The sequence below is a fragment of the Acomys minous genome, assembly GCF_964271855.1.
Source record: "Acomys minous genome assembly, chromosome: 13".
Taxonomy (NCBI): domain Eukaryota; kingdom Metazoa; phylum Chordata; class Mammalia; order Rodentia; family Muridae; genus Acomys; species Acomys minous.
Genome location: NC_140495.1, coordinates 37,872,356 through 37,944,444, shown reverse-complemented (window position 1 = coordinate 37,944,444; position 72,089 = coordinate 37,872,356). Strand labels below are relative to the sequence as shown.

General features: G+C 40.9%; 1 protein-coding gene across 3 annotated transcripts; it reads right to left on the bottom strand.

Moving 5' to 3' along the window:
- Window positions 1-13,236: 13,236 nt before the first annotated feature.
- Window positions 13,237-48,642, bottom strand: HMGN3 (high mobility group nucleosomal binding domain 3). 3 transcript variants are annotated; one of them, XM_084754814.1, is made up of 7 exons: window positions 48,404-48,587; window positions 23,976-24,026; window positions 18,414-18,443; window positions 15,517-15,567; window positions 14,275-14,388; window positions 14,057-14,156; window positions 13,237-13,732 (listed from the first exon to the last, which is right to left on the bottom strand). In XM_084754814.1, the coding sequence occupies exons 1-7, from the start codon at window positions 48,416-48,418 to the stop codon at window positions 13,719-13,721; spliced, it is 375 nt and encodes a 124-aa protein (XP_084610940.1). In that variant the 5' UTR covers window positions 48,419-48,587; the 3' UTR covers window positions 13,237-13,718. The 3 variants fall into 3 exon arrangements, with proteins under 3 accessions (XP_084610940.1, XP_084610942.1, XP_084610941.1); XM_084754816.1 differs by lacking the exon at window positions 14,057-14,156 and having other exon boundaries at window positions 48,404-48,642; XM_084754815.1 differs by lacking the exon at window positions 14,057-14,156 and having other exon boundaries at window positions 14,316-14,388; window positions 48,404-48,585.
- Window positions 48,643-72,089: the final 23,447 nt, after the last annotated feature.

Genomic DNA, 72,089 nt, shown 5'->3' with positions numbered 1-72,089 from the left:
TACACCTCAATTGTTATCTCATTGCTTGTCTCCTCCCATTCCTCCCTCACTTCCTCTTTCACCCTTTTTCCCTCCCCTAAGTTTGTGACATAAGGGGACCTCCTCCCCCACCATATGGTCACAGCCTATCAAGTCTCATCTTGGTAGCCTGCCTATTCTTTCTCTGAGTGCCACCAGACCTCCCCACCAAGGGAAAGTGGTCAAATATGGGACACCAGAGTTCATGTCAGAGTCAGTCCCCACTCTCTACACAACTGTGGGTAATATCCTGTCCATTGGCTAGATCTGAATAGGGGTTCAACATTTACTGCATGTATTGTCCTTAGTTGGTGCAGTAGTTTGAGCAGATATCTCTGGGTCCAGATACGTCCGTCATGATGTTCTTCTTGTAGGTTTCTAGGACCCTCTGGATCCTTCTATTTCCCCATTTTCCCATGCTTCTCTCACCTAGAGTCCCAATAGGAGGTCTCCACATCTATCTCAGTCTCCTGGTAAGTGAAGACTTTCAGGGGACATCCATGTTGGGCTAGTGCTCAATTATAAGTGAGTCTATACCATGTGAGTCTTTCTGAGTCTGGGTTAACTCACTCAATATGATCATTTCTAGTTCCGTCCATTTGTCCACAAATTTTGGGATTTCCTTGTTTTTAATAGCTGAGTAGTATTCCATAGTGTAAATGTACCACAGTTTCTTTGTCTATTCTTCAAGTGACATATATTTAGGTTGTTTCCAGGTTCTGGCTATTATGAATAAGGCTGCTATGGACATGGTTGAACATATGTCCTTGCTGTGTGGTGGAGTATCTTCTGGGTATATTCCAAGGACTGGAATAGCTGGGTCTTGAGGTAGCCCTATTCCTAGTTTTCTGAGAAAGTGCCAGATTTATTTCCAAAGTGGTTATACAAGTTTGCACTCCCACCAGCAATGAAGGAGAGTTCTCCTTTCTTCACATCCTCACCAGTGTGTGGTGTCACTTGAGTTTTTGGTCTTGGCCATTCTGATGGGTATAAGATGGAATCTCAGAGTCCTTTTGATTTGCATTTCTCTGAAGACTAAGGACTTTGAGTATTTCTTTAAGTGGTTCTCAGCCATTCGATATTCCTTTGTTGAGAATTCTCTGTTTAATTCTGAGCCCCATTTCTTAATTGGCTCTTTGTATATTTTGGATATTAGACCTTTGTCAGATGTAGGGTTGGTGAAGATCTTTTCCCAGTATGTAGGCTGTCACTTTGTTCTGTTGACAGTGTCTTCTGCCTTACAGAAGCTTCTTAGCCTCATGAGGTCCCATTTATTAATTGTTGACCTTAAGGCCTGGGCTGTTGGAGTTCTGTTCAGGAAGTTGTCTCCTGTGCCAATGAGTCCCAGGCTCTTCCCTACTTTTTCTTCTAACAGATTAAGTGTGTCTGGTTTTATGTTGAGGTCTTTAATCCATCTGGACTTGAATTTTGTGCATGGTGATAAATATGGGTCTAATTGCATTTTTCTACATGTAGACATCCAGTTAGACCATTTGTTGAAGATGCTATCCTTTTTCCATTGAATAGATTTGGCTCCTTTGTCAAAAATCAAGTGTCCATGTGTGTTTGGATTTATTTCTGGGTCTTCAGTTCAATTCCATTGATCAACCAGCCTATTGCTGTGCCAGTACCATGCTGTTTTAATTACTGTTGCTCTATAGCACAGCTTGAGATCTGGTATGGAGATTCCTCCACAAGATCTTTTCTTGCACAGAATTGTTTTAACTATTCTGGTTTTTTTTCCATATGAAGTTGAGAATTAATCTTTCAATGTCTTTAAAAAACTGTGTAGGTATTTTGATAGGGATTGCATTGACTCTGTAAATTTCTTTTGGTAAGATGGCCATTTTTACTATGTTAATTTTCCCAGTCCACGAACAAGGGAGATCTTTTCATCTTCTGATGTCGTCTTAAATCTCTTTCTTCAGAGATTTGAAGTTTTTTTCAAACAAATCTTTCACTTGCTTGGTTAGAGTTACTCCTAGATATTTTATATGGCTTGTGGCTATCGTGAAGAGTGTAGTGTCCCTAATTTCTTCCTCTGCACAATTATCCTCTGTATATAGGAAGGCTACTGACTTTTTTGAGTTAATTTTGTATCCAACCATTTTCCTGAAGGTGTTTATCAGCTGTAGGAGTTCTCTGATGGAATTTTGGGGGTCACTTATATATACTATCATATCATCTGCAAGTAGGGATAATTTGACTTCCTCCTTTCCCATTTGGATCCCCTTGATCTCATTTTGTTGTCTTATTTCTCTAGCTAGAACTTTAAGAACTATATTGAAGAGATATGGAGAAAGTGGGCACCCTTGCCCCAATTTTAGAGGAATTTCCTTGAGTGTCTCTCCATTTAATTTGATTTTTGCTATTGGCTTGCTGTATATATCCTTTATTATGTTGAGGTATGTGCCTTGTATCCCTGATCTCTCCAGAACTTTAAACATGAATTGGTGTTGGATTTTGTCAAATGCTTTTTCTTCATCTAAGGAGATGATCATGTGTTTTTTTTTCTTTCAGTTTGTTTATATGGTGGATTACATTGATAGATTTCTGTATATTAAACCATGTCTGCATGCCTGGAAGCCTCCCTGGTCATGGTGAATGATATCTTTGATGTGTTCTTGTACTCGGTTTGTGGGTATTTTATTGAGTATTTTTGCATCAATGTTCATAACAGGAATTGGTCTGAAGTTCTCTTTCTTTGTTGTGTCTTTGTGAGGCTTAGGTATGAAAGTGACTGTGGCCTCATAGAATAAGTTTGGTAATGTTCCATCTATTTCTATCTTTTAGAGTAGTTTGAAGAGTGTTAGTATTAGCACTTCTTTGAAGGTGTGGTAGAATTCTGTGCTGAAGCCATCTGACCCTGGGCTTTTTTTTTTTTTTTTTTTTTTTTTTTTTTTTTTTTTTTGGTTGGGAGACTGTTAATGACTGCTTCTATTTCTCTAGGGGAAATAGGACTATTTACATCTTGATTCAATTTTGGCCAGTGAAATAGATCAAGAAAATTGTCCATTTACCCTTAGATTTTTAAATTTTGTGGCAGATATGCCTTTGAAGTAGGATTTTTATGATTCTTTGTATTTCCTTAGTGTCTGTTGTTGTTTCCCTTTTCATTTCTGATTTTTTTTATTTCGACAGTGTCTCTCTGCCTTTTAGTTAGTTTGGCAAATGGTTTGTCTATCATGTTGACTTTCTCAAAGAACCAGCTCCTGGTTTTGTTAATTCTGTGAATTGTTCTCTTTGTTTCTAATTTATTGATTTCAGCCCTGAGTTTGATTATTTTCAGACATCTACTCCTCTTGGGTGTTTCTTTTTTCCTGAGGCTTCCAGATGTATCATTATGTTGCTTATATGGGATGTTTTCAATTTCTTTATAAAGGCACTTAATGCTATGAATTTTCCTCTTAGCACTGCTTTCAATGTGTCCCACAAATTTGGGTATGTTGTTCTTTAATTTTCATTGAATTTCAGGAAGTCCTTAATTTCTTTCTTTATTTCTTCCCTGACCCAGGTATCATTAAGTAGAGAGTTGTTTAGTTTCCATGTGTGTTTGGGCTTTTTGTTATTTCTGTTGTTGTTGAAATCCAGCTTTAGACCATGGCTATCTGATAGGATACAAAGTATTATTTCAATCTTCTTGTATCTGTCGAGGGTTGCTTTGTGACCTACTATATGATCAGTTTTGGAGAAGGTTCCATGGGGTGTTGAGAAGAAGGTATAATCCTTTGTGTTTGGGTGAAAAGTTCGGTAGATATCTGTTAGATCCATTTGATCCATGACGTTGGTTAGTGTCATTATTTCTCAGTTTAGTTCCTGTCTTCTTCCTTGTTTAAGAGCAAAGCATAACTTTTATTCAGATTAATTTTCATTATGGCACTGTACATGTACACAGAAAATAGTGCAAGAAATACCTACTCACCTATCATTAGGTCTAACAACATTATGCCAAACTTCCTTATGTATATATGTATGCATATATAGTCATTAGGTAAACTATTTGAAAATAAATAAAACATATTGCAACCATTAATCCTTTGAATAACTCTATCATTTAATATGCATTTAGTATGCATTTAATATTAATAACTATGATGCTCTCAATTGGACAGATAACAATAATATCCTAATATGCAATAGTCTAGACAGTTTATATGCTAAACGAAGAGGAAAATAGAGCTAAATGAGGGACCTGGTTTGTTGCTAGATTCCTTTTCTCAAGTGGAAGAAACTGGAATTCTTATGTCTTGCTCAATCAAGTCCAAACACTATGGGTTATCTAGGACTGTCTATGCTTCACACCTTTTTCAACATTCCCACACATGTGCTTTTGTAGTAGTTCCTGAGTTGTGATGTGTGCCTGTCTGGAGAGGAATATTGAGAGTCTCCATTTCCATTGCTTTTCAACATCAACAACCCCCCACCCCCCATTCCAGTCATGGTATTCCTGTGTTTTTTTCATCAGATTGTGCACTCTTGTTGTTGAGAAGAGCTCCTCTGTCACCCTGAGCCATGATCTCCTGATGATGGGCCTCTGGCTCAACAGTTTTTAGTATGTATGCAGTTTGGATTCAGCCAATGAGCTCTAGGGATCTCTCACCTCAAGGGTGAGATGATGGCTAGGGGCATGAGTCATAGGGTCCACAGTGACTTTTCTTATTGCCATGACAGCATATCTGACTTCAGCATCTACAGGGAGGAAAGCTTCTGACTCACAGTTTCTGAGACTCCAGCCTGAAATCCTGGCCTCTGTTGCTTCTGGCCAATGAGTCTACAGGAGTGTGAGAAGGAGACTTAGAGGGCAAAGTCCCTCACTGTGGTTGATGGGAGGTTTGCCCTTGCCCACTTTAGGTACTTGTTGATTGATGGGGGATTTTGTACCATTTCAGTTTTAGTGATTTAATATTAAGCTTTACTATAAAAAGCATTACAGGAGGGTCCATGACCAAAGACTTGTCTTACCTCCTAAGAGCAAAGCCAAAGAATTATGTGTCTTAGAGTTGTGGTTTCTCTAGAGTATAGGACTCAACCCAGCTGTGGCTTTATGGATTGATGGCCCTAACTATTTTTGCTTTTCATTTGTTTGCTTGTTTGTTTTTACGCAGTAGGGGATTGAACCTAGGACTTAACATGCAATTTTCATTTGGTACAGAGTCGCTCTAAGTTCCTGGGTGATACTGTATTGTATTTTCCTGCGTTAGTGTTCAGAATAGCTGGGATTATAGGCATATGCCAATGGATCCGAAGAGTAAAATAGGTTTTTTATCGTATCACTCCTTTCCAATTTCTCACACTAAATTCCAATAGACTGAAAGAGTAATTTTTAAACCATCATCATCATCATCATCATCATCATCATCATCACCATCATCATCAATCATTATCATCAACAAGGCAGAGTCTCTTGTAGGCTGGGTTGGCCTGAGATTCTCTCTGCAGCTATGGGTGTTCTTAGATTTCTTGTCTCCCTGCCTCAGACTTCCGTGTGCTGTGCTATAGAGAGACTGTGCCACTCTGTCCAACTGAAAGATTGTTTTAAACTCACCTTCTTCTAACTTAACTCCTACTCTAGGGGACCTTACAGATGTCTCAGAAGGAAGAGTCCAAAGAAGACTCATCTCGAAAAACAAAAATACATCCCATCATCTCCACGGTCAGTCCTAGCTCTATACACGATTTCTAAACATGAAGCCACCTTCCTCCTACTCTGCACTCACCAAAAATCTCTATTTCACCTGTTCAGCCATTCAAATTTCCATTGTCTTTTATGTGTCAGACTGTAATCTTCCAGTCCAAAAGACATCAGTGGACAAGCCATGAGAAACAGGGCTAATTATTTATTGGAAGTATAACTAAAGCTTTATCATGCCAAGGCCAAATTGTCATTTTTTGGGGGGCAGGTACTTTACAGAGACCAGATTAATAATACTTTTAAAATGTTATTCAGAAGGTTAACTTAGTTTCTGTGGGTTTTTTTTTTTATGGCTAACATCTGTTAGGGCCATGAGATATGGTTTTGGAAATAAAACCCATTAGAGGAACGACAGAGTTTAGCGTGGACGAGGTTAGGATTCTATAATGGCTCCTGCAAATGTGCATTATTTGTGTTACTGGGTAATGAATGTCAGCTTCCTCACTGGAATTTTAAGTCCCATGAGTACAGGGAGACTGGCTTCAGTACTATAAGTATCCCTGGTATCAGGCAAAATGCCTGATATTTGGAAAACATTTTTATTAACAATATGAAAGATTGTGATGTAATTCTGGAGTGCTCTGCCCAGTAAAATATATTTCAGCTAGAGTTTGGGATGAACTCACAGAAGATAAGATACAACTGTGTCTGGGATGGGGTGAGGGAAAGTGTGTGTATATGCACTTGAAGCCAGTTTTTCAGACTCAAAATAATAGACATTTCCTGGGTTTAACTTGAGTTTGTTTGTTTGGTTTTTTTTTAAAAAACCTTCTCTTATTCCTCAAGTTTAAATACAGCACATTTAAAAAGAGACCTGCATGTACTACGTAATCTCTGAGGATAGGTGAGTGGCAGGCTTTCACATAGGATGGTAACATTTTCAGATACTTGAGAAAGCAGAATTGACTTAATTCATATGCCTGAATCCAAACAAAACTGGGGCTGATACCTGGAAGTGATTCAGCAGTTAAAAAGCACTTTGTGACGCTAGAGAGATGATGCAGTGACTAAGTGTGCATGATGCTCTTATAGAAGACTCAGGTTCAGCAGTGAGCATCCCTATGTGGTTCATTACTGCTTGTAACTCCAGCTCTAGAAGATCTGATGGCCTCTCATGACCTGTGTGGGCACCTATCACACACACACACACACACACACACACACAAATAAAAATAAGTAAATCTTTAAAAAGTTGAGATTGAAATATATGTATTTTTGAAGTACTTTGTAACTTTCCTAGTTGTTCCAGTGATAGCTGTGTTTGTGTGTGTGTGTGTGTGTGTGTGTGTGTGTGTGTGTGTGTGTGTGTGCACATGCCACGTAGGCTGGCCTTGGGTCTTCAATTCTGCTGTCTGTATCTTCCAAGTGGTATTTTCGTCATGTACTAGCACCGCTGGCTTTTGGGTAACAACTCCTTTTGTCACTCTGAGAAGCTCTTGTTTAGTCCTGCTTTTAGGGGGGATTTAAGGCACATCAGAGAGGGGCCAGATGACCTCAGGGCTTCTCCCCATCTTCCAAGTTTATGGCCAGGCTTCAAGGAACTCACAAGGCCCATGAATCTAGGTCCAGTTAGGGTATCTCTAAGAGAATAGCTTCCGTTCACTAGTTAGTACTTTATGACCCAAAATGAAAGGTATCATAAATCACAGTATTTATTTGTAGAAAAATTTGAGCTAGATCTAAAGTAAATGTATAAGTACACATGCTAAATAAATATTGTCATAAGAATAAGACCACAACCAACAGAAAGATGTTCCTAAGGTTATGGCACTGATGTTTTAAAGGCCTTAGTACACACAGAAACTGCATGAGATGAATACAGTAATGGTAATAAGCTTGCCTCTTCCCTGTCCACTGAAGATGACACCCAGTTCAGCGTGCTTTAACTCGCCAATGCGTCAAGCACAGGAGACTCAGGGACAAATTGTGTTTGCCTACCATCCAGGAGCTAATGGTTCACTTCTCATTTCAATTAGCAGTATCGAGATCACTCAGTCACTGATTTATAATGTCCTATAGAGGAAAATAATTTTATTTCCATTTATCGATGGAAACACCAAAGTGGAGAAGGGCTGACTGTCCGTTGACACACAGGAAAACAGCCTGCACGACGCAGCATGGCTTCGGCGGAGCTCAGCCTGACCGTTGTAGCATGTGCCTTTAGGGTAAGCCTGAAGCTTCTTTTTTACCTGAGCCCGCTTACGAAGGCTGTGCGTGCTTGTGCAATTCTAGTTCAGGGGATAGTTATGAGTGATCGTAGGTTAGGCGCCTGTACTAGCTGATTTCACAGTGACTTTCATTTTATCTTTGTCAAGCAGATCCCATCTCTGTTACAGAGAGGGTGAGTAAACTGACAGGTACATGTTAAATCACCTAACTCAACACAGTTCCTGAAAACCCAGATCTTAGAGGCTGGAGAGTTGGCTCAGTGGCTGAGAGCCCTTGGTCTTGCAAAGGACCCAGGCTCAGTTCCCCAACACCCAAATGGCAGCTTACAACCATCTGTAACTCTGGTTCCAGGGGGTCTGACATCCTCCTCTGACTCCAATACACACCACTGTATGCATGTAGTAGACATACCTACATGCAGGCCGAACACTCATACACATAAAAATTAAACACATACATCTAAAATGTTTTAAACCCATGTCTTCTGATTCTAAGACATCCGCTTTCAATAGCCTTGTAAATTATATTTTTTCCCTATAAACTGTAAGCCAGTGGCTACTAGTATACTTAAAGGTTGTGCTACCATCAGCTTTGTGTTTCATCACACCCCACAGATCCCTGCACCCACTAGTAGTCACAGCCCACTCTGTTCCTCCCTAGCTTCCAGAAGTCAGTCTAATCTGTGTTCCTATGGATCCCTCTGCCCTCAGCGCATCACATAAATGGGAAAAATACGTAGCCTTTCATGTGTGTCTTCTTTAACGTGGCATAATGTTTCCGGGGTTCATTGTGTGATAGGGTCATCCTCTTTATAGCTGGGTACTATCATATTTCACAGTTTTTGTTTTTTAATCTCTTTGTAAATTGATAGACATGTGGATTCTTCCACTTGGGAGTTATTAGGAAATATTCTTCTATGCAAACTCAGACACAAGTTTTTGACTGAACATGTTTTAAGTCCTCTTCGGTTAAGCCCTAGAAGTGGAACTGACGGCTGAGAGTTCCATGTTGAGTTTTCTGAGGAGTGACCAAACTCCTTTTCCCAAATGCTTGTGACATTTTTATGTTTTACCCAGCAAGGAAGGCTCACATTTCTCCATACTATCTACAATACTTATTTCTTTCCTTGCTGGATGACATTGTGGTCCAGAGCTGCATTTCCCTAGTAAGTAATGATGGTGACTGTCCTGGTTAGTTTTATGTCAACTTGACACAAGCTAGGGTCATCTGAAAGGCCTGGAGCCTCGACTGAGAAGATGCCTCCATAAGCCCAGGCTGCAGGCAAGCCTGTAAGTCATTTTCTTAATTAGTGATTGACATAGGGAGGCCCAGCCCATTGTAGGTGGTGCCTTCCCTGAGCTAATGGTTGTAGGTTCTCTAAGAAAGCAGGCTAAACAAGCCGTAACGAGCAAGCCAGTAAGCAGCACTCCTCCATGGACTATGCTTCAGCTCTTAACTCCAGATTCCTGCCCTGTTTGAGTTCCTGTCCCGACTTCCTATATCGATGGACAGTGATTGTAAGGGAATGCAAACAAAATAAACCCTTCCCTTGCCTGGTCATGTTGCTATGGTCATGGCATTTCATCGCAGCAATAGAAACCCCAACTAGGAACTGACCATCCCTTCAAGGCCTATGACTATTTGTATGTTCTAAGAAATGTATATTTAGATCATCTCTTCATTTTTTAAAGTGGGCTTTAAAAACCCTTTTTATATTCCTCTCTCATATATTCCATCCCAGTCCACAGTCCCACCCCTTCACTCCCCCATCTTCTTCCTACCCTGCCTCCCCCCCCTCCCCAAGATCCACCCCTCCCCTCCCCTTCCCTCAGAAAAGAGAAGGCCTCCCAGGGACATCAACCAAACACTTGTAGCATGACAAGCTACAACAAGACCAGGCACACAACAAGGCTGGACCAGACAAGCCAGTAAGAAGAAAATGGTCCCAAAAGTAGGCAGAGTGAGGGACAGGCCCACTTGCATTGTTAAGATTTCTACAAAAGTTTTTTAAAATGTATCTTGGAATTTAAGATTATTAATGTATCTTGGAACTCAGACCCATGATATAGATGATTTGAAATGTTTTCCTCCAACACTGTGGGTTGTACTCATTATACTAAAAGTTTTAAATTTAGATGTCATCCAAATTACTTTTTATTTGATTTCTTGTACTTTTGATTTCACACTCAAAAAAATCTTACCCATTTAAAGGGCAGAAAATTTGACATATAAACATCATTTTAAACTGGACTTTCTTAAACCTCCTCTTCTCTGATGAGGAGTGAGAGTCACTATGCAGCTTGAAGTGAGCTAGAACCTCCATTTAATGCTGGGAAACAAGGAAGATAGACATGATATTAAAGAACTCATAAATTATCGTTCAAATTAATAATGTATATGCAATGCTTATTACAGGACATTGAATAAATTCTGGCTATTATCTTAAACACTATAGCTATTCCGAGATTTAAAAGTCAATGTTCTGAATAAACGAATAGAAAATAATAAAAGTTTGGAATTTATGTTTAAGAGAAAAACATTCAAAGACATTTAGCATATGAATAGCTTAGGTGAGGTGGCTTCCCTAAGCCTGGTCAGCTAACAAAGTTAAGAAAAGCCTTCTGGATAGCAGGCTACCAAGAAGAGACTTGATACCCTATGAGCATATACAGGGGGAGGAGGTCCCCCTCAGTCACAGACATAGGGGAGGGGAGTAAGGGGAAAATAGGAGGGAGGGAGGAATGGGAGGATACAAGGGATGGGATAACAATTTAGATATAATATGAATAAATTAATAAAATATTTTTAAAAAGAAGTTAAAAATAATAAATAAAATGAATAAAAAAAAAAGAGTAGCCTTCTACCTGCAGGCAAGAAAGCAAAGCCTTGCAAAACTTGGGAACAAAAAGAAATAATTTTTTCATACTTTCAAACGTATAACTTATGTTAAAGTATACTCAAGAGTGTTTACCTCTCGTTAGACCCTGGTGTATGAGCTGCCTCATCACAGAACAAGTAACCTGGAATTTCAGGGCCGTGTGCCTCTAAAGGCCTCTCTAACTCCATTAGAGTCCACTGGACAACCCCCAGGGAGAGTTCTAAGTGTGCGGATTGCAGCTCATGATTGTATGTGTAATACAATTCGACTGAACCGGGCACTGTTTGACTCAGTCATTAAAGATTCACAGAGTTGTTGCCCATTTCAAACAGACTGACACACAGCATCCTGAAGAAGGGGAACTCTTTTCTAAAGTATATCAACTAACCTAAGGGGTGGTAATGGGCGGTGAGGCGGCATTCCTATGTGTGGCATGTGTCCTCAGGCGGTGTGTCCTTCCTGTGCCACAGTGCACGTGACTCTTCAGGTGCTAGGGAACTGATGTGTGGCTCTCAAGTTAACCTGGCTATTAGCTATTAGCCCCGCTATATCCACAGAAGTTGTGAAAGAGGCGGGTGAGCACCTCACGCACTGAGATACACACCACCGGAGATTACCGTGAGTGGTGACTTAGAATCCACCAAGGTCTCAACAGAAAGGCAGACAAAAGATGGTGTTTTCAGAAGTGATTTAAACGGCTATTAAACATCAAGAAGTTAAAACAGTAGGTGATAATTCTTGCTTACTAGACTGGACAAAGTTAAGATGCTGGCAAAGCTAAGAGAGATGGCATTCATAGGCTGTTGGCAGAAGTGGTACCTAGTGTCATTTTTTTTTTTTGGCAACAGTCAAAAATGTCAAATGTTTATCTTCTTTCATTGAAACATTCTGTGTCTAGGGTATTAGTGCATCGCGCATGCCTACAACCTTAGAAACAGAGCCGGAGATACCTATCTTCAATTATACTTTACTAGCCGAATAAATTAAACCTAGCAAGAATCCCACTTTTAAAAGCAACAATATATATTACAAATGCACAGTGATTGCCTGTGAGACACAAAAAAACAGGAAAAGAATAACACACATTCACTTCTCCGTGTATTACTGTAGTGTCTAGTATTTTTGAAATCACCCGTATCACCCTATAATTCTTAGAAAGCAAACTTGTGGACATTCTAGCCCAGTTCCAAATTGGACACGAGCCAGCCAAACGCTTCAGCTGTGCCTTACAGAAAGTTGAACACATTGTGTGTGTGTGTGTGTGTGTGTGTGTGTGTGTGTGTGTGTGTGTGTGTGTGAAGTCCCCATGGGATAGCAGATGTTTTTCCCTGTGGGGAAAGCGGCTTTCAGCACAACCCAAACCCATGAACTAAAGCATAATAAAAAGTCAAGGAATACTGGATACGAGATTATCCTTAACAGAATGTGGTGGGTACCAGTGACAGACCTAGGACAAGGAATGACACAATGCATGCCGGAGGAAGGGCCTTGTTTTATGGACATGAAAGCTCTTGAGGACCAAGAGCCTCTTGACACACGTCCCTGAGCAACGCAGCCACTATTTTCCATTTTGTAAGATGTTTCCATCTAAGTAGAATCCTGAGCCTTCACCTTTCCAGGGGGCGGGGGCTCACATTTGGGGGACCATAAACAATAAGTTACATTTAGAATAACTCCTTCGTTCTTCATGTAGCTATGCCCTTCCACAGACAGAAAGACATGATTTAAAAATCAGTAAGTCAAGCCTGGATTCTCCACTTCCACAATGCCACACACTCTCATTTCTTCACCTACAGAGGAACTCTAATACCATCCTGGGCAGTGTTGTTCTCAGGCAGGCACAGGCTGCAGCGTGGCTGTATGGGGCCAAAGACCGTTCACAGCCCTGACATCCTCACAAATGGGAAAGAACTTCCATGAAAATCTGGCTTGGGGCTATTTTGAAAGTGGGAGACATCAAAGGTTGAGCCCGGATTTATGTATGTATGTATGTATGTATGTATGTATGTATGTATGTATGTATGTATTTCATTTAAGACAAGGTCTCACTATGTATCTCTTGACTGGCTTGGGACTAGCTATGTAGAACAGGTTGGCCTCCAAATCATAGAGATCTACCTGTTTCTGTCTCCCAAGTACCACACCCCATTCAGTTTGTTTTTACTTATTTTTTTCTACTTATGGTTTAGCAGAACCCTATCTTGTTTTTAAGGGCTTTAAAGTATTACATTAAGGCCTATTATCCACGGCATCCATACTGGCCATGCCTGTTACAAAGTGAGGTAGATGTAATTCTTCTACTCTAGCGGTCATACAGGTTTTATTGAAATAATAATGTTAAAAGTCCAGAAAACTATGAGACAGTGCTGCCTGACTTCTTAGAGATAACATCGTGGTACCAACTGTGCATAGTCTTTGCATCGTCTGCATCAATCAAATGAATCACTTCCTCAATTTAATAAAGACCCACACAGGTATGTATTTTGCAGACAAGAAAACCTTTTTATTTTTAAACCACAAATAGTCAGCAGGTGGCTACAACTATCCACACTTCATGAAAATCACATAAAACCTAGGCACAAAAGCACCACTGATTATTGCTCTAGAAAAATTGCATGAAAATTTCCAATATGCACGGTAAAAAAACACCACAATATGCACAGGACTACATTTTAAAAGCAAGGGCATAAAATGCTGAATCCTTATGACACGCAGCTTCTGATATTAAATTGATATTTATTTGACTTGAAGATGATGGAAATTTCCAAAAAAAACCCCATCACCATAAGAGGATAAAATGTCCATCTTCATATATATATTTTATGCCAACTAATAGAGTCCTAAAAAAATTAGCATTTACAAAATACTTGGTAAAAATAGCGTTTAAAAGTTGTCCCAAGAGGTACGTGAAATGAACCCCTGTTTTCCATGACAAGTCATTCTCCTTCTTTATCTATAGATTCAGTTCTCTGTGCCTGTGAATAAAAAAGAAAAACAATATATAGTCACCAATAAAACCAAGTATAACCAAAGGAAAGTCCACCCACCAAGAAACACACTTTTGCACATTTGGCCTCTTGTTTTCCTTCCAGGTCTACTTCAAAACACACTTCAACTCTGGGCGGAAAACAGACAAGGCAGGAACGCATTATGCCAACACTTTGGCTGCGGCATTTATTGCTTTCTGCTACTTTAAACCACCACAGAAGCCTTACCTGTGGGCTCCAGTGTACATAATAAGAAACAGCACGCTACTACCTGATTCTAGTCACTGCAAACATGCAGAATGTCTACTGTACCCTTAACTCTCACTGTTTCAATCTGCCCCTTTACTGACAGAGTGCTGGGTGGGGGGCTTCTGCAGGCTGAGACATTAACAGTTGAGCGAGAGATGTGGATCTGCAATAACATTACAGGCAATAAAGAGAGACATTGTAAGTGTGCTATCCAGAGCTGAAGGGTTGAGAAGTTTCTTTTAAGACTGGTTCCGTCAGTGGGAGGTGGTCGTGGAAAGTACCTCTTCCGCTTTAGTGTCACCATTTGCAGATGGTGCAGTACCTTCCTTTCCAGCTTCCTGCTTCTCTTCCTTCTTCCCCTTAGTGCCTCTGCTAATCTTTGTTCCAGGTTCTTTCTAACGGATCGAAGCACAGGGAAACAGAGCATGTTAGACGCACAGAGCGACGTCAGCGAACGTCAAGGAGCCCCTGCCGCGCAGCCAGATACAATGGCGGCTACCATGATGGCCTTAGCAGAAAGTGGGGACCCAACTTCGCTGTTTCACCTCAACTACACTGTAGCTACATGACAGTGTAAATGGCCACTTGCTGAGCTCACCAGCACTGCTCTTCTGTGGGAAAGTGATGACTGGCCCAGGTATCACTCAGGGACATTTCTGCTGTGAGTGGCTTTGGTGTGGAGAGGGAAGCCATAGGGCCTGGGAAAAAGGGAAAAGCCTGGGTGGGGGGAAAACCCACCCACCAGGGACCACAGCTTTTGCTGTTGCTCTCCCACATGAGCAGTCATGTGGAACCACACATCTTACACAACTAGAAAGGTGTTGAAAATAAAGGCCCAGATGAAGAAACGCTGCTAATCTCACGACTGCTCTGCTTTGGGAAACTGTTTTCACTACCACACACAAGTTCAAACAGTTTTTTTCCGGTACTTTGAAGGGTCCAGTGCAGGACAGTCCCTGTGCCTAAAGATTCATTGGCATTAATATACTTCAGCCCTCTGCATCTGCTAAACAGGACAGTCACATCTATTTCCGTAGAGTAGAGTGAGCTGAGGGTGACTAAGTAAAGCTAACGTTCACTACTTGCTAGAGTAAATAATCATGTTTTTATTGCTAGTTATGGGACTGGCTATCTACCTGTGAACAGTTATGTAAGATTGTGAGCCCTTCTCTGACATCTGGTGCTGATAGCAGTGGTGGGATCCAGAGCCAGCTCTAACCCCACCAAACCACCGTACGATTGACTGCGTGTTTTTCGGAGGCGGCTGCCAGGCCCCTTCTCACAGGAGGCTGTTAGGACCAACTTGCTTTGCTTCCTGCACCTCACCGACCAAATGGAAACCATGTTCCTGCTGACACCCCGTGTCTTTGCAGAAAGCCCACAGTGATGGGGATGACGTTCTGGTCTGTGCATTTTAGCCTACTCACTAAACAGGATCTCTCCTCAGATGATTTTTAGGCATGGAGTTATAATTTATTCATTGCTTAGAAAGCCAAGGGAGGGAAGAGGGGACTGTCTCTTACCTTAGCAGATGTTTTTCTTGGTTTAGGCTCAGGTTTTGGTGGCACCGGTTTCTGCAGAAATAATTTAAATTATACAAATACTGAAACTGACATCATTAGCACCAAAGAAAGAAGACAAATGTGCTGAAACGCCAGCCATTGGTTCTGACTGTGCCTCTGCTCGTTCCAAACTGGTCTTTTCAGTATTGGGGACTATTTTCATCCTGGGTTTGCAAGTGATGGGCACATGAGAAGGAAAAGCTGACTCATTAGGCTCTGGTCCAGTAGAGCTCTCCGGGGCAGGTTTAAGTTTCTCTTTCTGATATCTCTCTACTTCCTTTTTTTTTTTTTTCCCACAACACCACAGCAAGAGGAGAGGCTCCGACCCTTGGCTAAATGGCTTGATGAATTCACTCTTAGTGGCCTGCCCAACAGACTAGAAATCACAGCACATCTTAGGCAAAGTCTACCGTCCACTGGTCACCAAGGCTGAGACCTGGTAAAGTTCTTCAAAGACATATCCAAATCCCTGCAGGTGACACAGATTTCAGGTTCTGTGGCCAACCCTCTTCCTGTTTCATCCTCTCCGATGTCAGTGTTAAGATAAGAATCTAACACAAGACATTGGGCTCATTTGTCTCTGGAGCTTTTTATTCAGACTATAACTATGGTGACCTGTCAGGCTATTATAAGTTAAGAAATTTTCTTTGTGGGTACTTTAGGTCAGATATTTCTCTAGTAAGGTTTAAAATATGTACATTTTAACGTTCTGAGCACTAAAGAAATGTTTTAAAGATAGTAAACACTGTCCAGGGTGTTCCCTGGGAAGAAAATGTGCCTTTCACCCTAGCAGCTGTAAAAGATTTAGAATTCACATTGACTATAGCCTTTATGTGTGAAATTTAATTGGCAACAGTTAGTTCCAAAGGGCCAGCTTCTAGAGGGGAAAAGAAGGTACCCCTGGTGACTCACTCGGTGATCCCAGCACTCAGCACACTGAGGCAGGAAAGAGCTGCCAGCATGAGGCTAGCCTCAGCTACAGAGTGATACAACCTCAAAAACCAAAAAAGAGGGGCAGCGAGTAGCTCAGTGGGTAAAGGTGCTTGCTGCCAAGCCTCATAACCTGAGTTCTACCCCTGGGGCACACATAACAGAAAGAGAGAGCCAACCCCTGCAAGTTTACTTCTGACCCACCTCACACACAAGGAAATAAATGTAACAACAATATTAAATGGAAAAGAAAAAGAAAAAAAACTTAAAGGGTTGAGCTCAAAAGGTAGAAAACAATTTTAGTGTTAGTATCCCTCCAAATCTTTAGTCTGCTTCGCAAGTACAGAAGCTTTCATGGCCCCTAAATCTTCCTAACTTTAAAATTTGTTATTGTAAGTTTTGACAGGTTAGAATATGTTTTCTTGACTTTTAGCAAATTGTTTCCACTTAAATCATTTTCATCTTGGTCAGCATTGAGTAATATCAAAATAGTACCAAGAAACTAAGAAACTAATGTTGAGAGAGAGGACGGGGGGAGAGGGAGGGAGAGAGAGAGGGAGAGGAAGAGGGAGAGGGTGAGGGAGAGAGAGAGAGAGAGAGAGAGAGAGAGAGAGAGAGAGAGAGAGAGAGAGAGAGAGAGAGCGCATGCTAGAGTGAGCACCTGAGGAGGCACAAAATCCACATCAGGTGTATTCCTCAACCAATCTCTGCTTAATATCTTGAGTCACTGTCTCTCATTGAACTAAGTTCACTGAAGGGCTAGCCTAGCTGAGCAGCTTGCCTCTGCTTTCCAGTGCTGAGATGCAAGGTACACATGGCTACACCTGGCTCTTTGTGGGGGCTGGAAATCCAGACACAGCTCTCATACATGCATGACAAACACCTTAACCAGTGAGCCACCTCCGCAGCCCTCAGAGGAGCTTTATAGTCTGGAGCAACACTGTTAGCCCCCCCCCACCACCACCCCACCATGATCTCAGTGACAGCGGCTTCTTATACTGATGGCTCCTGGGGCTCAGAAAAAGCCCCCTTTAAATTTTGGTTTTCTTTGACTTTCAAGGGTTATCCTCTTAAGTGGCATGAGATTTGCAACAGTCCTCTGGTGACTGATACTATGGCCCTACGGGGACTCGTGTGAAACACTTTCAACTCCTATGTGGGGCTAACATCCACTTCCTCATTTGTTTCAGCATTCAGTGTGGGAACGGATCGCTGTCAGCGAGCCTTCTTACCCTTCCCCCCTTTTTTTAGACAATAGCTCAGACTACAGGAATTGGGGGCAAAACCCTCAAGAAATCCAGAGTCAGGCTGGTTTCTTTGTAGAAAGAGAAAGAGTGGATAAGCAGACTGCAGGGAGGAACACATGAGCCAAAGAGCAGCATATACAGGCTGCAGCAAGCTAGAGCCCAGGTTTAGTCTCACTGGTCCATCCCAGCTCTGTTCTAATCCTTGTCCTCTCTCTGGGCATGGCCTACCGAAAGAGACTCCAGGAGAAGAAGTACATCTCTTCCAAAGATGCCCCAGGTCTGCAATGTAGCTAAAGTGTATGCATTAGTTACCTTTAGGAACACTCCCGCCCAGCGATAAAATGCTCAACAGTGTGGGCAGAGCGTATACACTCTGGATCCACTTCAACATGAACTCGTGTAGAATTTTGAGACCAGGATTTGCTTAATGTACTTGCTTGTCTTCAGCAGTTCCAATCTGCAGGGGCCTTCTATACCTGATAAGGGACCTCGACACTGTTTTCCCGGGGCGTGGGTAATAAAGGGAGTTGCTTGACGATGTCAGATTTACTAGAATTGAGACCCCAAGTACTTTCCCAAAGGAAAAGAAACTGAAGGAAAATGCCAGCTAATCATCCTTCTGCCTTAGACGAGGGAGCACACATTCCTAAGAAGCTAGAGCAAGGGGCTCTGAGAACTTACCGCTGACAATCGCGCCGACCGTCTTGTGGGCTACAAAAGAATGGGGAAAAAATATTTTTGGTAATTATAAACATCCAGGCTGGTTTTAAAAGTTCACTCTTGATATATTATACATTGCTGAAAGAGTAAAATGAATGACACCCAACAGCCTCTACAGGTTAGCACAACGAAACATGCCAAGACCATTGGGCATTCCAGAGGGTGTTGCTACAAGAAACAGGCTCACCTTTCATCAGGTGGCTTCTCCCAGGTAAGGGCGCTGGGAAAAGAGAGGAATTCTGGCTCTACTCTAAGCCACAATTGTTTCTTTTGTGATAAAACTGACATCAGAACCTCGCAGTGCCTCAAAAAAAAATGGGCTCTTTAAAATGGAACCAAAATCTTTAAGCTAGAAAGAGACTTAGGTAATTACACAGAAGCCCACATAGTACTTTTCCATCTCTGCTATGCTGGGAAAGCAATGACTGTAAGTCTTACACAGGTTAAGAAAAGTTTTCGGTTTTTTGTTTTCTCAAACCCAGAACAAAATCAACACAATTATCTACTAAAACCAGGTTTCACGAATCTCTTTAATTTCAAAAGTTTAGAAAATTGATTAGATAGATAATGAACTGAATTTAGCCCTTTTTCAGAAAATCTTTTGGAGGACTGCCCCAGTTAGTAGCCACTGACACTCCAAAGAGCACAAAATAACCCAAATACCCAGCACACAAAACAGATCTCTTTACTACCCAGAAGAACCTACTTGTCCCAGGTGAAGGCATTTATCTTTCTAAAACTAAAATTGGCTTTCTCTGCAGGTCTCACTGTGTGCTTTCTGTTTGTTTTACTCACGTCTCTATCTCTAATAGAACCCAGACGCTGCCTAACACATCCAAGATCATCTGCTGAGTAAACGAATTCAAGCTCTTCCTGACTCACGTGGCTTTATGAAGATCCTGACTCATTATGATAAGTTTACATGCTTCAAAATTTTTCTTTAAGTGGGTCAGCAAAAAGCAGTCAGTGGGATCTTGTGTCATGATTGAGAAGAATTGGAGAAAATTCTAGAATCTGTGCAGAAGTCAGTCTAGGTCAGTGGGTCAGGTTACACTGGAATAAATAGTTCTTGACATCACCGCATCGAAAACCTTCTGGCTGAAAGTCCCAAGAGGAGCTAAGCTCATCTTTCTTGAAGCCACAGAAGGAAATGAAGGGCCGGAGCCCCCATGAATAATTTTAACCTTGGGGTCTCAAGGAACAATCAGAGCTGAACGTAAGTCCAGATATAACAGAATGGACACGGAGTGGGAAGCCATGTGGGTTAAACTGTGGCCTGGGGCACAGTCATCACCCAGGATAGGACGTAACGGTCACCACACAGCTGGAAGCACAGCTGCGGTCAGGAGAGAAGAGTGCACAAGGGATTTGCCACAGGAAACACGAAGGTACCTGCTGGGATTCTCTTGGGTGTCTCTGGGACATCACACCCACAGATCTTTAGGAGACAGGTCCCAAATCCTACAATGCCTTTCTCAGGCCAACTACACTGAGTACTGCTGAGGAAAAGACAGCACTCCCACTTCAGCTGTGCAAAACATGTGTGCACCGTGCTTCTTCCACAAGGTTTCTGAATACGGAAAACAGAAGGGTCTCTCCCCCCCCCACCCCCCATTACTATAGAGCTCAGCTCTGAAGCTTCTGTGTGGCCTCAAAACAGACTCCTACCTACCATCTAATATGTACGGCTTGCAAAAGAAGCAAAGAAACCTGACTGACCCAAATCCCTTCCTGCTTGGCTGTCACCCTACAAGCTTTCTGCTGCCTTCACTTCACCAGTCACTTCATTCTCCTACCCCCAAAGCACCATCATTTTGTCGTTCAGTGCTGCCAGTGCCTAGCAGGGATCCTTAGGAAGGGCTGAGACAAACAGAAGAGATAAGCACCAGAAAAACCGTAGATTATTCATTTACGAAAAAAGGAGCTGACCGCGTAAGCCATTATACATAGCTGCCCATTTCCCAACCAGTTGCTGTTTGCAAAATCTTATTAAAAAGAGGTATTAAAAAAAAATCATGTGAAGGATTTCCCAACTGCACCACCCTGCCTCTCCATGCCAACCTTTGAACCATTCCTGAGGGATGGACTCATCAGAGCAGCGCTGCTTTACAGCGCAGGCCTCCAGCTGACTGAAACACACACTTAATTTAGGTTCGGGATAAGCACTCCAAAAGAAAAGCTTGGGAAATTGAAACCACAACAGTCTCTATAGGCTATCTAACAGAGCCAGACTCTGAAAAGTGGATGTTTTACCATAAAATCATTTTATGACTTCCTACCTAAAATTTACCAGCTCTTGTGTGTCATTAAAAAAAAAAAAAGACCTTTAAAACTCCCTTTCCAGTTATTACCATAGGGGATTTGATTTTTTTTTTCACTGCAGTGAAGGCCGAGACTCCCCTTTCACTCAGTCAGCACTACCGCTTACGCATGCATGCAAGTGTGGATACCTTCCTGGAAAGTCCCGTCAGCTTCCACGGCCTTAACATCTATAAATGATTGCCTTGAATTTATTGGATGCAAAACAGATTAGACTGCTGTTTATTCCCCTTTAAAACACTGAAAGCATTTGAAATATTCATTTAGGGATCAGCTTTACTTGGTAGAACTGGGTGGGTGGGGGCGCTGTTAAGGAATTTCTCTTAATTTGTCAAGTGAGTGAGAAATCATAGGAAAAGTAGTCTGAGGAATGACACTGGAAGAGGGAACGAGGGGTTTTAGGATGCCAGGTCACTGTGGCTCATGTCAGTGAGACGTCAGAGTTATCCAGTAAGCACTACTGATTGGCTGACTGCCCCCAACTGAAAGACACGGGGTCTGTTTCAACACCCTGGCCGCAATCGCAGCACGCACGTCTACTCTCACAAAGTTCAAAGGGAGAGAGAGAGGGATCCAAGGAGAATCACTGGGCTTTCCTGATCATTGCTTCAAGCTTAGTTCTCACAAGATGCCCCTTTGCTTCTGAGGCCCCGCATGTTCTTTTAGAGCAACACTTAAAAGCGGAGTTGCTTTTGATCCTCAGAAACAAAACAAACGAAAAGTCCAGCAGGAGTGGCCCTCCCTCCTTTTTCAGAACGGGGAGTCAGAGAAAGACAGACGGACGGACGGCCTCGGCTGGGCAATGGAGAAGCTGAAAGAAGTAGGACCTGGGTCACTGCATAAAAGGTGGGTGGTGGACAAGGGCTGGAGATTAGGGCCTCAGGTGTCTCCCCTGGTTCTGTTAATTACAAGTTGGGACATTTGGAGAAAATCGTATTTCGCTAAGAGCCCTTCTCCTTGAGATAAAATAGGGATCATTGCGTCTGCCCGTCTGCTATCAAAACCCGCACTGCTCGGACACAGTCTATTCCTTCTCCTGGCTCTTTCCCTTTTTTTCTTAAAATAGCAAATGTGCTATTATTTTGCTTTACTCTCTCTTCCATACTAAAATGGAGTCTTTAGGAAGGCAAAATTTTCCTGGTTTTTCCCCCGTTAGACCCACAGGGCCTGGAACCATGCTGGGAGCATTTACAGATACTCATGTATTTTGTTTTTGATAGGAATGCTTCTTGGCCATGAAGCACAGTGGTAAAGCTAAGCATGGTTTTCCAAGGTGCTGACTCCCAAGTCTCCCACCACATGGAGAAAAAGAGAGAAAAGACTGCTTCTGAGGGTATTGAGCAGGTCAGGTACAAGAATAGAAACAAAAAAGGCTTCGTGATTGGCATTGGGTGATGAGCACGGTACACTTTTCAGGTCATTTACTGTCCAAGTCTCCTGAGGGGCACGGCTCTGTACAATGTCCTCCAAATACCACAGCCATGGTGGGAAATCTTCAAAGGAAGAGCCCCCTTTGTAACCGCTATCTGTTCATCCTGGGTGACATACAAAATGACATAACTGGAAAAATTCAGCTTGAACTGAATTTCAGTTCTCTTAGGGGAAAGAAAAAGATCAATCAGTGCACTTCCGGCAGTTCTGAGAACTAGTCAGCACTCAAGCTAACCGCTGACCTTTACTTTCAAATGACTGTTGATGTCCGAAGACATGTGATGAGTTTTAATCTGGCCTTGGCTTGAGTTGCAGGTTAAAAAAAAAAAGCACTATCTGCAAAATACTTTTGTTACGAATAATATAAAAAATATATAATGGAAAATAACAATCCAGAAAAGCATAAAGAAAGAAAATCTTTGGGTTAACTAACATATCTAAGTTATATACACAAAACTCTGGCTTATCTTTTATGTGCACCCATGCCAGCATTTGCTTCTGGCACAGAAGGAGTAGGAAGGCTTTCCACAGTCAAGTGTCTCCTCTGAACAATGGCTTTAAGGCTTTCTGACTGATCAAGTGAAATGTCAACCCTCAGAGAGAAGCCTAAATGCTTGTGTGTGTGTGTGTGTGTGTGTGTGTGTGTGTGTGCCTAAATCCAAAAACATTGAGGTTACACCTCACCAACTGTTCTAAAAATTATGTCTTGCCAGTTTCTAAGTGTTTATCTTTTTTTGTTGTTGTTAGCTCTAGCATGGGTGTGGTGACTTTGACTGTAGATTTCTGATTTCATCACTATCTCCAACAGTCCACTGTTGGTACACGGATGACATGGGCAGGCGGGTTTGTTTTTACATTATGTCTGTTAAAGATTTTCTCCTTTGCAGAATGAATTTCCATGTACAAAGCTTATGTAGGGTTTGGGTATCATGACGAATTCCTCTGAATTATTAACCATGATATGAATCACCCCATCAAAGAATCTGTAACTGGATATTGTTTTTGCTCTCTTGTGACCCCTTTTAGTTTGTAAGTTCAAGTGTAAAAGCTGAAGTTTCCCACACACAGAAAAGCTCTGTGCAAAAGGAAGTAGCTGTCATCACACATACATCTCATTTCTGACTTCTTTTAGAGACATCTTCAGTATCTCCATCAAGGGGCAGACACAGGCATGTCTTCCAAGTTCTTAACCCTTTTCCAAGTTTCTGTCTTTTAACACAAAGCATCTTTGAGTCACGGGCTAACTAGTTATCTGAGTAACTTAAGAATTTTCCTAATTAAAAAAAACTTTAGTATTTTGATGTATTATGAAGCTTTCGATAGTTTTGTCTTTAGAGATGAATCCTCTTAGGCAAATACTCAGAATCAAAAAAGGAATTCATAATTCACTCATTGGAGCAGAAAATTTATGAAATCAACAACCTTTCATTTTCTTGTTATGAAAGGCGGCCTCTGTTCTCCTTGATGAATTTACCTATTATCTTGCTCTCTGCCCAGAAGGAATTCTCAATACCCACTTTGACAGACAGCAGGACCAACAGGCAGAAACACAAACAGTGTTGGAAAATACCTCATCAACGTACTCAATGAAACATGCCTAAGCCAAGGGGAACTACACGCAGACTCTTACCTCTGGCTTTTAGCCTAAGCAGACTTGTTTGCAATGGTATTCCTACACACACACACACACACACACACACACACACACACACACACACACCACAAAACATTTCAATACTAAGACTTATCTAGGGACAGCAAAGCCATGCTTACCTCCTGTTTAGTTAGTTTGGTTCCATCTTTGCCATCTGTATTCTCTGGAGACTAGAAAGAAAATATTTCAGTGAATCATATCATATTAAAATTTGAAATCACACAGAAATTATTAAAATATGCATGATAATGACTCCTAGGACCAGAAAAATAAATGTAATAAGTATATATTTTAAGACAGTGTACAGTGTGTATGTATGTATGTGTGTTTGCATGTGTACTCTCACTCTGTGTGCATATATCAAAGCCAGGGGTCAACAGTGAGTGCCTTCCTCTATGGACTTCCACTTTTTTTGTGAGACAAGGTCTCTCCATGAATGCAGAGCAATTGCTTCTATGAGACTGGCTGCCTAACAAGCTTCTGGGGATGCCTATCTCTGGCCCCGGGGCTGGGATTGCAGACATAGGCAGCAGCGTCTGGCTTTTCTGTAGGTGCTGGTGATTCAAACTCAAATCTTCACACTTTTATAGTACTCACTATAGCCACTTAGCTGTCTCTGTAGCACCAAGGTGTACATTATACACAGACACATGTGCATGTGCACGCACACATGTGTGTGTGCATGTGAGCATGCGCGTGCACGCACACACACACACACACACACACACACACACACACACACACACATTCCTACTTTTTAAAATTGTGGGTGAACCTGCAAGCAACTCCCCAAGGAGGCCACTGAAGGCAGAGTTCCAGGAAGTTGTGAAGTCACCCATAGGTGCTGGGAATTGAACTCTGTTCCTCTGGAAGAATAGCAAGCGCTTGTAACTGTTGAGCCATCTCTCTACCTCCTCTCCTAGTGTTAAAACAGGAAAAGAACTGCTATGCACCCTTCTTTGCAATATTCGTACACCTTAAGCAACTTTCGTTTGTCCTTAATGAATCTAGAACTCACTAGTCAGTGGTGGGAAGTACCTGGAACCTACTGTCTTTTTTACCTCCTTGTTGGCATGTCTACATGGATGGAAGACATCATACAAGCTGCCCCGCCCCACCAATGAAGCACTACAGGCAATTAATGGCTGACAAAACACAGAAGATTCATTTATCCCTAGGGTTGAATCCTTTGGCAGATTATTAACTACATAAACACATTATACATATGAGCAATACTGAATGAACTTAGCAGGTTGTACTTACATATACAGGTATATATATATATATATATATATATATATATATATATATAATATATACATGTGTTACATATGTATAATACACAATATTATACATACACATATATGATAATGAGATAAACTTGAGAGGGAATGGGGAAGACACAGGAAAAGTTGGAGGGGGACAGAGAGCGATAGAAATTATGTAAATACCATACTTATGTATGACGTTCTCAAAGAAAATAAGGATGGAAAGAAGGCAGTAGGCTCAGCAAAACCCTGGACAACCACAGCAACATATTCTCATACTGTATTTGCTTTGCTTTGATCTCTAGATCATTCCTTGATACGTTTTGGTAAATTTATATTTTTTTCCCCATCAACAGTTCTAACAACTTTACTAAACTCCTAGCATGAAAGGCAAGTGTCCTGGTGTTTCCAGATAGTTTGTCCCCAGATTTTAATCCGCCTCTTGAGGCAGCACTGCACACTCCTGTGACAGTTCACACCTGGCCACCCACCTCAGCGGCTCATGACTACCTTTGCCTCCACTTCCTGAAACGGAGGCTCTTCCTGACCCCCCTGTGCATCCACATCCACATTCCCAAAGTCACAGGGAGACATAAATTAAAAAAAAAAAAAAGAAAGCTTAAAGACAAAAAGGCTAATTAAGAAATTGAACAAACTTAGATTGCACAACTATGTGAAGCTAGAAGGTAAAAAAACTATGGCACTAATAGGTGGCCAAGATGACTGGAGAACCATTAGAAAATACACACAGAGGGCTGGTGAGACGCCCAGTGGGTGAAGAATACTTGTCACACAAGCCTGACAACCTACACTGAAAAGAGAACCAAGTCCTAAAAGCCATTCTCTCATCTTCACATAAGAACCATGGTACACACATGTGCATGTGTTCTTCCACACACACACACACATGTGCATGCACGCGCACATACACACAAATGATAAATAAAATTAAATTAAAGAAAACCCCCACAGAAATCGCAAACTGACGTTTATCACCATGTTTGGCTTAGCACAATAAAACAGCTATATTCATGCCTCATCTGAAAAACGAGAACAAAATTCACAGGATCATATAGCCCACTGCTTAGCAGAACTTGCCATGCTGTAAACTAGTGTGAACTTCTCACAGAACAACTTGGAAAAAGCTGATAATCCAATAATTTTTTTGTAAAAAAAATATTGTTTCATTTCTATTATACCTAATAAGGCACGGTTGGAAATAATATGCATGTTCAATAAATAACAGGGAGGTATTTAAACTATGTAACTGGGGCTAGGGAGATGACTTGATGGCTAAGAGCACTTGCTGCTCTTCCAAAGAATCCAAGTTCAGTTCCCAGAATCCATGTTGAGTGACTCAGAACCACCTGCAATTCCAGGTCCAGAAGATCCAATGTCCTCTTCTGGCCTCCAGAGTCATATGCACACATGTGCATAAATATACACTCAAGGGCTGGAGAGATGGCTCAGAGGTTAGGGACACTGAGTGCTCCTCCAGAGGTCCTGAGTTCAATTCCCAGCAACCACATGGTGGCTCACAACCACCTATAATGTGATCTGATGCCCTCTTCTGGCCTGCAGGTGTACATGCAGGCAGAGCACTGTATACATAATAAATAAATAAATAAATCTTTTAAAAAATATACACTCAAACATACATAAATAATAAAATAAATCTAAAAAATAAACTATGTATGTAACTATTAATACAGCAAGACTAAAATAACCATAAAATAAAATAAAGATCTACATATAATAATAATAAATTTTATAAACTTAGATAATAAAATAGTAAGTAAAATGTAGGAAATGGTAGTCTTTGAGAAAAACAGAATGTTTCAAGGCAAAGGTCACAGAGACTCTGTCCCTGATCTATCTGTTACATATGACTTACCAGCTTCCATTTTCCAGAAGCTTCCTTGCCCACAAGGCTATAGCCTGTTTCCCACAACTGACTAATTGTTCTCTCCTCCAAATAGAGCCTCCCCTGTCCTGAAGGGAAACAAAACTTTCTCTTTTCTGTTCTCCACTCCTGTACAGGAATGGCAGCTTCCCCGCCCTTATGTTAGCTGAGTTCTAGAGAGCAACATCACAGCGAGTCTGAGAACATATTGACAGTTTCTACAGGGGTCGCTGTTTTTCATGACATCCTAGGTTACAAACTCGATCCGTCTATCCATCCAGATTTTCTGTCAGGTCACTCAGGGATATTCTCTACGTGTAAGTGATAAATAGGCAAGAAAGCGTTATGCCGCTGTTATAGAAATGTATATTATATATTAACATACCTGGTTAGGTTTTTCTACTTGTCACAGGTAGGAGTCATTTGAAAAGAGGGTGCCTCTGTTGAGAAAATGCCCCCACAAGACTGTCTTATGGGCAAGCCCATGGGTGTATTTTCACAGTTGATGTGATTAACGGTTGGCACGGGCAGTGCCAACCCAGGGCAAAACATTTTGTGTTGTATAAGAAAGCAGGCTGAGCAGTTCTTTGGAGGAAACCTGTAAGCAGCATCTGCTATGGCTTCTGCCTTCAGTTCCTGCCCTGGCCCTGACTTCTCTGAGTGATGGGTGATCTGAGAGTTGTAAGGTGAAATAAGCCTTTTCCTCCCCAAGTTACTTCTAGTCATGGTGTTAACCACAGCAACAAAAACCATGTGTGTGTGTGTGTGTGTGTGTGTGTGTGTGTGTATGTGTGTGTGTGTGTTACAATAGCATATATAATATATAATGAAAACATGTATAATATGTATTACTATATAAACTCAATGTTAATATTACTTTCAATATTATATGCCATGGATTACTAGCAACCAATATTACCAAGGGATCAATCTTTAAATACAGATCTAATGATGTTTGTATTTGCCGCAACAAAAGACACTGTACTAAGAAGGCCTGAAGAATGAAAATGTTAATGTCATCCCATGAGTAAACTGTATGACTAGAGATGTGACAAACTACAACTCCAGACAAGGCTGACTGCTCTGGCAGTCCCTCCACAGGGGTTTCTATGATCAAGCTCAGACGTATTTCCAGTTAGGAGCAGCTGATGTTTTCTCTGGAGTCAGTGTGCTTCAGTGGCCTGAACACAGGCAACGGGCTCAAAACTCTGCCTTGAATCTTGGCTCCAAGAGCTGGGTCCTAACTCAACTAGAGGCCTAGTCTCCACATCCATGGATGTTTAACAGTGACCCCTAACTTAAAGGTTCACGCTTTATGTTCATGAGTAAGCCAGATGTTAAGAGAAAGCAGCTTATGAACTCAACTACTGTGTTATACAATACAAGGTACAGGCGATCTTAAAGAGCCTTTTGAGTGACAAAATGTGACGTGACAGTCAATGGAGCCTCAGACTTGCACACATTTCCCAACATCCAGCTTCTCTGCAGCTGGTGGTCATGCTGTTGCTCACAATGACCAGGTGTGCTGCTTTGGGAAGACCTTCATTCCTGAACGTCTTACCGGCACGCTTCACCACTGTGACTTGGCTGTGAGACTGGCTCAAAAGGAGGGAGGGTATGCTGTGAAGGTTTTGAAGCTGGCTGAATGAAGTCATTGTGTCAAATAAGGATGGAAAAAAAGGAGTAGGCAGAAGTTCAGCGAATACTCGGGTGGTCGCCAGCGGGCTGAGGTGCTGGGCGAGGAGCGCTGCACGGGCTGCAGGGAATACTGAAGCAAATAGGTTCTTGCTTCATTTCCTGGTGTACACCAGGTTTGTATGAATCTGGTGAGAACCAAGAGCACCCAAGAGCCTGGGAACCTTGGACAAACAAAGGTCTCATGCACATCCAGGAGCATCCTTCAGATCCCAGCTGCCCTAGTGCTAGCTAGGAAGGTTGAAGACAGGCAAGATGGCTAGGAGGTGGGTACAACAGAGTCTGACAGGTCAAAGCACCAATGAGAGTTGATTTCATGTTAAATCAGAGGCAGCTGGAGGTGGGCTGGGGGTTGGGGGGGGATCACTGAATTCCCAGTGACTGGATCAGGACACAGACTCGGGTAGGAAGCATAGAAACATTATTTTAAGGAAGCACAGCTCATCGAAAGCAATCTTCAAAGAAGAGCAGGTACCTTTGGTCAGAGACAAGCCAGGCACTTGCTGTATGACTGGAGCTCAGTAGCGTCACTCTCTACAAGGTGAGCTCATAAAGATTCTGATGAGCACTGGTATGTGCCTCTGAGCTGTGTAAATCCCAGATTCACGCCTACACATTTGTTCCATGCCCTAAGAAGTACTAAGGAGTCTAAAGAGCAAATGTCACAGGAGGCTCTACCACCTTACAGGGGGAGGGCTGACTTCTTAACTGAAGACTGCCTTCCTCATCACTGTGCCCCTTTGCTACTACTGTTAGAGCCCAGGGTTACAATTTTCCAGGACAGCAATGGTGTGCTATATGGCCACATATCAGGGCTAAAGCATCTTTTCACCCAATACTCAGTGCGAAGGCTGCATGGGCATTCCCCCATCTTCTTCTCTGCAAAGGGTGCTACATTCTTGTGCCTTTTAGTAACTGCTTATAAACATAGCACCTCTAAGCTTTCACCCCAGGCTAGCCCTGGCCTCTGTTTCCAGGAAGCTCTATCAGTTCTCAAAAAGGAAAACAAATGGGATAGAGCCAGGGGAGGAACCTTTGCTTGCTCAGTCAGATTTAAAGGCTTAGAAATAATAACACAATCAATTTAGATGTAATTAACACTTACGTTGACTTGCATACCATCCACCTCCAAAAAGATAAACACACACACACACACACACACACACACACACACACACACACACACACACACGTCAAGACTACAGACGGTAGGAAGATAAATGATGTATAAAATATATAAGGACTACAAACAATTCTGTGTCCCCAGACAGACTTCATTTTCTGCAGTAACAAGGAGGGAATATCAAATAAGCACAAACATAGCTGTTTGTAAGTAAAAACTAGAGCCAACCTGCGTCAGGAGAGTACACAATAAAACAGTATGGAGCAGTGACAACAAACTATGTGTAGGTATGTCATCGTGCATAAATCTCACAACAGCCGTGAACTAAAAAAAGATATCAAGTTTCAAACTACATGTAAGTGCTTAGGCTGTAAGAACAGCAAAGAAAGCTGGGCTTGGTTGTGCCACACCTTTAATCCTAGCACTCAGGAGGCAGAGGCAGGCGGATTACTGTGAGTTCGAGGCCAGCCTTGTCTACAAAAGCAAGTCCAGGAAAGCCAGGACTGTTACAAAGAGAAACCCTATCTCAAAAAAAATCCTAAAAAAAAAAAAAAAAAAAAAAAAAAAAACAGCAAAGAAGAAAACCACAAGCAGGTTACTTAGAACAGGTTACTCTTAGGAAAGTGGGAAAAAACCAACTCAATGCAAATATATTTCTTAAGATGGATGGTGACAATATTAACTTACTATTCTTACTTAAATCGTATAGAGATAGATATTGTATATGTAAATATTCTATATTAAACTGTCTTTGACTTGTAAAACTGCAAGAAGTTCTGAACCAAACAGGCAAGTAGGAAAATCAAATCTTACTTTCTTTTAATTACAAATTTCGAAAAAAAAAAATACAGTTTATAAACTCCAAAAATTAAAAAGAAAAGTCAAAGCATGAACTTAGAGGGTCAACAAGAGAAATGGCTGATGGCCACTGAGCAATTATCCCACAGTGCAGTAAGAATGATAAGGAGACGGACAGCAGTACAGAGGGAAATGAAGAGACAGGCGGCTACTTGAGGAACTTCAAATCTCTCTGAGAGACAGCTCAGAAGCCGAAAAAGTGGTGCCAGTAATACAGCAAAGACACAACGGGTGAGCATAAAGCCAACTATGACAGATGTACGGCGAAGCAAGGAAAAACTGGAGAAAAAGGTTATCGGAGTTAAAAGGCAGGCTACCTGCAAAGAATCACTCCTCCCTAGTAATTATAAGTATCAGTCAATATTGTCCATAGTCTAGGCCAAGTGTCAATCTAGAATTCCACGCCTTGTTGCCGCCCCCAGAGCCTGGTTCAGATAATAAACAAAGAATTCACCACCAACAAAGCCTTTCTTTTAGTGTGGCTCTGCGACTGATGGGTCAAATTCAGAAACAGGAAAAATGAGTCTACGTGGAAGGCAGGCAGGTAAGAAAATTTTTTTTAAAGTATCCTGGTAAATGTAATTATTATACACAGATAATACTACCCATTCTTTGTTTTGTTTTTTAAATCTGTTTTTAAGAGAAATCTGGGACCAGTGCCAACCTATATCATGTTACATACGGCATATGTAATTTCAGAGTTTCTGAGAGCCACATTAACAAGCAGAAAGAAACAGGTAGGACTCTGTATGATGCTTTAGTCAACTGAATGTATAAAATTGTGTCAATTTATTATGTAGTGAATATACAAGTTATTAATGTGGCACTGCACATTCTTTTTGTATTAAACCCTTTACGTCTGTTGCGTATTTTACAATGAACAGATCAGCTCTACCAAACACTAAATTTTCATTGCAAATAAATGTGTTTTTAGAATTCAAATTATGCTTTTACCCAGATTATTCCAAAAACACTTAAAATTGCTCCAATAATGGGATCTTTTCAGTTTTGAAATATACGTTGATTAAGCTTAACCAAAACTAGAAATTTCGGTCCTTTTCCCTTTTGAATGCTTAGGAACCTCCTCCACCCAGTAGCTACCACACAGGACAAAGGGGGAGGCATGAGGGAGGAGTCAGAGGTGAGGTGTCTTGGGGCAGTTACAGTCTCAATAAGTGGAAACGGGAGGGCGGGAAGGATCAAATCAGCTAGGCCCTGGCTTTGATTTAGAAGATGACAGACACCAGAAGACTTTGACTCTTTTATAATAAGATGTAGCGATTACTATCTTTAAATTTCAGTCTATGAATATCCAAACCAGGAAGGTGAATGAGGCAAATCTGACTGGGAAGGCAGAAGAGAAAAGAAAATCAACGGAAATTACACAATAAACAGAAAACATACATCATGTCATTAGAAAAAATCTGATATATCAGTAACCACGATGCATTTGAGCAAAGTATACCCTCTTTGAAAATTTTACATGTCCAGATTAATACTAGGAACATAGATATGAACAAATTTTAAAAGCTTAATACTTGTACAAGGAGACCGTACTGTAAATTCATAGTAGAGATTATCTCTAGGGAGGTCCGCAGAGCCAGGGGGTCAAAGGGAGTTTTCAAAGGAAGTTTTTTTCCTGTATGCACTCACTTTTTAAGGATGTGGCTCTGAAGCAAATAGATTAGTTTAAAATAGACAAATGCTAATTTCTGAAATCTGGGCAGCAAATAAATAGTGTGTTCTATCATTTCCTGGATTCCTGACTTAAAATGTTTCTAAACAAAAACTGCTGCTCATATTGGGAAGAAAAATTAAAAACAAATTTTCTGTATCAAACCCCATTTAACAAGACCATGCCTCTTCCTCGACACAAATTCCCTGATGGCAGCTACCATTTTCTGTATTTCTTCCATGTGTTATCAGCCTGGTTTAGTTACTGCTTTCTGTTTAACACTTGTAGGAAAGGAAGAAACCGGACTCCTCTCCAGCTAGGGTGTGAGGAGCTCGCGGAGGGAGCAAGGCCACCTCTAGCCACTGACTAAGGGTTCTCAAAAGATGCCTGGGTTCTGACCTACAGTCACTCGAGTACACTGCAGGGAACACACTGTGCATTCCTTAAGTCTTTCCAGCTTCTAGGCACCTATCTAACAGCATATATATTGAAGTGTACAAACAATATTTTGGTTTTGTTTGAGACTCCCAGGCACACCATGAACTCACCATACTGCAAGGCTGGCCTCCAACTATTGATTCCCCTGGTTCCACCTTCCAAATGCTCCAAATTCATGATCATACACATAGATAATACATTTTTGTTTTTTTTTTAAAAACCTCATTATGATAGCTAAAGAACAAGCTATAAATCATCATTTCTTGTTTGTGTTTTTGAGAAGGCTCTCCTATATCCCAAGCCGGCCTTGGACTCCCATGTGGCTGAGGATGACATTGAACGCTCAGCTCTCCTGCTACCATCTCCAGAGTGCAGAGACTGCAGACATGTACGTGGCACTATGTCTACTTTACACGGTGCTGGGGATTGGACACAGGGCTTTGTGCATGCTAGGCAAGCACTCTACTGACTGAGTCACACCCCAGCACCCTTCTATCATTTTATAGCACTTAACAGTTTTAATGTGCGTTTGCACTATTGTGTTTGAGCCTTTCAATAATATTAACCAAACAGGAGAAGCCTTGCTATTTTCATTTTAAAGCTGACTAAGAGCTTCAGAGAGGCCAAGCAGCCTTGTCCAGGTAGAGTGGCAATCTTTGAACTCTTACACCAGGGCTCTCAGAGATGCTACCAGATGGCCCAGTCTATTGTCTCCTTTGCCCAGATATGAACCAACTTTTAGAAAAGAGTGAATAGTTAAAAATCTCCCGTTGATTTTTAAAAAACCAATCAGCTAGCTACGGTGAAATCTATACATGACTGGTAAAGGAGAGTTATAAGGCTAAACGTGTCACTGGGAGATAATAAAGCAAAAATAGACTGAAACATAGTTTAAAAAAATGTACCTACTGAGTATGCACAGACCTGGAGAGGGAGTGAGTGGACTTGTTGGGGGCTTTGTTGTTGTTTGGTGAACTGTGTGGTTTTAATGAAGCTACAGCAGGTCCTGAGCTTGGTACCCTCCTGTACCCACCTCCTGAGTGCTGCCACTACAGGTGGGTGTTGCCGTGCTCACTCAGAGGTGGTTCCTAACACATTTGATCACTTCAAGTCTTTAGTGTGTTTATCTTCCACATAAATGAGAAGAGGGACTAGTGTTCATGACCTCTGTAGAGTTTAGATAATTGTCCCTAAAAAGAAGAATTCAAAGAAGAAAGATGAGGAGGAAGAAGAGGAGGAGGAGGAAGAGGAGGAGGAGGAGGAGGAGGAGAAGGAGGAGGAGGAAGAAGAAGAAGAAGAAGAAGAAGAAGAAGAAGAAGCAGTCTCCTCCTCCCTCTTCTTCCTCCTCCTCCTTTTCATCCTCCTCTTCATCCTCCTGCTCCTGCTCCTCCTCTTCCTTCGCCCTTCGTCCGCAGCAGCAGTACCAGCAGCAGCACCAAGTGGCTGAGGCCTGTAAGATGGCTCAATGGGTAAAATGTTTAACTGGCTAGCCTGAGATGTGAATTTGATCATCGGAGCCCATGTAAAGGTAAAGAGAAAGAACCAACTCCACCAAATTGTTCTCTGACATCTACATACATGTTGTCGCATGTACCCATAGTAACATTGACAAGAAATAAAATAAAATGTTTTTTTTAAAGTACACTTACACCTCATAAAGGAAAGAGGAAAAAAATGAGACATATAGAAAACAAACACATTTCAGCATAAAGTTTGTGTTTCTTTGCAGGGGTACTTACTCTATAATCTCTGACTCTACTATATACTAATTAAATGTGTTTTCATGTTGCTAGCCATAGAGGAACACTTCTATTATTACATATAGCAATGTAAAGAACAAATAATGTATCTTGAACATATATAATTAAATAGTTCATTGTGGAATATGAAAAAAATATAGAGACATGTGAGCATGCATGCGTATGTCCGTGCATGTATGTCCATGCATATATGTGTGTGTGCACACGCGTGTGTGCATGTATCTTGTGTATAACTCTAGTCATAGACCATTAGTTACTGAAATGTCTAGGTTTGGTGATGATGTGCCTTCCCTAATAAGCTCAGGCCTGGACTCTGAAGCAGGACTTAGAGTACAGGCAGAGGTAATCACACATTGCCTGGTAACCTTCCATGACTACATGTGATGACAACAGTCTGTATCATAATAAAGCTTAACATTTCAAACAAGTGAGCAATAACTTATTTACATAACTTAATTCTCATTTCATTTTTAGGCACTTTAGCTTTAAAATTTTCAAAACGGAAGTTACTAGAGATAAATGGATGTGAGAAATTTGATGATATTAATGGTTAAAAGGGAAACTGTTGGTTAGAATGTTGCCAGTCCTCTCACTTTCTAGCTGGGCGACCCCAAGAAGCGACCCTCCTCTCACTGAACCCTGACATTCCCTTTTCGTGGGTGAGAACGCAGGCTCTGGAGCCAGACCTCTAGGTGTGAAGTCTCAGCTCCCAAGGGCCCTGGGGAAACGTCAACCTCTGATGCTTCCGTGTGTTAAATGAAGATGAGGGGATTTGACTCGGGAAAGGAGGGGGAGTAAGTTTACTAAAGCAATGTGAAAGAAAAGTACCTGATTCACAGAATGTCCCCTGAAATGTCACACTAACAGTAAACATGTGTGTCGTTCATGAAACTGCAGGACAGCACTTCTTCTATTCCTTCTAATGACACAGCTTTGCTTAACCACAGAGCCCAGAGAGCATAAAACACACAGCTCAGATCTGGTACAGCCAGGCATTCGATAAAGTTACTTATTTTAAATCTGAACAATAATGTTTGTGCCCATGTTAATTCCTGATATCAATTCAATTTCTTCTAACATACTAAGTGTTGGAACCCATTTTGAAGATGAAAGCCATTTTCTCTATTTCCTTACTTCTGAGTGTACACATCACTCGCTGTGTGTGCGGCCAAGCGTGCGTTTTCCTTGGGCACACCTACGGGGCTGCTCCTGAGCAAGCCTGTAAGATGAGAGAGAACAGGACCCAACAGACACCTTCACCAGCAACTACAGCAGGGTTTGGCTGAATTCTTCCAAGACTGTGGAATGTACAGTCAATAAGTTGCTGATGAAAAAGGAAAAGAATTCAACATTGTGATTTGGTTTATCTTCACGCAGATTTTTAAATTACTCAGGAGAGCAACATTGTATTTCAACAGACTAGGTACTGTGAAAGCAGACGCTCTCAGTGGCATTTATTTCAGTCACCAGTGCCAAATTGCACCCTACAGGAAAGTGGAATAGTGTTTAACTTTAGTGTCAACAAACACAGCATTTTTGGGGAGAAGTACAGAGGGGAGTCAATTAGTTAGCTGATCTGCTAAGACAAATTTAATATTATATAAACAGATTTTGAAACTTTTCCCTCTATGAGCAAAATCAGGCACAGGAAAGCATCTAAGATTTAAGCTTCTGTGATTAGAACAATACATTTGTGATTTGTTTGTTGCATGTCCACCTCTACCTGCAGTTAAATGGCCATCTATGGTGAGTACTGCTTGCTCCCTGTTGACTGCAGCTGGCATCTGTCCCCAAAAATGGAAGCCTAGGGTCAATGAGAAGCCCATTATTTCATTACAGTTTTCTTCATAATTAAAAATGTCACCATCTTAATGGTGCCCATATTGGACTTCTGTGCCCATGCCAGCCCTGTGCTAAGTACTCTCACCACCTCAGTGATGGCCATTTCGCCTGTGCCTGCATCGAGCTAAGTACTAAGCACTTTCACCATATCGATGAATTCCCAGTGAGGTAGAACATATTATTATCCTGAGTCCCAGAGGAAACCGAGTCCTAGAAAATGACAAAGACAAAGACGCTAGGGAAGGGTTACATAAACTGCGCTAAAGCATTTGTCCAGGAAATGATAAATATAAGCGTCACGTTAGACACTTCTTCCCCAAAGTCTGAAATAATTAAACAACCTTTTTTTTTCTCCTTTAAAAACAATTAATTGATCCATTTGTGTAGGGACCACATACAGCACATCTCTTAGGTGCTATGGGAAATAAGAGATTTCACGGCTCAGTAAAATTAGAAGGATTGCAAAACAAAGTTAATTAAGAAACATAATCAATCAAATAATGTGTTGCTTTAGATAGATAAGGCTAGATTACAGCCTTTAAAAAGTAAGAGGGCAGGGTTAGTAAGACAGCGCAGGGTAAGGTGTGTGCCGTTAGCCTCACAACCTGAGTTGGTAGCCAATGGCCAAGAATCACACAACTGGTAAAGAGCTTACACTGACTATATAAAGAATTCTTACAAGTCAATAAGATGACAAACAACCTGTGCTCGCTGTTCTTTTATCTTTCCAGTCAATCTGACACAAACTGGGGCTGTATGGAAGAGGAGCCCTTAAGTGAGAAGTTGCCCGCATAAGACAGAGGCAACTCTGTGGGGTGCTGTATTGATTAGTGATCAATGCAAGAGAGTACAACCCACTGTCTGTGGTGCAAATTCTAGGCAGGTAGTCTTGGGATGAGTTAAAAAAGTAAGGTAAGCAAGCTGTGGGAAGCAAGGCATCGAGCAGTGGTGCCTGCCTCAGTGCCTGCCCTGAGTTCCTGCCTCGGCTTCTCCTGATGAAGGGCTGTGACCTGTAAACCAAATAGCCCTGCCTCAAAGTGGCTTTTAGTCATGGTATTTCATCACAGAAATAAAAAGCAATCAGAGTTACAACCCAAATTAATAATGGGCAAAATATCTGAACAGGCACTGTTGCTTAGAAGCAGAATACTAACATGTACAAGGCCCTGGTTTTGATCTGCAGCACTACAGGACACACACACACACACACACACACACACACACACACGCACACGCACACGCACACGCACACATGCATGCACACATGTGGGTGCACACACATGTGCACACAATGCACTCTTAGCATATGAAAAGATTCTCATCATCTCTGCCTATAGAGGTGTAAAATTAAAATTCATTAGACTATCCATCCGTAAGTAAATGCCCCACAGTATTAAGTATGAGCACCAAGGGACCCTCCCTTCACTTGGAAAACTACCTGGATGTTTCTTAAAACATGAGATATGATTTTTTGAAAACACTCATTATTTATTTCTACTCTTTGAAATATTCCCAAAATAAATATAAAAATTATGCATCCATGCAATGACTTATATACAAATAGATGCAGAAATATCTATAGTAGACATATTTGGAACAATCTTAATGCTTTTCAACTTTTGGAAAGATGAGCAAAAAGGCAATGTATCCAAAACAACAGTGAAGTCTTGATATGTGTTACCACATGTACAGACCCCCAAAAATATTAAAGAAATCAGAAACATAACACTAAATACTGCACAGGTACTTTCATATGAAATATTAGAAAAGGCAACTATAAAAGAAAAAGCAGCTGCCCAAGGATCATAGGAGTTACTTTTTTTTTTTTTTTAGTTGCAGAATTGGATAATGGGAACGATTGCTCAGTTCTGTAATTTACTGAAAAATCACTGAGTTGTGCACGCCATTTGAATGGACTCTATAGTAAGGAAACCATTTTCAAAAAATCTTTGTATAAGGAATCTGTACTATCTCAGCAGTGGGAATTATGTTTTTAAAGGAAGACTATGTAAAGAAAACCACATCTACTGGACGTGGTGGCTCAAGCCTTTAATCCCAGCACTTGGAAGGTAGAGGCAGGCGGATCGCTATGAGTTCGAGGCCAGCCTGGTCTACAAAATGAGTCTAGGACAGCCAAGGCTACACAGAGAAACCCTGTCTCGGAAAACCAAAAAAAGAAAAAAAGAAAGAGAAAGAAAGAAAGAAAGAAAGAAAGAAAGAAAGAAAACCACATCTTCAATTGTGAACATACCCATATATATGATTTCTAATAAATGTATATATATACAATATAAATGTATATAATATACATATATAAATATATATGTAATATATTAAGAATAATGTTTAAATTAAATATTTATTTTACATATACATTTATATTATTACACATATATACAATAAACTATATACAGCAAGAAGAATTATGAAATAATCAGAAATTATATAAATGTTACATTCTTAGAGTTTTGGCTATTTGTATTTGTCAGCCTTGAAGAAAACATCTTTCCTATCTTGGTGCATCTAAAATTCTGAATGTAAATCAATTTCTATCATATCTCGTCATTGTCAACTTAAAACATCTATCTAGACCTAAAAGCATCTTAGCCCCTAAACAACTAAGCTTAATTGTAAAACTAAGCTATCTGGTCTTCAACCTGATCAGAGAGTTGAGAAGGAATAATATTGATTACTTGAGTATAGAAGGGGGAACAGGTCAACAGATTACAAAATGAGAAGATGACAGAGACAGTTTACTGACTGAACAGCCACCCAAAACTCTCTATAACATTGCAGCATCGTCTTCAGCCTTCAATATTTGTGAGGCAGGAACTATTGAGGACTTGCTTATCCTGTCTTGGCTGCCGACTCTGCCTGCATCCAAGCTTGCCCTTTTTTAGACAGAATTCTATCTGTGGTAAGAACGAGGATATTTTGCCCAGTGGCTTCTTTGCCACATGTAAAGCCATCGCCATGAGGAGATTCTTTGATGCTCATCATCCTTTTTGAGGTATGCTGAATGTTGCCAGGAGTTAACCTGTCTCATTGCCAATGAATCTTTAAAATAATGAAAAAACATTTTTGGATTTTGTTTTTTGGTTTTTCAAGACAGACTTTCTCTGGGCAGTCCTGGCTGTCCTGGACTTACTTTGTAGACCAGGTTGGCCTTTTAAAATGCCATATTCTGTATGTCTCTGAGGTTTCTGAAGACCTTATCTAACTATTTTACCTAATCTTTCTATAGAATAATATTTATCTGTTGAACCTAAGATGTATATTCTTGTGATAAAAATAGACTAGTAATTGAAATGATCATGATTTGATCAACTAACAATTAACTTGTATAACTTATTTATCCAAAACAGCCTGCAATAGCACTCGCAAATTATTGGAAGTAAACCTTGTATTATAATTGAGTTATATGGGTACAATACCTCATATTAGAGTAGAAATATATATAATGTGTGTGAAGAATAATCTTACATTTGAATTCTATGCCACTATATCTAAAATTAAACTTGTTTTGCAAAGATGCTCCACCATACAACAAGGACATTTGCTCAACTGTGTTCATAGCAGCTTTATTCGTAATAGCCAGAATCTGGAAACACCCTAGATGTCCCTCAATTGAAGAATGGATAAAGAAACTGTGGTACACTTACATAATGGAATACTATTCATTTATTAAAAACAAGGAAATCTTGAAATTTGTAGGCAAGTGGATGGAACTAGAAAAGATCATCCTGAGCGAGTTAACCCAGACTCAGAAAGACATGAATGGTATATACTCACACATAGTGGATATTAGTCACATAATACAGCATTTTTACACTCAATACAGAGACTGATACATCAACCAAGGACCATGTATGATGTGGACCTAGACCCTCTACTCAGATGTAGTAGCACAGTGGGTCCCACAATGTGGAGAGTAGCGACTCCTTCGAGCATGTACTCTGGCTACTGAACTTTGATCACTTCCCCCTGGCAGGATGGCCTTGCCAGGCTACAAAGTAAATGTATATTTTAAAAGATTTACTTATTTTTAACTGTGTGTGTGTGTGTGTGTGTGTGTGTGTGTGTGTGTGTGTGTGCGCCCATGTTGAGTACAGATATCCACAGACTGCCAGACACGGATTCTAGGAGGCAAACTCAGGTCCTCTACATGAGTAGTTGTCTTTACTGCTGAACAGCCTCCAGAGTAAATATTGGTATTTGAGCCTGTTTTTCCTATAACAATACCTATCTTCTCTATAAAGACCAAGTTAGGGACTCTTTTTTAAAGGTTGCAAAACCTCTTTTAGTGCTACCCGGTGCAAATATTTTCCTGGTTTTTTTTTCACGCAAATTTTTAATTTTTAATAATTTTCATGCCAGTGAAAGATTTCCTTATGTAGCCAAATTGGTCCGCTTTTCTATCTATAGTTTCCATCTTTGGGGTTATAATAGTGACAGTCTTTTGAAAGACACACTTTGAAACCTTGATTTCTGTTAATTATGCCTCCCCCCCTGACAAGGCCAATGCTAGTAGACTTTTTCACTAAAGAACAACAACAACCCAAAAAACAAAACAAAATAAACAAAACAAAACAATTTAAAATCTCATAGCAGCTGCTCATTCCCGCAGACCCAGTCCTCAGGGGCATCCCTTGCACTGCGACAGGACAGCAGCCTTCCATCTCCTCCTGACCCTCCCCCCCTTCAGCCTCCAATGCCAGCAGCCATTCCCTCTGAACACAACAGCCATCACACTCTGAAAATCCAGAGAGGAAACAGAAACCAAGGAACAAAACACCCGCCCACCAAAGACGAGCCCCGCAAATCATAGATCTATAACCACCGCAAACTCAGATGTTTAGACGCCAGTATGAGAACACAATCAGCAACAGCCAGGGCGATGTGTCTCTACCAGAGCCCAGCCATCCTACCACGGCAGGCCTGAATATCCTAACAGAGCGGAAGCACGCGCGCGCGCACACACACACACACACACGCACAAAAGACCTTAAAACCAACTATGGGAAGATGATAGAGGTCCTTAAATGTAAAATGAATAAATGCCTTAAAGAAATGGAGGAAAACACAAACAACTGGAGGAAGTGAATAAATCCCTCAAAGAAAGCCAAGAAAACACAGTTGAAGGAAATGAATAAAACTGCTCAAGACCTGAAAATGGAAATAGAATCAATAAAGAAAACACAAATTGAAGGAAACCTGGAAATGAAAGGTTTAGGAATGCAAAGAGAAACTCCAGAGGCAAGCTTCACCAAGAAAACACAAGAAATGTTATAGAGAATCTCAAGCACTGAAAATGTGGTAGAGGAAATGGGTAGATGGTTAAAAGACACGAACCCTTAAAAATCCCTGACATAAAACATCCAAGAAATCTGGGATGGAATGATGATTAAAACTAAGAACAGGAATAAAGGAAGAAAAAGAATCCAATTCAATGGCTCAGAAAACATTTTCAATAAAATCATTTAAAAAAAGTTTTCCTAACCCAGAGAAAGAGATGCCTATAAAGGTACAAGGAGCATACAGAACACCAAATAGTGGACCACAAAAGAAAGTCTCTTTGCCACATAATAATCAAAACAATAAACATATAGAACAAAAAAAATATTAAAAGCTACAAGAAAAAAAAGAATAAGAACTATATAAAAGCAAACCTATTTGAATTACACCTGACTTCTCAATCTCTATTGGGATTGAGGCTATAAAAGCCAGAAGGGCCTGGACAGATTTCCTGGGGATGCTAGGAGACCACAGATACCAGCCCAGTCTTCTATAACCAGAAAAACTGTGATCATCATAGATGGAGAAAATAAGATATTCACGATAAAATCAAATTCAAGCAGTATCTATCTACAAATCTAGCCCTACAGAGGTACTAGAAGGAAAACTCCAATGTAAGGAAGCTAACTACTCACATAAAAACACAGAAAATAAATAATCTCATAACCAAAAAAGTGGAGCGCGCGCGCGCGCACACACACACACACACACACACACACACACACACACACACACCCCTCCCACATCAACAATAAAATAGTTTGAATCAACAATCATTGGTCATTGAATGGATCCTAAACTTGGTTGGATTTTACCTTCAACACATTCTCCTACTGAGCTTTTTATGCAAAGGGAAGATAAAATCATGGAATGGCTCTCAATATCAATGGTCTCAATTCTCCAATAAAAAGATACAGACTAACAGAATGGATTTGAAAACAGAGTCCATCCTTCTGCTGCATACAAGAAACACACATTAACATCAAAGGTAGACATTACCTTAGGGTAAAGGGATGGAAAAAGATATACCAAGCAGATGAGACCTAAGCAGCAAGCAGGAGTAGCCATTTAAGTATCTAACAAAATAGATTTCAAACCAAAACTAATTGAAAGAAATAAGAAAAGAGACTTCATACTCATCAAAGGAAAAAATACACCAAGATGACATTTCAAATTTTAATACATATGCCCCAAACATAAGGGCACCTACTTTTGTAAAAGAAACAATACTTTAGCTTAAGTCACATATTGACCTTCACCCATTGATAGTGGGAAACTTCAAAACCCAACTCTCACCACTGGACAGGTTACCCAGAAATAACTGGAGCTAACAGACCAAATAGACTTAACAGATATTTATAGAATATTTTACCCAAACACACAAAAAATATGCCTTCTTCTCAGCACCTCATGAAATTTTCTCTAAAATAGACCACATACTTAGACACAAAGCAGTTTCAACAGACACAAGAAAATGGAAATAACTTCCTGCATTCTATCAGACCACCATGGAATAAAGCTGGGTATCATCAACGGCAGAAGCATCTGAAAGCTTACAAATTAATGGAAACTGAATAATTCTCTACTGAATGAAATAGGGGGTCAAGATAGAAATAAAGAAAGGAGTTAAAGACTTTCTGGAATTCAATGAAAATGAACACACAGAATACCCAAATTTATGGGACACAATAAAAGCTAAAAGGGCAGTTCATAGCACTAAATGCTTATATGTAAAAAAAAAAAAAAAAAAAAAAAAAAAGGAGAGATCTCATAGTAGTAATTTAACAGCACACCTGAAAGATCTAGCAAAAAGAAGCAAACACACCCAAGAGGAATAGAGAACATGAAATAGTGAAACTAGGGGCTGAAATCAACAAAATAGGAACAAAGAGATCTATACAAAGAATCAAGGAAACAGAGTTGGTTCTTTTAGAAAATCACCAAGATAGACAAACCCCTTCCCCAAACTAACTAAAAGACAAAGAAAAGAATAGCCAAATTAATAAAGTCAGAAATGAAAATGGGGACTTAAAAACAGACATTGAGGAAATCCAGAGAATCATAAGGACATAATTTAAAAACCTGTACTCTGCAAAATTGGAAAACCTAAAAGAAAGGGATAATTTTCTTGATAGGTACCATTTACCAAAGTTAAATCAAGATCAGATAAATGATGTAAATAAGTCTATAATAACCAGTGAAATAAAAATAGTCATTAAAAGTCACCCAACTCAACAGATTCCAGGGATCAGCTGTTTTAGCACAGAATCCTACCAGAAATTTCAAAGAGAGTTAACACCAATACTCCCCAAGTTACTCCATAAAATAGAAGCAGAAGGTACATTACCCAATTCATTTTCTGAGGCCACACTTACCCTGATACCCAAACCACATAAAGGCTCCAAAGAAAGAGAATTACAGGCCAATTTTCCTTATGAGCATAGATGCAAACATACTCAATAAAATACTTTAGAAGAAAACAAAACCAAAAACAGAATCCAAGAATATCAGAAAGATCACCCACCATGATCAGGTAGGCTTTATCCTAGAGCAACAAGGATGGCTCAACATACAAAAAAATCAGTAAGTGTAATTCACCACATAAACAAACTGAAAGAAGAAACCACAAGATCATCTCATTCAATGCTGAAAAAGTCTTTGGGAAAAAATCTATCATCCCTACATGATTAAAGTCTTGGAAAGATCAGGGATACAGAAGACATACATAAACCTAATAAAGGTAATTGATAGCAAGCCTATAGTCAACATCAAATTAAACGGAGGCACTCAAAGAAGTTCCACTAAAATCAGGAACAAGACAAAACTTTTTCCACTTTCTTCATATTTATTCAGTATAGTACTTGACGTTCTAGCTAGAGCAATGTGATCAAGAGGACTCAAATTGGAAAGGGAAAAGTCGAAATGTCACTATTTGCAGATGATAGGATAGGTAGTACACATAAGTGCCTCGCAGTTCTACCAGGGAACTCCCACATAGATAAACTAAGTAAAGAACTTTCTTGAGTCTCTAAATGGAAAGAGACGTCACTGTGCATTCCATGTCTGTTTTGTAGATAATGCCTTACAGAAACAGTAATTCTAGGGATACAGAATTGGAAACATTAAAAGGACATGAAAATGTGTTTGCTGATCAGGCCAGGACTGAATCCAGACTTGCTGGTAATGTTTCTATATAGATCATCCGATCCCAACATGACTGCGGCTGACATCAGTGAATGTTTGGGCAGAACAGTCTAGAACTGTCAGTCATTGTCCCCAATACCACTCGTGTCTGTGAGATTTCGCTCACTCACCACCCATTATATAATACAGAAAACAATTTTATTTAAATCGTAGAAAGACATTACAATGTTAAGTGCTGGGCTGCTTAAACAAACAAACAACAAACAACAAACCAGCAATCATTTAAACTTGGTTTAATGTTACTAATAAATATGCACACATATATATATGCATACATAAAACTTACAAATAAATGTCTGATAAATAGCTTATAATTATATGGATAATAATGTGGCCTTGAAGCAGTGCAGCTGAGGACTAATCATGTTAAGATATAATAAGAAGAGACATTCAAATGCCTGGTTACAGAAAATGATTCTGATTTTTTCCCTTGAGTCCTACCCACACTTTTTCAAGACCAGCAAGCACAAATTTAATCTATGTTCTTATCTATCCTATGGTTTTTGACTCTGAACAGCACATTCTGTAACCTATATAAGCTCAAAAATCAGTCAACTTCTTTTTGTCTGCTAATCTTATTACCTCATTGAATTAAATATAAACTCCCTGAGAACAAACAGTGTGTCCCTACAATATTTAAACAATGCTAGGTCTTCAGATGTTTCCACTGACTTTATCGGTGCTACTTCTTGCTCTGCAGAACCTGGAGGCTCATTAAACAACCCTTCCATGAAACAAGGAGCAGAGATGATAAGGAAAATATGATGTGGGTGCTTTTGAAGCTGATTAATGGGTTGGGGAGATGACTCAGTGGGTTAAGTGCCCTTCAAGCATAAGGACTCAAATTTGATCCGCAGCGCTCATATAAGACAGGTGTCTAATGCTAGAGAAAGTCCGTCATTCCAAATCAATGAGCTCCAGGCTGAGTGAAGGACCCTGTCTCCAAAACTAAGGTGGAGAGCAACAGGGGAAGATGGCCAACTGGACCTCTGACTTTCATTACTGCCCCTATGCTTGTCCCCTTTCCCTACCTCCTTCCCTCCCTCCCTTCCCTCCCTCCTCTTCCTCTCGTGCCCCTACCCCCTCAATTTAATTTACAAAGCAGGACAGGTAGTTCTTTAGTTAAGGAAATACAGTGGTACAGTATGTAAATCTTTCCACAATTACCTGGCTCTACAGACCTCTCGGGACTATGCATAGATCCCTCCAGATAGATCCCTTCTTGTATAGCTGTGGAGGCTTCATCTGGGGACAGTGGTATCTAATATGAGTTCAAGGAGCTCCACGACTTCACCAGGCAGCTCTAAGGCTTGACTACTAGATGAAATAGCTGTCACGGCCACGCAGTGTGTGTCTGTCCCTGCCCAGGTACCAAGGCAGGCGCTTGGCCTCCGGATCTCAGTAAAATGACTTCCTGTTAATGAAGGAGGCTGTCTCAGATGTTCTGAAGGACCCCACACAGCTGCGTGTACACAGGTGTGCCCCTAGTTGAAGAGTTCACTGTTCACTAATTCCACACACAGCCCCTGCCTTCCAGAGAAGTAAAACATCACGCCACTTTCTACTTCATTCTTTCCTTCCCTTTATAGATGGATAGTGATGGAAAGAGTGATGGTTTCACTGGGGAAAAGTTCCACCACCCTAGGAGCGGTTCTTCCTAAAGGGACCATGTGACCTGCTGCTCCTCCAAACACGTTAATAATTTCCAGGAAAAGAGTTAACCCCCGACTCCCTCTGTAGCTCATTTCTGGATAACGAGTTCCTCTGATTCTGCCAGAAGTCCCAACTCGTCACTAACCTCAGCTGAAAGGCTGCAAACAGTGACATCATTTAGTACCACAGCACTGGGAAAACAATGCTGCCACCGCATGAAGCTTGAACAACGAGGCTCAAGTGCTCCTACTCTTAACATGCCCTGAGCTTCTTCAACATCAAGGCTCTGGGTTTCCTAACTTCCTCTGGTTCCATCTCCCAATGAAGAGAGTTAACAACGGTGCCAAGTACGGCCTCTGGGATCGACAGCAGCTCCACTATAAACCAATAGTTAACGAAATGGTGGGTAACGCGTCCGAGACTCTGCTTAGTGAGTCTAAAATAGTTCCGTGATTATAAGGTTAAATGAGAGAATGCACTTCAGACTCCACCCAGTATTGAGTCACAGAGTAGAGTCACATTAAGCACTAATAAAAACCTTCTAATTAATATGATTGATTTTCTTTTAAAGAATGGAAATGCTTGGGCTCGGGAGATGGCTCAAGGAGTAAAGACAACTTGCTGTCGATTCTCACAACCCACAACCCACATGGTAGGAGAGATCCCACTACTGCAACGTGGGTGCCAGCGTCTCCCGTGAATACACAAAATAAATACATGTAATAAGAAATTCAATTAAAAGGACTGGAGGTACTATCAATTTCTTAGTGACGACATATAAGAAAACAAAAGCTTCTAAAAATTTACAGCTTAGTTTTAATATACTGCAACCACACACAATCTTGGGGTGTTATAGGAATCAAGTTTCAACTTTAATGGCCACGCTGGTTGGCTTAAGTCTTTTGGGCAGGTGATGAGGGTCCCCCCCCCCCTTAGGAAGCAGTCCTCACACATAGGTTCTCTCAGGGAGGGGTAAAAAATATCCGCCCTTCCTTTACCATTCCAATGATAAGTCGAAGCCCCACCCTGAGAGAGCTGTGCCACCCCACGTGTGACTCGTGATGTCCCTGCGCGCAGGGGACACAATCCACAAGAGGCGACGAAGAGAGGAAAAAAAGAGACTAAAATGACCCCGGTTGCCTGTCTGGCCAAGCGTGTGGTGGTGGGTAGGATAGCGGCCTCCGCTTGGTAGCCCCTGACCTTGGCAGGGTCAGCCAGCTTAGCTCCAGTCCCCTTCCTCGCCGCCGATTAGGCGCTGCGCACTGCTCCGCCCGCCCTCGCGGCTGGTGATTGACACTGGAGTGGGTACATACGGGTCCGCGGCGCAGTAGGGCTGGCGTAGGGAAACATGGCTTTCCCTCTCCGGCCTTATGCCAGCATCGCGCACTCCCTGGGCACGGCCCGAGGGACACTCCCGACCCCGCCTGACTCCTCTGACTGCTTCTGTGGTTTTCGATTTCCCTGGCCTGGGAGACTCCTCACACTACTACCCCTCCACCCCGAGAACAACCTGGAGTTTGCCAAGAGGAAACTCCTACGAGGGGGATGGACACCTTCCTGGCTGCTGCTGGCAAGAGGTGGAAACCATTCCAACCAAGAGTTGATAGAGAGGGGAGGACACGTCCCTGGAGGGAAAGTGACACTCGGAACTCAGTGCGGGGGGGCTGGGGAGGGGTGGCCAGCGAGATCTGCAACAGGCATCTGCAAAAGGAGCGGGTAGCAGTGGTGCCCAGTGCCTGAGTTACTATGCGCACTGTCGCTTCCATCGCAGCGCAGAGGGTTTACTCCGAGCACACTCGAGGGCCTGCGAGCAGTTTTTTCGGCAGGACTTACCTTTCTCTTCGGCATAATGACTACGTTGGTGTAGCAAAAAGTAAAGCAACGGGCTGGGCCGCCTGGCACGCCGCTGGATGCTGCCTGACCGCTGCAGCTGCTTCTGCAAAGGGCTCGGCTAGCCCGGCGTCTCCGACCTGCACCTCCGCTTCCTCCCCCGGCGCTCCACTCGCTCGCATCCAGGTCCCCCAATGGCGAGCCCTGCCAGCCGGCTGCGAGGCTCCATTGGCTGAGGGAAGCTTCTAAATTCCACGAGGGCACGCCCACCCCCGTTCACTCGGTACGCGCAGTTGTAGTTTCCACTTCACTGGGGGAAAAAATATCTGCCTGGCGACTGAGCATGCCCAGTTCAACTAGTATCCTTCAGGCCACACTATCCTGGAGTTTCATTGTTTCATGGGCCTTCTTTGGATTAGAGCAGTGCGCACCTGTATAGAAAAGAAGTTAAGCACTGACATGTTAACTTTATAATGTAAATGAGGAGAGGGGCTACTTTGTACATTTGTTATTCATAAAAGCTTGTAGTGGGTGTTCATGCAGGGTAGGATGCTCTTCTGTCCAGGCACAGTCTTAACAGTCCCTAAGGGTCTCAGTCCCATCTCTAGGAAAAATAAATGCCTTGGCCTAATTTTTTTTTCTTCAAACCCGTGATTACAAGTCACATACGAATTCAGCCTCTTATTGAGTTATATATGAAAATGGATATATGTTTGTTGTAGAAATTAAGGGGAAGTCTAGAAAGATAGGAACAAATTGCTTTATATTTTAAGTATGGACATTGAAGTGACATCTGCCAAGTTACCTTTTATGTATAGTGTAATGTTTCTCAAAGTTCCACAAAGAACTGCAAAAATGCATCTCTGAATTTGTTTTATAAGACCAGTTTTATGCTGATGAAAGACAAGAGAGAGAGAGAGAGAGAGAGAGAGAGAGAGAGAGAGAGAGAGAGAGATACTTAGGTCAACACCCTACAAAGACACAGACAAATTAGCAAATCAAGTTCAACAACATTTAAAAAGATAATCCGTAACCACTGCAGCTGCTCCAGCAATGGGCTTGCAGTTAGCCTTGGGAACACAGAATTTAGTCAATGGTTGAAAATAATCAGTGTAACCAGCATGCTACTATAATGAAAGTCAAGGCAAGAAACTAGACTCAATGACTTAATTCACATAAAATTACAGAAAAAACAAACTAATCTAAGCAGGGCTGGCATGTCAAATCATTTACAAAGCAAAAGGCACATCACAGGAAAGTGCACTGAAGCCTTATATTATGTCAGATGGGATCTACTTTGCTCACATGGAGACTGGCTGCGAGGCTGCAAGTAAGTATCAACCAAATCACGGGGGCAATTCATTTTAATGCAGATTTCACCTATATCCAGGATAAATGAATTATCTTTGCAAACTTGAGAGGTAATGAATAACTTTCATTTTTTGATGCATCTTTACAAACTCATGGTGCGTCTCTGTCTTTTTCTGACACTTCAGTTTCCTGCTGCTTTTGTTTTATTAGTCTTCACAGTTGCCCATTTTCAGTGAGAGAGAAGTCTTCCGGTTGACATGGTACCCGGTGTCTTTGATGGCATTCAGTGGATGGCATCATGTTCAAAAGAACTAAGATAAGATCAACTCATTACTTTAGAACTGCATGAAAACCTAGAGGTTCATAATTGTACTATTAAACTAATATTTCATAATGAATTTCTTGGAAGAAAGTTAACTTGCCAAGTGCCTGATAGTTGAAAACAAAGAAGAAGGAGAAGAAGAAGAAGAAGAAGAAGAAGAGTTGGAGCTTGCTTGCTGGGAAGCCGATGGTGGGGCTGGAGAGATGGCTTGGTGGTTAAGAGCACTGGTTGCTCTTACAAGGGACTTGGGTTTGATTCCAAGCACCACATGGTAGGTGGTTCACAACCATTCATAACTCCAGATCCATCAGGTGTGTGGGGGGGGATCACATGCCTTTCTCAGACTTCAAGGGCATCAAGACACAAACATGCAGGCAAAACACACCTAACTTAAAGTAAATACATCTAATTTTACAAAATGGATTATGAACAACCTTGAGTGTTTGAGCCTCTTAGGTCATTCACAAGTGCTGAAAATAACAACTTCAGTTGTAAGTGACAGTGGCCGTCTTCCCTTTGATGATGGACGGTACTGGCACCTGCGTAAGCAGGACAAGGGAACTGGTACCCTCCTCACCACCACACCTTATGCCTTTAGTACCCATGGAGACTGGGGAAAAGAGCAAGAAGGGAAAGCAGGAGGCAAAGGGAATGATTTGACAGGCAGCTAGAATTCCAGGTTAAGAGATAAAGGGAGCAGAACTTGCCAAGGGTGGGGCAGCAGAAGTGATCACCCTGGGAAGAGGCAAGCACGCCTGTGTCTTTGGGTATATTGCAAAGAGCATTTCTAACGCTTTTCTGGATGAGCAACCCGTATGACAGCAAAAGCTTCTCAACCAGGATGTGGATACTTCATGAGCTCAGACAGATGATGGATGAATTAAGGGAGCTCCTGCCTAAAGAAGAAAGAAGGGGAAATTGAAAAACAAATTTAATTGTATTTTCACACACCCCTTTTACTCTGTTCTACTCAAATCTGTTGAGATTATAAATACCCTTATATCAGCCTTCTTAAAACAGCAAGACAAAACCACTTGTAGTGCCATGATTGTCATCAAGGAAAAGCAGAGAGGATGAGAAAGGGAAAAGGAAGGAAAGGCCTTAACAGAAAATAAATGCGCTGCTCCTGGTCAAAGTAAGCAAGGCTTTAGAAAAATGAATATTTACACTTGGGGATGCAGATGGAGACAATTATATTAAGTGAATTAAGCCAGCCTCAGAAAGACAAATATATAGTTTGGCTCCTAGGTTTCATAGAGATACGTAGAATTATATGTATACAGATACCTATGAGTCTCTTTATGAAATGATGTCTCATCTGGCATACATGTCATCTCTAGGTAATGACTTAGAACTAATACAATGTGGAAACTCTGAGAATACTCATTGTTGGGGACTGTTTAGGATATCATAGGTAGTGAAAGAGTGTGTGTCAAATCATCCTGACTTTTCTGTATCCTTGCAAAGAGGGAAGAAAATTCTGTGAGTGAAGCTGTCCCTGTAGACCTCCATCTTGTGTTATGTTTTCCAACTTTGCTTGGTACCCATTCTTTCCATATTCCTCCTCTTACTTACCTGAAGAGTGACTAAACCCTGCACACACCCAAATTAAAAGCATCCCAGTCTCCCCAGTAACCATTCCAGGCAACTCCCTGACCCCACATCCTCAAAGGGTACCTAACCCAAAATTCCTGCAAGTCATATCTTTTCATAGTGTGACTATGTCAACCATTATAGAAATATATGTAGCTCTTAATGGCAAGAGAGGCCAGGATTCTCTGTGACCCTGTGACAGGAAACCAACCCCACCCCTGACTTTGAGCCAATTTAACGCATGTGTAGATAACTTCTCAAGTGTGTTTGTAAATATCTCTCCCACCCGTAAGCCCTTTTGGGTTCAATCTCTGTATGTTTACTTTTCCTTGGTCCTGATGCTGCTTGAATTCACAAGGGTATAATTAATTTACAATTTGTACATCCCAAATGACTATGTGAACATAAATTAGACATGCTTGGTGGCTAGGTTCTTATATAAGGAACCCATACAGAAATATGGGTTCAAGTCCAGGGACTGAGATACATTTTTAAAACACCGCCTTCTACGTGCACCATGCAAAGAGCCAGTTGGTTAAAGGAGGAAAAAGTTAACAGAGAGAATACCACAAAGTTTGTGATGAGGACACAGTCAAGTAAATATGACTCCCATCCCCTTAGAGGAAAGACCAGAGGTGCCAAAAACCAGTTAAGAGTTGCTGCCAAGACCTCTGGTTGAGTTACATATCCTTTGAGGCTGCTATCATTGCCAGCCCACTCTCAACAGAACCACACCCTGTCCTGTAAGCTGGTGAGCATTCCTACCCATTTCAGATATCTCCTGCATTGCTTTAAATGCCAGAATCCCTTGGAGTTGGCAAAAGACATCCAACAGCGCATCCCTGTCATTGCAGGAACCTTGTCTTTCAAACCAAACCCACCATTTTCTTTTCTTAATATAAGCAAAGAGGGCTAAATTAAATGTAAAAGATAAAAGAAAACCTAACTTAAGGACATGAGAATTAAAATAAATATTCTCCAAGTATCATAAAGTATCTGGAGATGATATTCAGCTTGGTTAGGGGCTATTCTATTATAGCATAGGAGAGGCTTGGGGAAGGGGAACCTTGGGTTGAAAGCATGAATACTCTTTGAAGTGAGCTTAGAAAAGGCTGAAGGCATATATATATATATATATATATATATATATATATATATATATATATATATATATTGACGTTTGTTGAATGGTAACATGGGGAGGACAGAAACCTCCTGTAGAGCGGAAGGGCAAAGGCTCTCTTGATCTCAATTTTCAGCATCAGTACACATCTGGAAGACTGGGTGTGTATAATTCAAGCACAATGAGAACTATTTTTAAGTATATGCTTAAAATACAAACCAAAGGAAATTTAAAATCTTAAGCTTGGAACTATGATAGTGGATAGTATAGTAAAATGGTTTTTTTTTTTAACCATAGTTAGATTAGTTAATAAGAGCCCCACTGATTAACATCAAAGCTCTAGGCAGTCTCAATACAACGGTAACATAGGAACAGGAAGAAATCAGAATCATTTATCTATTCAGGATACCTTAAATCATCTTTTAGACCCTCTAACATTCATAACTTGCATTTACCAACCTTAAAAGGCCTTCTAAGACCCTCAGATACTTTCTTAGAAGATTTCCTTTTCATTTAAACTTCTGTATCCCTATTTAATTAGTTACCATGAAGCATAGGTGAGGTTGCTGTGAGCAGTCACTATCATTTCACTAAAACAATGGTAAAAGGTTATACCTGAGACCTGGATTTTGAGTTCAGTTACAAGGCAGACTATCTAGACCTGACAATAGTAGCTCTAGAAGTGAAACTTAAGGCCTGGTCCCCTGTATCTGAAGAGGACTGAGAAGGCATCTGAAGCCTATTTGTCTTTAACCTGAGGTCCATGAATAAGGAAAACCTGTTTTCCTTTTTAATTGAGAAATCTAGTTATCTAGTAGTTTTAGCTAGCTAATAAATTGACTAACAAAATAACATGAGGGGCTACTTTAGACTAAGGAGCTAATTACCTGTTCTCTAGCTATCAAGCTAACGTTAGCTTATCTATCAACGTGATCAGAGACCTGAGAAGGATAAATTTGTCCTAAATGAATCTATTTGTCAATCAAAATGACAGAGATGACTAGTCATAGTTCACTACCTTGACAGTTGTCCCAGGCTGCTGTGGTTTTCATGGAGCCATGGACAGAGGCAGTTTGGCCATTAGGCACAGAGGTTGAGAGGCTCTTTTGGTGGAAGAACATGGTAGAGTCTGACCTCACCTTGCTTTCACCAATGTCAGACAATAACTCTCCACGTGTCCACTTTGTCCACACAGTTCATGTCCACAGGCATTGGGGGCAGTCTTGCCCAATGATTTGCACACTATAATCTGTCTGTTGTTGTGTCCAAATCTTCTTGAAACCCTTGGGGAACCACTGTTAGGGTTTGGAAATCTCTGTTTATCATAATAAACTTACACATGTTAAATGCCATATTCAACACATCTCTGGCAAGCTTGAGGGTTAGCATATTTTGAGTTAAGCAATCTTTGCCTGTCTTTAGTTATCTGCTCTAAACTATACCTTATAAACAAAGAGCAGAATGTTATGATCTTATTTTATGTTTGACCTTGAAAATATGTTTAAGAATCTAAATAAAGCTCAATCAATCACATTGGTTCTTAGCATTAATTAAAATATGTTAAAGGATTTGATTATTTATAATATCTTAATCATTAAAGAATAGGACTTCAAGTTTCATCCCTGTTAAGTTGGATCCTTAAAAATTAGAAACATAGTCCATAAAGAAAGAACACAGAAGCTTCCTGTAGGATTTAGTTTATAAAAAGTCCATAGCTTGTAAAAGTATAAAGGTAATAACATCATATTCAGAAAACAAGACTAAACATATTTATAAGGCAGTAATTTTAAGCATTTGAGAATGTACGTAGGGCATAATAACCAAGTTGTAGCATTGTAATCAAATGAACGTCTCTAGAATTAATATATCACAGTTTCCAGGGCTGGCAATGTAGTAGAACATTGCATTTGAATTTATTATATCAAACCCATTGGCCAGGAAGCCTGCTGATAAAAATTCTTATGAGCTGCAGTCACAGGTGTGAATTCAAGTCCCAACTTGGCTAACTAACTAAGATCATATTAGTTAACATCTTGGAACCTAAGTGGGCCTTACAGCAATGACAAAACAGAAGCAGTTGTTGGGAACTTAGCCAAGCTTCCAAGTGACAATGGAGGGCATTGGTTTTGTCACTGTCTTAATAATTGGTCCAGTTTCCTAAACAAAAACAAACTGTGAAAGCATATTGGGTTGTGTGTGGGGAAAGACCTTAAAATAAAAGCCAATTGAAGTCATGTTGATACAACTGAGATGGACAAAAATTAGATTAAAGGATTAACTTTCACATGTTTCTCACACACACACACACACACACACACACACACACACACACACACACACCAGAGTAGAGTGAGTAAAACCACTTATTTTAAGCTATTTTTAAAAAGACATTTTGTAGAGTGTTTCATTGGGTGAAGAGTCTTTCCTTTATAAGTAGATCTGACCTTGCAGTAGCCTTAAAGACCTTCCTGGGTCTCAGGGAGCCTGTGTCTGCCCACAAATGAGTTGGTGTTGTTCATATAGGATTGGAGGAAGTAGCAGAAGATACCACGGCAAGAGTTGAGCAGAGCAATCTCCATGGCACTTTTAATTTGCAAAATGAAGAAAAGGGTTTATCACAACATAAACTTCTTTTCTAAATGAAGTCTGATTTGGAAATTGTTCTGGCCAAAACAACAGAGGCTTTTGTCTCCAGCTCCACTGCAAATACAGGTTGCTAAGTGACAAGGCTTGTGGTAATGAAATGTATGCAAAAAGCCATGAGGCCTTAGTGTAAACACGACCTGCAGTTGGCTAGGTCTGTGCCCTTAGTTCTGTGGCTCCTTCTATCCTGGAAGTTGCTAACAGTGTCTGAAAGTAGAGGAGTCATCTAATGCCCAAAGAGATGAGCACTGCAGATTAAGGATGCAAGTCCTGAAAGATGTGGTTCAGAGTTTCTGTCCTGGCTCTGGACTACCCAGCAGCACATCACCTCCGGTATATGGAAACTGAACACCTACTTCATCAAAGTTGCTAAACGTACATGGTGTTAGTGAAGTGTATATCTGAAAACAATTGCTCAATGACATTATAATGCACAGGAAAGACTGAAAGGGATTATCTACTGAATGATGGGCATATAAATTGCCTGAAACATAGTATTTTACATATTTTGTTGAAGAAATTATATTGTGTTTTTCCTTAGATTATAAAAAAGAATCAGAAACTTTTAATGTTTCCTGAATTTCTGGGAGCCTGATTTTATATATTGAACAGGACTCTTTTTAAAGTCAGAATAGACAGGGGTAAAATGGCAAACAGGCATTTCTTTCTTTTTCTAAACACAAGTTTAATTTATTTTTAACTAATATAGAAGAGCAAAATGATGCAGGACGATGGAATATTATGTGATCTTTTTTTGTGCAAATACGTAACGACTGAGGTGTAAAGTGAGTAAGTAAATTCGTTAATTTAAAAAAACAAAGACATGACAGATGTTTGCAAACCGGATTCATAGATGCCCAGTGCTGTGTTTCAAATGATGAAGGTGTTGGATAGTTGTTCAGTGTCATCTTTGTTATACCACAGATGCTAGGGTCCCTTATTGCAACTTGGGTTCCACGTGCGATTTGCATTTGGATAATCAGACACGCTTACATGAGAATTAGAAAGTGGAAGTTATAGGCAGCTGCCTTTGCTCCATCCATACGTGGACTGCTTCATGCTTTCCTGTGTCAGTAAAGATCCTAGGCACTAGCCTCACAGCTCTCCCAACAAACACTCTGCAGGCAGAGCAGGCCTGTTACGGGCCAGAGATAGTGTCTCCCGTGCCCCAACCCCCAAGACAGGGTTTCTCCGTAGCCTTGGCTGTCTTGGACTTGCTTTGTAGACCAGGCTGACCTTGAACTCACAGAGATCCTCCTGCCTCTGCCTCCCCAAGTGCTAGGATTAAAGGCGTGCACTACCATGACTTAATTGAGACAGTGTTGTGATTTGTAAAGTTAGGACTACAGAGGAGGTCTGACTTCCTTTGACGATCAGATCTGACATGTAACTTTGGGAGAGTTTTCAGCTACCTACAATCAGTTTCTTTGGTTTTGCTTCCTTCTAATCTGGAGTCTATTTCTTTAGCTCTTCCAACTATTCTACAACTCTCTAAACATCAAGTCTCTCTCCTCTCCCATTGGTTAGAGTGGGTCACTGAGTTATAGAACTTTTTATCAATTATTTACACCCTATGGATTCCTTCCCACTGAAGCCCTGACTGTGGAAGCTGATATAGAGAGATGTCCTAGCTTGTATGCCCTTGAGTGCCCATGGTAAACAAAGCCACTTTTTGAATTAGGGTTTCTATTGCTTTTATAAACACCATGACCAAAAAGCAACTTGGAGGTGGGGTTATTTCATCTCACAGCTTGCAGTTCATTATCCAGGAAAGTCAAGGCAGGGGGAGCTCCAGGGACAAACTGACACAGAAGTCATGGGAGAGTTCTGATTATTGGCTTGCTCCCCAAGGCTTGCTCAGCCACCTTTCTTATACTCCAAGACTGCTTGTTGACAGGTGGCACTACCTGCAATGGGCTGAGTGTTATATAAAAATATAAAGGAGGTCAACCAACAGATCAGGTATGAAGAGATTTATTGTATGGAGGAGGAGAGAGATTGAGACAGAGAGAAGAATAGGAATGAGTGACAATATTTTATGTACTAGAAAGAAAGAAATATTTATACCCAAAGGAGAGGGCTGATAATTGTGCCTACCATTCACCGAATATCCCTCCTTCATGCTTTCATCAAAGAAATCTCCAGAGTGTTTTCATCTTGCAAAATGGAAACCAAACAACTCCTGTCCCCACTCTACCTCCTAGTCCCTTGTAATCATGACTCTATCCATTGGATGACCACCTTTTGTCTCTACAAATTGTAATACTCTAGGTTGCCTATGTCAATGGAGACATACAGTATTTAATTTCTGTTTTTCCTGTCTTATTTTACTTAGCACAATATTCCTGTCTGTCCATGCTGTTGTGCATCGCAGGGTTTACTTCCTGTTTAAGACTGAATAATATTCTGTTATATAAATATGTTATATAGTAATCATCCACTCATCCAAAAGCAAACTTTTGGCACGTTTCTAGCTCTTTGCTATTATGAGCAGCACTGCTTGGGTGACACAATCCCTGAGAGCCACCATACAATTACTGTATATTTTAGTTACTTTTCTATTGCTGTGATAAAAATACCAAAAGCAACTTATGCAAGAAAGAATTTATTGTGCTTTGTGGCTCCAGAGAGATAAAGTCCTTTATGTCCGGGAAGCATGGCAGCAGGTGGCAGACACGATGGCAGGAACAGGAAGCTGAGAACTCACATCTTCAAGTGCAAGGACAAAACAGAGAGCACAGACTAGAAATGAGGCGAGGCTGTGAATTCTCAAAGTCTACCCCAGAGACATACTTCTTTTAGTAAGGCTTTATTTCTCCCACACCTCTCCGAACACTGATACCAACTGGAGACGAAGGACCCAGATGCCTGGGTGTATAGAGGACACTTCTCATTCAGACCTCGATACTCCATTTCCTATTGCTTGCTGCCTTGAGCAAGGAGGCACACACTGAGATGAGCATCTTCCAGGGTAAGTTCCCACATGACTGAAATGGCAGAGATCCCTGCTTAACCAAGAGATTTATGTAGGCTGAATGAAAAATAAGAAATTTTTATGTTAAGCCATTGAGATTGCGGGGAGGGGGGGGGGAGGTTATCTGTTTTATTTTCAGTGAAAATTAATACTGTTTTCGTGTTTTAAATTAAAGCTTGATTCTTCTAATGTTTGCAGAAAAGAACTTTGGTATGCTAGAGCCTCCGTTGTGGGAAAGGCTGATGAAGCCCCATTACCTAATCCTCATGTACCCATCTGGCTCAGTCATACCTTTCTTGAGGCCATGCATGTGGCCATGCCCATAGCCAAAGCTTCTCCTTCATTAACTGGCGTAAGACTGGGGAGATCCCACGTCTCCTCTCACGCCGCTTCACTCTTCTTACTGTCTGTGTTTTAGTTTGTCAGCTTCGTCGCAGTCTGAGCATTCAAGAAGATTGAGTTTGGCTGAAAGCTCTAACCCTCAGATCATTGTGACTAGAAAGGGAGCTGGATTCCTTCCTAGCATTAGAACAGTGCTGACACACTGGTTCCACCACCAATGGGGTAGTCTGCTTTCTCATCACCCGGTCATCATCATTGTCTTCTGCATCATGGGCTGAGTGCTAGATTCATCTTCATCTTGTGTATGCGCATTTGGGGCAGCAAAAGGGTAAAGGGGGAAGCAATGCCTCCTCTCCTTATGGAAGTCCTCAGAGCCTACACTTATCATTTCCACTTCCATTCCATCAAATTCATCAAAGGAAACTAAATAACACCGAGTTCCTACTTTTGAAGAAGAAGAAGAAGAAGAAGAAGAAGAAGAAGAAGAAGAAGAAGAAGAAGAAGAAGAAGAAGAAGAAGAAGAAGAAGAAGAAGAAATTGTTGTGGCAATATAGTAGCTGTGGTTGGCAGAACAATTATCTCCAGATGTCCTAGGTTCCAGGACGTTCATGTGGAAGACAAGGGCTATGCAGGTGTTTTTAAGGTAAGGATCTGAGACAGCGCATTTTCCTGGATTATGCAAGAAAGTCCAATCTAATAAGATAGATTCTTAGAGGCTGGGGGTGTAGATCAATAATACAGTGTTTGCCTAGCATGCCCAAGCTGTAGGCCAGTGGTTCTCCACCTTCCTAATGTTGCAACCCCTTAATACAATTCCTCATGTTGTGGTGACATCCAACCATAAAATTATTTTTTTGCTACTTTATAACTGTAATTTTGCTACTGCTATGAATTATAATGTCAATATCTGATATGTGGGATAAGGGCCATGATGCACAAGTTGAGAATCACTGCTACAGTTTCTATCCTGGGTGGGGTGGAGAGAGAGAGAGAGAGAGAGAGAGAGAGAGAGAGAGAGAGAGAGAGAGAGAGAGAGAGAGAGAGCGCCCAAGTGATGTGGTCAAAAGGAAGATCTGACTTCCAGGAGGCCCTGAAAGATTCCATGTGAGAACACAACCCACTGGTGTATAAATGAGACCATGAACCTAGGAGCATAGATCATCTCTAGAAACCAAAAGAAGATGCAAACAGATCTCTCTGGACTCTCCAGAAAGGCCATCAGACTAACCAACAGCTTAATTTTAGCCCAAGTGGAGCCATACTGAACTGACCAGCAAAACTGAAAGACAAGACACATTTGTGGTTGTAAGACACCAACCCTAAAGTACTTTATAATCACAGTAATAGTAGGTTAATAAGCTAGCGATCTCAACCGACCTTCCACCACATTTTGGCCATATATATTTCTGCACACTCTTCTATCCCTATGTTACACAGTCATATCCTAAGCAAGGGTGGGACTCCTCAAATCCCCTTCATCTATTCTAGTCTAAAGATGGATGGCAAATGCATTTTCTATAGTCATGCAATTGGTTAATGATGGGAGCAGAGTTAGGCTGCAAATTTCAGGCTGCAACCTGTAATATTCTTCTGTACTTTATACAGCCCTCAGCCTGGGCAGCACGGAACCCTTGAACTGTAAGGGCATGATGGTCACTTCCCATGGATAGAGTTAGTGGCTGCTTTCACACCCTATGCTTGTGGGGTCTGCTCCTGCCTGCAATGCTTGTGTGCTAGGGCATTATCCACAGCCTACAGCACAGCAGAGGTTGGGAAACAAAATGCCGGCGCAGCACGTTTTACAGGTCCCCGCACCCACCAAGTAATCCTGTGTTGTCTGGGACCGCAGAATTGCACTGTGCGTATGAGTCCCAGCAGTGTTCTTAAGGGCTTGCAAGTTCCCATGACGTTATCATGAAATATCAGAAAGAAATTACACTGAGCAGTTTTGTCATCACCTACACATGATAGCATTCTGAGGTGACAGTGTGGTAGCGCTCAGTCAAATGCAATTTGTTAAATTGACATTTTAAGATTAATGGAAAACAATTTAAGGAAAACACAGTGTCTAGTTGTATTACCGATTATGCTAGTTTACTACGCTGGTTGGTATGGTACGGCTGCCACTGACGTTTCATTCCTTTGAATTAGCAGACACTTTAAAATGTAATGTAATGAGTAACATAAAATGTGACAAGTCAACTTTGCCTGTATCCAGCAAGTTCGGTAGACACTTTTGTGTAGCGGTTTTTGATAGTCAGTGAAGAGACATGGGTGAGAAAAGAAATGACTAAGTTTACAGCTCTCTGACACACAGCTGGGTGTTATGCTCTCAAAAACTTAGAAAGCAGGAACATGGGCACCGTGTGGATTCCAGACCAGCTCTAGGGCCTCATCATGAGACCCTGTCTCAGAAAATCAGAAGGTGAAAGAATGGATGAATGAATAAGCAGCACAAATAAATAGTAAATGCCAGTGTGACGAGTGCTGATAAAGGCAGGGCAGGTCCAGACCAGCTTATTAAAAGCAAATTTAATTCAGCAAAAGTCTAAAGAAACTACTTTAAAGTCAGCAAGGAAAACCCAGAAGCATTTAAACAGAACTGCAGGTATAGCATCCTTGTGGCTCAGTATGGTTTGGTGTGAGGAAGCCTCGGGCATCTGGGCTCCAGAGAGGACTGGAGTATGTTTCAGGCGATGACATCAAAGTAAGGACTAGGTTGAGGTTGATTTATCAGTGTTGTAACTCTTTTATTTTGAGAGCAGTTCAAAGCACTGAAAGGAGGCGAGTGCCTGGGTTTGTTCTGAGACATTCTTAGTAGCATTTTCAGCCAATCAGAGGGGGCAAGAAAGCATGCAGAGTTGTGGGAGGATCATTTTAGGAAAAGGCATGATAAAGATTACTATAAACCATCACGTCTCAGTAGGGATGAAGTCGCCCCCAACAGGGCAAAACAGGAAGGAGGAGAAGGAGGAGGAGGAGGAGGAGGAGGAGAAGAGGAGAAGGAGGAGGAGGAAGAGGAGGAGGAGGAAGAGGAAGAAGAAGAAGAAGAAGAAGAAGAAGAAGAAGAAGAAGAAGAAGAAGAAGAAGAAGAAGAAGAAGAAGAAGAAGAAGACGACAACTTAGCTTAGCTATTTACCTTATTTTAGAGTCATTTAATGCTTGCTTCCTCTTGACTGATGCCAAGATGCCATTCCATAGTATTTAACTCTTTTTCCTCAAGCGATGGGGACTGAACTCAGGGTCTCAAGCATGCTAGACAAATCCTCAAGCTCTGACCTAACCTTTCAGTGAAACCGTGCTGCAGGCCCGGCCTTGGTTGCTCTGGGGTTTTGATCCCCATACTTTTATATGATTCCTGTCTTAGGGTTTCTATGGCTGTGAGACAATACCATGACTAAAGCAACCTGGGGAAACAGGGACTTATTTCATCTTACAGATCTCAAGTTATACTGTTACTGAGGGAGTCGGAGCAAAAAACTTAAGCAGGGCCGTAGCCTGGAAGCAAGAAGTGAAGGCGACGCTACTGAGGAGCACTGCTTCCTGGCTCGTTCCTCCTGACATACTCAACCCACTTTTTTTATGCCATCCAGGAACACCTTCCCAGAGGAGGCGCTGCCTTCAGGACCTGCCCACATCGATAGTTCCATCAAGAAAATGCCCCACAGTTTTACTTACGGGCCAGTCTGGTAGAGGCATCTTCTTGCTTAAGGTTCCCTCTTCCCAAAGGATTCTGATGCTTGCCAAGGTGACAAAAATCCCCAGCCTAATCCCCAGACTTCCACAGTGGGCTTTGAGAACTACAATGATATGTTTTATATACAATAGTTAATTTGTTGAAGTTGGCTCATTGTTTTGTCAAATGTTCAAAATGTCAACGACATCTGAATAGGTTTCTAGCTGCTGAATATGTTAAAAGATTTTCTCATACGGAGCAAAAAAATCAAAAGTTAAGCTCAATGAAAGTAATTCTCATAATCTAAAAGAAGTTAATTTTTTCCAAATACTTTTACTTTTGTTGAAAAATGCAACTTGAATGATTCAAAATTATTATGGATGACTTTAAGAAAATAACTATTACTATAAATTACTTACATGTTTAACTTGATACATTACAATTTTTATTTTTTAATTAATTTATTCAGATTACAACTCAAATGTTATCCCATCACTGGTATCCTCTCGTTCCTCCCTCCCTCCTGCTTTCACCCTATTCCCCTCCCCTAGGTCTGTGACAGAGGGGGACCTCTTCCCCCACTATATGGTCATAGGCTATCAAGTCTCATCTTGGTAGCCTGCTTATTCTTTCTTTGAGTGCCACCAGGCCTCCCCACCAAGGAGACATGGTCAAATATGGCGCCCTCGAGTTCATGTCAGAGTCAGTCCCCGCTCTCCACTCAACTGTGGAGAATGTCCTGTCCATTGGCTAGATCTGAGTGGGGGTTCGATGTTTACTGCACATATTGTCCTTGGTTGGTGCAGAAGTTTGAGCAGAACCCTTGGGCCCAGATCCACCCGTCATACATTACAATTTTTATAAACATATAAATTATATTCAAAGTTAACATATAAATTTCTGTTTTTATTTTGTTTTAGGTTTTGATTTCTTGAGTTAGGGTTGTATGTAGCTCAGGTTGGTTTCAAACTCTATATGTAATTGAAGATGAATTTAATTTTTTGGGCCTCCTGTCTCTACCTCACAAATACTGAGATTGCAGGTGTGTGCCACTATACTCAACCAAAAAATTATAGTTTTAAAGTTAAGTTAAATGATAGTTATTTATCATCATCATCATCATCATCATCACTAGTGTGGTGCCAAGGACTGGACACAGAGTCTTCAGGTGCCAGGTCTGTGCCATTGAGCTACATCTCCAACAGTAGTTTTTGCCCTGGAAACACCTTAGCCCATTGAGCCAATCATCTTGCAGTCTCTTGACTTGCCTCTTATTTGAAATTGTACGTAGTCACTCTTAATCCTGCACTGAACAAAAGAGTAAGTCTTATGTTTACTCATTTACGCATAAATTAAAGCTGCATAGTATGTTTGCAACATTAATGTTTTATGGATGGAAAATTTCATGGAGAAGGTGTTCCTAAGGCTTTATATGAAGTTATAATGAAGAGATAGTTTAGAGTATTGGAAGCAGACATGCAGAACAGGAGGCAGACTGTGTGTAATTTGAGGAGAGTAAATCACGCAGAGATGTTAGTAAGTAGTTCGGAAGGTGGAAGAGTTACTGGACATGATTCCTAGGTCCTGAAACACATTCCAACCAGGTGGGAAAACAGAAAAAGAAAAAAAAACAAAAAACAAAAAACAAAAGCTTATGAGTCATTTGTTTATTTTGAGGGGCCTATTCATGTGTATGTAGTTATGTGTTTAGGTGCACACAATTAATAAAGGAGTAAAGATGGATTTTAAAGCAAAAACTGCTACTAGAGACAGAAAATAGGATTTTATAATGTCCAAAGGTCAATCTGCAAGGAAGCTACAAGTATAAACATAAATGCTTATACACATATACAGAAATAGAGGTTCAGTATAAACAAAGCAAAAGCTAAGAAAATTTAACAACAGCAACAAAGAGTACAGACAATTCAACAATATGTGGGGACTTGATCACTAATGTCCTCATAATCAGTAGACAAATATTAGCAGGAAAGTGAACTTGAAAACTGCTGTACATGAAGCAGACCCAACAGAGATCTGCAGAACATTCCTCCCAACAAGAGCAGTGTAAATATTCTTCTCAAGCGCTTGGTGAAAGTTCACAAAGATAGACCATATGTTAGGCCATTAAATAAACACAACATTCAAAGGATTGAGACCATACGAGGTATGTCCTTTTGACCACAAGGAAATAAAACTGAAAATCAGAAACAGAAGGAAATTTAGAAAATTTACACATTGCAGAAATTAAGCAACATACATCTAAAGGACCAATGAGTCAAAGGAAAACCACAAAGGAAATTAAAAAATACTTTAGGGTGAATGAGGGGGAAAAACAATATGCTAAACATCTATTGTGGTCAGTGAAAGGAACAACCAGAGGGCAATTTATATTATAAATAAAGCTACATTTTAAGAAGAAATTGGGCCAATAATTAACCTAAACTTCCACCTTCCAAAACAAGACAAATTAGGAGCAAACTGAATCCAAAGCAAACAGAAATAACAAATGCTAGAGCTGAAATATAAAAATACAGTATAGAAAATAATTCTGAAAATCAATAAGACGAAAAGTTGGTTTTCTGAAGATAGCAACAAAATTGATGAAATGTTAGGCGGGCTATAATAGAAGACTCAAATTAGTAACATTAGGGAAGAACTATTTGTGTGTTATGGGTACCCATTACTATCAACGTTTCAGAAATCACAAAGATTTTATTTGGTTTTTGTTTTTTTTGGGGTTTTTTTTTTTTGAGACAGTTTGTCTGTGTAGCCTTGGCTGTCCTAGACTTACTTTTGTAGACCAGGCTGGCCTCAAACTGAAAAAGATCTGCCTACTTTTGTCTCCCATAGTGCCAGAATTACAGGAGTGTGCCAAAAGGAGCTTTCAAAAGGAATTTAATGAAATATCACAAATAATAGTTTATTAGTGAGTTATATTATTTAAATAGAATCAACAGATTCTCAGAAAGATATAAAGAACCTTCTGTTTCATAAAGGAATAGGGAGCTTGACTTGCCTATGACAAATAAGTTGACTCAGTAACCAAAAATTCCCTAACAAAGAAAAGTCCAGGACCAGATGGCTTTACTGGTAAATTTTACCAAACAACCAAAGAGCAATTTGAGCCAAACTTTCAAAAACTCTTCTAAAAAAATCAGAATCAAGCATTTCTTAACTTATTCTGTGAAGCCACTATTATCCTGACAAAATCTCGATGGAACATCACAAGAAAAGTATTCATCAATATCTTTTATAAGTCATCAATAGATTCTGTTCACCAGCACCCATCTGCATATGCCACTGATTATAAGCAACAAGAAGAGAGATTTATTCCAGAAATCAAAGGTTGGTTCTATAGACAAAAATGAGTTGTTACAGAGCATTTTATAGAACACAAGAAAAAAACTCTATACGGTCATTTCAATGGATGCATAAACATCATTTAACTGTAAACAGCATGGTTTTATGCTAAAGAAAGTGGAGATAGAAGAAAGCTTCCTCAAACTGTGGAAGGACATGCATGAAAATTCTGCAGCTAACATGTGTGTATGATAAACAACTGAAAGCTTTCTCCTAAAATAGGAAGTCCAAGTGTGTCAGCCATTACCACTCCGGTTCAACAAGAAATGAAGCGAACTATCCCATAGCCCAAGCCCTAGCTCTAACCTTAATGCTAACCCTAAGCTCCAGCTGGAGATGGCATCACCTTATACATACTAGACCCTACAGAACCCACAGAGAGCTATTTAAACTAATAATTTCAACATGTTTTCAGGTCAATAGAGAAAGTTAGATATTGATATATCCTAGCTATGCAGGATCTAAATGCAAGGTTAGGAATACAGTCTCACAATAGCATAAAAAGAATAAAATATTTATGAGTAAGCCACTCAGGGATCACAAGACCTATATGCTGAAAAGTTGAAGACATTGGTGAAAGAAATCAAAGACCTGAATACCTGGTGAGGCTGGAAGTGTTCTTGGATTGTTACCTTAGCAACATCTTACCAAAAGTCATTACAAATATGAGCCAGACATGGTGGCACACGCCTTTAATCCCATCACTCGGGAGGCAGGGGCAGGCAGATCAGATTGCTGTGAGTTCGAGGCCAGCCTGATCTACATAGTGAGTCCAGGACAGCCAAGGCTACAAAGAGAGACCCTGTCTTGATAAAACAACAGCAACAGCAACAACAAGAACAACAACAACAAGAAAAAAACCCAAATATGAGTAAAATCCCAAATGCCTTTTTCTTTTCTCAGCAAATAGATGGTAGTTTCAAAATCCACGTGGAACTTCAGGAAGCCCCAAGGTGGTCAAAATAACCCCGAAAAACAGAATAAGTTTGGGGGAGTCAAATTTTCTGATTTCAAGCTCTGCTTCCATGGACTGGTGACCCTCCTAGTCTCTTAAAAGTGACAGTAACAGGAGTAATCCAGACAGTGTTATGATGAACAAGGTTAGACAAAGAAAAACACGAATACGAGGGGTCAGCCACTTTGGCGAAGGATGAAACACCATCCAAGGAGGAAAAAGTAATTACATCAAGGAATGCTGCTGCAGTAACTTGAAATCCACACTTGAGAGAATCTGGAGTCCTGTCTTACACCGTCTGTGAAATCTGACTCAGGATAGGTCAGATGCTTCAATGTAGGAGGCAGGTTTATACAATTTCTGGAAAAAACAGGTGGGGATCTTCATGGCCATTGACTCATCTTAGAGATGAAGCCAAAAGCACAAGCACATAGACAAATTGGACTCCAGTGAAATAAAACATTTGTAAATTAAAAGGCATCATCAAAAAGAGGGAAAGACAGCTTGTAGTGTGAGAGAAATTATTTTCACCTCATCTATTCTGAAAAAGTTCCAGAATCCAGAGAATAACAATAATTATTAAATTCAAGTATAAGGAGACAAGGAAATATTTGAAAAAAAGTAAAGGTTTAGAACATTTATTTTTAAAGTTTTATATATAGAGTCAACAAGCATGTGAAAAGATGCTTAGCATTGTATTAGCAAGATGTAGCTCAAAATGTTAATAGTACACCTCTTCATAGCCACTAGGGTGCCTATAAATGTCAGGAAGGGCAGGCAAGATGGTTCAGTCAGTAAAATGCTTGCTACACTAGCAGGAGGTGCTGAGCTTGATCCCAGACCCACACCCATTTAAAGTTAAATGTGGTGGGGACACCTGTAATCCCCTCTGGGGATGCGCAGCATCCCTGAGGATCCCTGGGTAGCCAGGCCAGCTGAGGCATGAGTCGGAATAAGTTAAGAATGAATGAGGAAGACACCTGATGGCAATCTGTGGTCTGCACACGTAGCCATGTGCACATATATCTGTGTGTGCACATATGTATATGGACACAAGCAGAGGGAAAAAAATTAAAGAAATAAGTAACAAGTAAGTAGTGTATAACCTCAGCACTTGGGAGGGAGGGAGGAGGATCAGCCAGCCTGGCATGCATGGTGACCCTCTCTCTCAAAAAGTGACATGACAGCATCAAACAAAACAAAGAAATTGTGGACCTCATGCACTACTGCTGGGAGTGTAAATTGGCTTGGCCACTTTGGAAAAGCAGTATGACAGTTCCTAAAGAGAGCGAAGGATAGGGTTGTCACGTGAGTCACTACTAAGTGGATATGCAAGATAAGTAAAATATTTTCTCACAAAACTTAAATGTGAATGTTCACAGAACCCCAAACATGAAACCATCCATATGGCTGTAAGCTCAAGTGGGCATAATGTACAATACACATTAAATAAAATATTATTTGGTAATATAAAGCAACGCGATTGTGACTCATACTACAGAGTTGATGAACTCGGAGAGCATTCTGCTAACTAAAGGAAAGCTGTTGTAAACACAGCTTATGCTACCTCATGTGTGAACTGTCCCCAGTGACCAAATCTATAGGGACAAAAGTAGTTTCATGGTTGCAAACATAGAAAGTGGGCAATAAGGGTTATAGGATGTCCTTTGGGGATGATGGAATTATTTATTTTATAATTGGATTTCAGTGGTGTTTGGGACACTGTTAATAGCCTAATTTTACAGTATGTAAATTGCAGCTTAAATTATTTTTAAAAAGTAAAGGGGGAGATAGAGGAGAATCAGAGAAAGAGATGCAGTGGGAGAGGAAGAGGGTGTCATGACCCGAGAAATGACTTCCAGAGGCTGGAGAAAGCAGGAAAACATATCTTCTGTCTTGAGCCTCAGGAAATGGAATCAGTTCTATCATCACTTTGATTTATTCCTCTGAGTTCTGTGCCAACCATCCAATTCACTTCACAACTACAAAACAATCACCTTAAGTTCTTTTAAGTTGCAAGTTTTAATTTGTTGTAGTAGAAAGAAACTGAAACTAATACAGAACCGTTTAGACATGCAAATAGAAATGGGTATTGCAAAGTTTATATGAGACCTCGGAGTTCAGGCAAGGCATGTGGGCTAGAAACACAAGAGAAATTTCTAGGCTCTATTTCAATGAATGAATGAGTGTGTGTGTGTGTGTGTGTGTGTGTGTGTGTGTGTGTGTGTGTGTGTCTGTGTGTGTGTATAAAGTGATAGGGGAAATAAACACATCAGATAACTATAGTCCTTTGAGATTAATTACTTATTTTTATTTTTAAAAAATGTATAAGAAAACCATGGTACAGAGTTCAGTGAACTCCCTGAGGAATAGTGGTAGAGTTGGGATTACTTGAGACAAATGTATCTATTGAATGAGTATGAAGTAAGTGATAACAGAAGCCATCTGAAAGCAACTACCAGCAGCAGGCAGCAAGTGCACACTGGTCAGATGGGGTTTGAAGCTTTGAGTGGCTGAGCTGCTAGTGGTGACTGTTGGTATAGACAGCTTTGCTGCAAAATATAGCTGTGAATTCACAGGTGCAGACAGGCAGATTCGTTAACCGTGCCATGCCATTGGGTATTAAGAGCAGTGGTTCTTCAATGGAAATCCTAACAATGTGCTGTAAAACAACAAACAACAACAAAACAACTATCGGGAAATTCTGACGAAAGATGTGAATCTATAAAAGTGAGGAAGAATGGTTGATTACTGTTACTCTGATAATCACCTTGCTGAAAGCAACTTGGAGAGGAAGAAGTTTATTACATCTATGGGTCAGAGTCCGTTATGGAGGGAAGCCAAAGTGGGAGCTCAGGCAGGAACCTGACAGCACTGGAGTAGACACTGTGGAGAAATACGATTTATTGGCTTGTTTACCTGCTTTCTTATACAACCCGAGACCACCTGCCTAGGGGATGGCGCCACCCACAATGGGATGGACTTTCCCATATCAGTCATTAATCAAGACTTGCCTATAGGCAGTCTGGTGGAGTCATTTCTCGATTGAGGTTCCCTTTTCTCAGATGACTCTAGCTGTGTCAAGCTGACAAAAACTAAAAACAAACAAACAAACAAAAAACCAACCAGCACAAGTGTCTTCATCTAGGTATTTTGAGAAGAAAATTAGGTAGGTACTCCAAACACTATGGAAGCATTGGCTTTCATAAGCAGGGGTAGTTCTTTCATTTTATCAGATTATAGTACAAGTTTGGGTGTGGGTTGATATATTTGGATCCTAGCGAGGTAATTTTTGAGGTTGTTCTCTCTCTCTCTCTCTCTCTCTCTCTCTCTCTCTCTCTCTCTCTCTCTCTTTTTCTCTGCCTCCTCCTCTCCCTCTCCCCTCTCTCTTCAGTGGTTGTGGCAGCTACCACAGGATGTCAGAGGGAGACTTGAGGAATTATTTTAGAGACTCAAAAAATACATTGATCAGAAACATTGTTGTAGTTTTTATTACTTTTGAGTCTATATTTAAAGACATGTTAGACCTACTGCTATTGTTTCAAGTTATTTACAATTTTTCATATGTGTTGTAGATTTTCTAGATTTCTCCTCACTCTCTGTCTCACTGTTCCAAGGACGTGGACCTGACTGGGGCTCCAAGAGAACAAGAGAATGAAGAACACACACACACACACACACACACACACACACACACACACACACACACGGTGGTGGGGTGGGACTGGAGTTCAGTAGACTGAACTTTCTGATGGAGAAAGTGCTAGAGATCTCTACAGGACCAGGTGGAACACGGAGTGGGGTTTTTTGCATACAGATAAATAAGGAGGCAGAGTTATCACACAGCTGAACAAGAAGTCGGTGTAGCTAATCCCAGTGGGCACGGTCTCAGTGGGGGAGCAGTCTTCAGGTGGTCAATATTCAAAAGAAGATTGCTGTGGTGAACATCGCCTGGGCACATGGTCAACATTTAAACCCGAGGACACTTTGCCATACTCCTGAGCCCGGGGAAAGCTTTACCACTCCCACGGTGGTGTTCATGTCAGTCTCACACAAGCCCTCAGGACTTTACCCCATTTAGGGCTTCCTCCACCACCCACAACACTCTCCCGCATGCTGTGAAATTCTTTTTCCTACTTCCTTCTAGCACCGAAGATAGTGCTGAAAATTTTTTAAGCAATGTATTTGGGTTGCTTAACTAGGGCATTTGGTTAATCAGAATATCTTCAGAATGCTTTTAGACAATGGGTGTATACTAAACATGGTTGTGCGAGGCAGACAGCCTAGGCATCCTCCCAAACCTAACTTTGTGAGGCAGGTGCTTTAGCCAGCTAAGCAATGGACCCACCTCCAAACCTAATTTTAATGAAAGGCTCCCATCCAAAAGAAAAAAGTTAGCTATAACATATCTTTTTAAATTTCAAAAACAAACACACACACACACATACACACAAAACCAAAAACCAAAACCAAAAACCCAAAACAACAACAACAACAACAAAAACCAAACTAACTAAATCAACCAAATTAACAAAAAGATGGTATCCTACAGCTTCTAGGGGAAAAGCTCCAACCTTCATGTTTTCATTTTGAGATCAATAAACCTCTTCATCTTGTTATCTTACAGGCCTAACATCAACGTGATAAACATTTAAACAAAAGGCTTGAGTCGTGGGAACAGGTGGAACAAGACTTGGAGTAGAAAGGGCTTGTGGCTCCCATCAGACACCTTCCCTGCATGTTACAGCCCACGGATATGAGTAGCTGTCATTGGGGCCTTTTCTGCCCCAGAGCCTGATTTAAAAAAAAAAAAGTGCTGGCTTGGCTACCAATGGAAATCAGAGTCCTAGCAACTGGCAACCAGAGTCAGTAAGTTTCTAGGAAATCGCCCAGCAACAAGGGGGAGCTAAAACAATGTATCCCAGCAACCAAAACATAACTTAGACAAGTTGAGTCCTATCCAGCAGGGTCAGGGGTCAGAAGACTTACAGCTGCTCAGTCATATCCAGGAGATATTGTGTGCTGTTGTTTGGCTAAGCTGGGAGCTCCAAGTTGAATAGACAAGAACCATTCTCTTCAGTGACAAATATCTTAAAAGCCCAGCTGTTCAGTGTGATGACGCAAAGGAGTGGGAACAGGGCAGAGCTGGGCAGCTTGGGGACCTTCACTTGAGATGTCTTTGGGGGATTCAAGTAAAGCTGTTGAACTCACAAGCTAGGTGCTGAAGAAAACAATCCAAGTGGGCATCTAGGTACATACAGAAATGTATGTGCTCAGTACTTAAATTAGCAGGGTTGAAGAAAATTATGAGGATGCTATGAAAAGGAGTCAGCACCCTAGGAAAGCAGTAACTGTTACATGAAACCAGAGAAGGGCATGGATGCAGAGAA

What these genes read in the sequence shown, in the direction of transcription:
- HMGN3 (XM_084754814.1), bottom strand. An exon ending in CCAAACTAACTAAACAGGAG is followed by an intron (nt 18,444 to 23,975) that starts GTAAGCATGGCT and finishes ATTCTTTTGTAG; the next exon opens with CCCACAAGACGGTCGGCGCG. An exon ending in GGTCGGCGCGATTGTCAGCG is followed by an intron (nt 15,568 to 18,413) that starts GTAAGTTCTCAG and finishes TTATTTCTGCAG; the next exon opens with AAACCGGTGCCACCAAAACC.